Source organism: Eptatretus burgeri, chromosome 4 (genome assembly GCF_056783735.1).
Source record: "Eptatretus burgeri isolate ZD-2024b chromosome 4, Ebu_testis_v1, whole genome shotgun sequence".
Classification (NCBI taxonomy): domain Eukaryota; kingdom Metazoa; phylum Chordata; class Myxini; order Myxiniformes; family Myxinidae; genus Eptatretus; species Eptatretus burgeri.
In genome coordinates this window covers 29176908-29248996 of record NC_140964.1, presented here as the reverse complement: position 1 = coordinate 29248996, position 72089 = coordinate 29176908, and the positions used below count along the sequence as shown (strand labels likewise).

At 45.1% G+C, this 72089-nt stretch overlaps 1 long non-coding RNA gene across 1 annotated transcript; it reads left to right on the top strand.

Annotated features, from left to right (window-relative positions):
- The first annotated feature begins 37475 nt into the window (after positions 1-37475).
- On the top strand, positions 37476-55495 carry LOC147027709 (uncharacterized). The gene is made up of 4 exons (XR_015057223.1): positions 37476-37651; positions 49547-49625; positions 51656-51726; positions 52701-55495. It is a non-coding gene; the product is annotated as an uncharacterized LOC147027709 (long non-coding RNA).
- The last annotated feature ends 16594 nt before the right edge of the window (positions 55496-72089 follow it).

The following is a 72089-nucleotide window of genomic DNA, read 5'->3' as shown; positions in this document are numbered from 1 at the left end:
CAGGAGTGAAAACATAACATCCATCCACCTTTTTTGGAGGAGGTAATATAATAAATAGATGACCCGTTACAATGACTGTTCACACGAGTACATGGATATATACCAAACATCATCATTTATCAGAGCATCAAATGTTTTATGAACGTAAATGTGGGTTGCACCTCCCATGGAACATACCTCGCACCTCTTGTTCTGAAGTTACTGTCCACTCTGCGTATCCTATGTAAATATTACTCTTCGATATTTACATCCTCAAAAGAATGTGGCCGACACAACGAGCTTGGAGGTCCATTCAAAAGCTCGAGTACGTTGACTAATGCAGAGCTCAAACGCAGAAGCAAAAAAACCCCACCAATTTTGTATCATTCTGGCTGTAAGCCACAAGCCATAATTAAAGGAAATTACACCCTGGGAGCTAGTTATCCAGCCTGTTAATTATCATCAACACCTGGCAACAGTAATGACATATGGAGAGTTTTTTTAATATGTATAAAAACGCTTGTTTATGGCAACGTGAGAACAAAATGTGAAAATGCTCATGTCTTCAACAACAATGAGCTGGCCTGATCCTCCATTGAAAAGGGACGCTGTTTTATGAAGCTCTGCAGGGCCACAGCACTGGTCGAGACGAGGAGGGGGTCAAAATGAATGAAGGTATATCGGTCATCCATTGCAATGAGAACAACTCATGAACTTGTGAGATATTTCATGGTAGGGGGCTTTGATGACGACGCATCTTTCCTGCAGACATTATCTTGAATTGTGAAAGAGCAAACACACAGAACATATAACAAGGCAGGAGACAGGAGGGTGGGAGAGGGAAGCACAAGATAGTGGGGAACAGAAATTACAGAAGATCTGTGGAAGGGAGAGGGATGGGGTGGGTGTACATGGGGTAAACAAGATGGACGCTACAGGGACTTTCAAGAAGTAAAACAAGTAATTTGAAGGTGGTGGGTTTGGAGTGGATTAACAGGCATAAAAAAATGATTAAGGTTTTCAATGGGGGAAGATAAGAGATGGTGGTGAACAGCTGTTTTGAAGACATGGAGGGAGGAGAGGGATTGAAGAGTGTGGGAGTTTGTTCCAGAGGCAGGAAAACAGAGGAATGAAAAGGTGAAGGTGAGCGGTGATTGTTGATTTTAGTAGTCTCACGAGAAGGGGTTTTTGGTGGACCTTGAGCACCCTGAGGAAATATAGGGGGGACAGATCACAGACAGAGCAAGGGGGGGGTAAGGCCAGAGAGGAGACTGTAGAAGATAGGAAGACTACCAACCTGCCTGCGGTGAAAGAGTGAGAGACTCAAAGACTCATCTTCATCACGGGAGATACCAATGATCCTAAATGCCTTGGTTTCCACAGCGTGAAGCTGAGCAAGGTGTTAGGGAAGACCAGTACTCCATCAGTCTGCAGATGACAACTTTGTAAGTGGTTCGAAGTTCAGGTGTGCCAAGGAAGGACTTTGCACCACGTAGGAGGCCCAGTCAGCGACTGGCTTTGGAGGCCAACTTGGAGATGTGGCTTGCCTAAGAGAGATCATGCATGAGGGTGAGGCTCAAAGGTTTGACTAAAAGGACTTCTTCACGGGGATTATTGAGAAAGTAGACGGTGCTTTTGGAGAGACATAGTGAGAGTGTGAGATTTGTCAGGATTGAAAGACACGTTCCAAGTGTTTGACGAACTTGTGATTTTATCCAGATCTGCCGAGAGTGAAGAGGCTGCTGCCTGCCAATCAGAGGGATGATGTATGCTACAGCAGAGGGTAGAGTCATGAGCAAAGAGCTCAGTGGTGAACCAACTAGTATTGTTTTTTAAAATTTCCAAACCAACTATTAATTGATGGATTGATGTTTCGTAGGTCGGCCGTTAGAGTGTGCCGTCCCTCAGATGGACGTTAAACAGGGTGTCAGGCCTGCGACTGCCAACATCAGTTGGTGGATGTTAAAGATCCCACGGTTTCTTTCCATGAAGAGTTGGGGAAATATTGCTGGCACCTCGAACGGATGATCAATTCCTGTCTTAATTTACAGGACTCACAGCGACGATCCTTTGGGAACAGTACATGTCTTCAGGCTGATCCCATCCCGTAATTCCGATTCCAGGTCCATCATGTGTGGCCCAAAATGAATGAACAAGAAGTCGTTTTATGGGGACAGCGGTGAGTGGATAAGTCTTTCATCTTCAGCCTGTACCTGGTTGTGATGGCTACAACACTGTTCTCAAACACATCTCAATCACATTTTTACTTCTCTGATGGTTTAGCGATTATGTTCCTTTCCTCAATAAAGATGGGATTGTTGGCGTAACAGACAAGCTTGTACAGCAATTACAATGTGCCCTTGAGTATTGAAGTGGATTGCGTGGGTAGCAGAAAACCCAATGAAATGGGAGAAAAAAGAGCTTTGAAAACAACACTTTGCAGGCCCCGAGGTTGTGGAGTACAACCGTGGGAGGTAATTTGAAGTAATTCAATTCAGCTATTCCATAACACTGCGGTTTCCTGGGGAACATTACAATGCCATCAGATAATGTCATCAACGTTGGCTTGGCAGAATTTGGTGTTTTTTTATTTTTCAGAACAAAATATTATGATGAAAAAGTTTGACGTTTTAAAAAATTTCGAAGTATTCAAGGAAAGAAGTTATCATTAATTGTTTTTTGGGGGGCGTGCGGGGGGGGGGGGTTAGATAAACTTCCTATCCTCTTTTGCCCAATCTTAAGTGTTGGGTCAGATCAGGTCAGGTATGGGAGCATGTGCCAGAACAGCGCGTCGCTGCGTCCACTTTCTGCCGGTACTCCAGGGGCCACCGTCTGGCCATCCCCCAAGCAGATGCCAGGCCCATCCCCATCTCCTTGAGATTCCAATCAACCTGCTGCAACCACGAGGCACGTGGTCGGCCCATTAGCCTCCCCCACTCAGGACACTCCCTCACTGAGAGAATCTGGTGAGCAGGATCAGCGTCAAGAAAACGAGCCACATGTCCATACAGCTGCAACTGACGCTCACGGACCATGCAGGTAACAAATCTCATTTGAGTCTCTCTCAGCAACCGCTCGTTGGACACACTTCAAGCAGCGATAGCCAAAGATTCTCCGAAGAGACCTGGTACCAAAGGAATTAAGTCTCCGTCTCGCATCCCTAGTCAGAGTCAAAGTCTCACATCCATAGAGTAAGACTGGAAGCACCAAGGACCTGAAGACTCGGACATTCGTCCTCCCACACAGGTACCGGCAGCACCACACCCCATTATCCAATGAATCCATGACTCCCCAGGCCAGACCCAGATGTCGATTGACCTCTGACTCACAGCCAGCAGAGACATGAATATCACTGCCAAGGTAAGTGAATTTCTTCCACGACCTCAACATCCTCACCACAAACAGACACAGACATGACAGCAGCATCCCAGATATCATTGAAAGCCTGGATCTTAGTTTTGACCCAGGAAACCCGTAATCCCAACGGCTCTGACTCCTCATTCAGCACCTCGAGGGCCCCCGAAAGGATATCTAAAGTCTCCGCAAATATGACTATCATCTGCGAAATCATGGTCAGAGATCTTGACATTCCCAAACGATGCACTGCAGCTTGATCTTTCCGACATCCTCCCTAAAATCCAGTCCATACAAGTGCTGAAAAGTGTGGGGGCCAGTACACACCCCCTGACGAACTCCAGTAACAACTGGAAATAAGTCAGAGATGGTACCACCACACTTCACAACACTCTCAGTACCAAAGTAGAGTTCAGACATCAGATCAATCAGTTTTGGTGGCACCCCACGAAGACCTAGAATCCTCCAGAGGACATCCTGATTCACTGAATCGAACGCTTTACAGAGATCAACATAGGCTGCAAGCAGTCCCTGCCGAAACTCTCGTCTGCGTTCGGTGAGGACACGAAGAGCAAGGATACGGTCAATCGTTGACCACTTTGGTGGAAAGCCTGACTGCTCTGGACGCTGGTGCTCAAGCAGATGGTGGCGAACCCTATCAAGAATTATCTGAGCAAAGACCTTGCCCGGCACTGAGAGCAGCGTCACCCCTCGGTAGTTGTTGCAGTCTTGGCGATCACCCTTCCCTTTCCAGAGAGGGACAACAAGGCCCCTCTTCCAGTCAGTTGGGATAATGCCTGTGTTCCAGGCAGAGCACAGAACTGTATGCAACGACACGAGTGCAGCATTTCCACCAGCCTTGAGAAGTTCAGCATGGATTCCACAGATCCCTGGAGCTTTACCCCATTTCAACCGTTTCACCGCAGCCTGTGTTTCCACAAGCGAAGGTGGACCACAGTTGATTGGCGGGTCAGCAACAGGAATTGTAACACCACTGATGTCCAACTCAATAGCTTGTGGATCAGTCTGGTGCATCCGCTCAAAGTAACCGGCCCAGCGGGCCTTCACTTCGGACTCCTCTATTAAGAACCCACCACCCTCTGCTCTAACTGCAGTACAATGAGGGATGGGCTTGGATGAACGCAATGCGCAAATTCTCCTGTAAGCAGGACGACAATCACTTGACCACAGGTGATGCTCTACCCCCTCACAGATGCCTCGCACAGAGGCCTCCTTGTCCACCCTTAGCGCACATACAGTTTTATACCTCAACTCCCTGAACAGCTCAGCTCTGCCATTCAGCCTGGCCCTGCGACTCTCATCAATGGTATCCAGTGTCCCTTGAGAGACAAAATTCTTATTTGCCCGAAGGTGAGTTCCAAGACATCCACCGGCAACATCAAGGACGGTGGTCTTTAAGGCACTCCACAACTCTTCAGGACCCCCCAAAGCACACAGACCCCCCAAATCTCTACTCAGCTTGTTCACAAACTCCTCCACTACCCTCTCTTCCTTGAGCTTGCCAACATCCAGTCTCGGCTGGGATGGTACCATTCTCCTGGATTTAAGGTGCAACTTTAGAATTGCTACAACAAGCGTGTGGTCAGTATTGAGGAACTAAGCACTCCGGTAGACCCTGCAGTTCTGGATCATCCTGCAGCGACCATCAACGAGGACATGGTCAATCTCTATTGCCACACCGCCAGCATTGGAATACCAAGTCCAGCGATGAGCTTGTGGGCGCTGAACCATGAACCAGCCACCCTAAGTTCACGACTTCTTGTAAAGTCAAGGAACTTAGTGCTATTCTGGTTCATAGTTCCTGACCCATGGGGACCAACACACACCTCATAACCGTCCCTATCAGTTCCAGTCGATACATTGAAATCCCCCAAGACTAGAAGTGTATCTCTCCTGGTGCACTGATCAACCACAGACTCGAGCGTGGCATAGAATGCATCCTTCATGGTGAGGTCACTCGCCTCAGTCGGAGCATAAACAGAGACCAGGGAAATGACACCTAAGGAGTGACAAATCCTTAATCTCATAATACGCTCGTTGACCAGTGTTACCTCAATTATCATTGGGTCAGCTTATTGGACACAGCTACAGCAACTCCTCGGGTATGGTAACCATCAGAGAGACTAGACCAGTCATCGGTGTAACCACCCACCATGATATCGCCGCAATCCGGTCTCTGAACCTCAGAGAGTGCTGCAATACCGATGTCCAAACGCTTGAGCTCAGATGATAACAGAGACAGGTGATCATCCTCTCTTAGGGTAGGACATTCCAGGCACCCACCCGAAGGGACCGCCTCAGGTTAACCCAAGGAAACCGCCGTCTGGTGGACGACACCTCAGCACCACTCCGACACACTCCCGCAATCTGACCCGGGAATATTACCCCGTGGTTTCCCTCCTATCATCAAAGATTGGGGGTCCCGAAGGCTTTGTCCCAATCCCGTCATCCGGTGAGCTGTCCTGCGAAGGGACGCTGCACAAGAGGTACTCCCACGGAGTGGGTTTTCAGCTTTCTTTGCGTTTTTGTATTTTGCGGAATGAAGGGTTTTACGGTGGCTGGAGTGCAAATCCTGCCACCAACCTCCTAATAAAAAGTAACCGAACTTCAAGAGGACGTCCGCAGACACAGTTTGGCACTAGATATGGATGGCCGTTGGCTCACAAGGAGCTCCTCCGCCCTTTGACAGGTTTTGTTTTTAATCCTGCTGGGTGTCCATATCCAAACACCCTCCTCACCAGAAAACCTGATGGGGGTGACGGTTTCGTCGCCGACAACCCGACCATGGAACAGGTTAGTACAGGTTGACATGATACCTGAAGCAAGTCACAGATCTAATCTGGCCTGACCAGACTGAAGTGTTGGGTGAAAGATGACAACGTCCCATGTTGGGCAACCTTTCCCTCGTTGCTTTACATTGTCACCAGTTACAAAGGCACCACCAGGTTTTGGACAATGTCATACCTGTGAGTGTTCCAAATTTTGACCTGGACAAGATGCAGAGTAATGCACGTCGATTGGTCCAGATCAAATCAGAACTACCTCGGTATGAAATGCGACTGAAGAACTCGTCTTGCTTGTCAGGGCTCGTGTAGCTCTGCATCAGCAGATAGGTAGAACAATGAATGAACTCAACAGGACGTTGATTCAGGTATGTTAATTGCTTTGGGCAGCCAGGAGAAGCTGACGTTTCGGGCACTAACCTTTCGTCAGATCTTGTTCTTTTGCTCTGATGAAGGGTTAATTCCTAAAATGTCAGCTGCTTACTTCCCACACAGTTGCTGTACCTCGATCAACGTCCTGTTGATTCCATCCATTGCTAATAGGAGAAGAGTTGTCCATTTGTCAGTCATTAACCTCCGCCATCTTCGAAGATGGATGGAGGTTACTGTTTTCACCCCTTTCTGTTTGTTTGTGTGTTTGTTTATTTGTGAACAGTATTACGGAAAAACTCCTCGATGGATTTCGACGAAACTTGGTGGGGGGGTTAGGTATGGTCCAAGGATCATGCCATTAAATTTTGGACTTGGTCCCCCACCCCCTAAAAAAAATTGTTCGAGAAAAAAAATTTTTTTTTTTTGCATTTCTACATGTTTTAAGTGATTTCCAACCCCCCCCAAAAGAAATTGTTACCCCCCCCCCAAAAAAATGGAGAATTTTTTTTTGCATTTCTACATGTTTTAAGTGATTTCCAACCCCCCCAAAAAAATTGGAGAATTTTTTTTTTGCATTTCTACATATTTTAAGTGATTTCCAACCCCCCCAAAAAAATTGAGAAAATTTTCTTTTTTGCATTTTTACATGTTTTAAGTGATTTCCAACCCCCCCCCCCAAAAAAAAATTGTTACCCCCCATTCAAACCCAAGGTTTTTGGGTTTTTGCAAACCCAAGCAAAAAAAAGAAAAATGTTTTTTTTTTTGCATTTCTAGATGTTTTAAGTGATTTCCAACCCCCCCCAAAAAAAAAAAATTGTGAGAGAAAAAAATTTTTACAACTTTTTTTTCAACAAAATTCGATTTTTTTTGGCATGTTTGCATGTTTTAAGTGATTTCCAACCCCCCCCCCCCAAAAAAAATGGAGAAAAGAACTATAACTCTCAGCACAGTTGACATCATATTTAATGAATAAGATATAAGGTTCACTTGAGTTACCCAGCAGTATTGACGGCGGAGGTTTTGCACTCTCCCGACTGCTCCCCCTCTAGTTCAAAATAGTTATCGCTGTTGTAGAAAAATAAAAAGATTTACTTTTAATTAAAAAAAATTGTCTGTTTCATCATGAAGACGTCTGTTTAAAAGCTCATATTTCAAGATGGAAGGAGAATAAGCAGGACTTGGAGCTTTAATGTAGCAGTTCCAATTCTACGACAGCAGGAACTCTTTCGAATAAAGCTTGACTGATGTGGAAGGAGCACACAAAATTAGATTCAGTAATATGTCTCGAAGAAAGAGAAAAATGTAAAATAGCACATGGAAGGAGCACACAAACAACCACTGCCACGATGGAATTGCAGCAGCAGCAGCAATTCTGATTCTGATGTACCATACCCTGATACAGATCATCGGTGCTGCAGAAGTAATTTCTTGGCAAGGATTATACTGGGTGGTTTGCCTTTGCCTTCCCAGCAGTAGTTAGAGCAAGAATTTGGAATTTGTTCAGGGTGCCAGCCATAGCTTGCCAACTCCTTACGAAGCACAAAATGGGATCTTTAACGTCCACCAAGTAATGTTGGCAGACAGGACACCAAGTTTAATGTCCATCTGAGAGATGGCACACACATTGATGAATCAACCTGCCTGTAAAGCACCAGGATGATAGTTTATAGCTGGGTTGGGATTCAAACCCAAGCTAGACAGCTTAGAGGAGACTGTCTGTACCTCTAGGCCACCCCGCTGACCCCAACGACAATTGTGCGTCATACAGATCCTTTTTTTTGTTGTTTCACGTGTTTTACTTCATTTGACATCATCATTGAGATTCACAGATAGACATGCAACATGTTTGTGAAGTACAACATTCTGTCTTTTGATTAAACCTGTCAGCGAAGCAACGGATAGGCACGGCTAGTCCATGAAAAATATGAAGTCTGTTATGTACCATTTTGAAAGGTTTATTGAAAATTATGGAAGGATGACAATAGACATGCCGGAAAAATGCAACAATGCAGTCAAATGGACAATCGTGCGGACTGCAAGGGAAATGATAATAACCTGAATAGGAAGGGAACATAATATCCTTGTCTGAGTGGCACGGCAATCTCGTACCCTGTAATCTTTTGAAAGCATCTAATCTACATACCTGCAGCACCTTTTCTATCAAAAAAAAAAGAAATGATAAAAAAATAAGAAAACCATATCAGTCTTCTTTTTGTTTCATCCCTCTTCCAGCTGCAATATGTGTGAAAAGATTTTATGATTTTGATTAGTGTACAAACTGTACATATACTAGTTTTTCAATCCCTGTCATTGTATATCTTTCAAACCATACATTCTCTACTTTCTGATACAACTTTAGTCCGATCTATCTTTCCTTAAGTTTTGTAAAAGGTTTTGAGTAAACTTTTGTCATCCGGTGCCATTTCTGTATTGCATACACAAAGGAATTGTATGGAAGGAGGAAAAAAAATATATTTTTAAGAGAGTTGAAGGAGTGAGAGGTAGAGATGGAAGGGTTGTTGGTGTGAGAGTGATGGAGTGGGTGGGGATTATAATTCCACCTCTTTTTGCCTTTATAATTCTAGAAGCACCCGCTCCCTACGGGAGCCATCAAGGGGGTCATGTTATTATATTTATGCCTATTTTACTCTAAGGGGTCCCAGGACTACACACCCAAAAAATGGTTGCGATCGGTTCAGCCGTTTTTGCGGTATCTGGGAACAGATGGACGGACGGACGGTGAATTATAGTAAGAAGATGTATCTGGGATACTGAACCACCCTTACATAAAATTTAACCTGGAATCATTTTATTTACCTGAAGGTGAGCCATTCATAACAACTACACTGACAATAATGAGAATGGTGCTGGACAGATCACATACCTCCATCAGGCTATCCCACTGATAGGCGAGATCTGAATCTGGACCTGAACCAAAATCGAATCGGCTTGTTCTTATCAACTAACAATCTCATTCAGCTAGTTTTGTCATAACTCGTACACAACTTTTTGAAATATCATGCTTTCCTGCATATCGTTTTTGGGCCCATCTCTCAATGGTGAAGAATCGTTTAAATTTTTTTTTAATTTTAGTAGCTGGATCCAGAACCTGGATCTTCAGCAAAATCTCATCAATTTATCTTTGTCATACGCCCCACCTGTCTACCACGTTTCGTCCAAATCCGTCCATGATTATTTGAGGTATCATGCTAACAGACAGATAGACAAACCAACAGGGGTGAAAACATAACCTCCATCCAGTTTCGGTGGCAGAGGTAATAAGGTATTAAGGTAACCACTTTTTCTTTTTACAGAACAACAAATGCTGATACCATGTAGCATATTATTTGAATGCAAACATCTTTACACACTTCCTAGCTCGTCGCAGTAAGTTTCAACTATCCATCATGAAATGGACAGACACATAGTAAGAGCTGATAATGCAAGACTTGCATGGGTCAACGAGAAATGGATGTTTCATCAAATCCTGGAGGGCTGCAATTAGGGTTAGCCCTCGAGGTGCTGCACCTGGTTTCCCAAATCCCATGATTATGACGTGTCTCTGGCCCTAGTGGGAATGATTGGTCAAATAGGCCATCCGCCGTGGACATGAGCTCGTGCTCTGCATGGACCAAAAGCAATGCGTTTGAGGCACTAATTTAACCTGTTCAAGCTGTTCCAAACGAAGGATTGGCACTTGTGCCTCCCAAGTCTTCTCCTTAGCGATAACGTTCAAACTGCATGCTGAAGGAAGAGCAATTCTGTCTGCAAATTGGCAGTTTGAGGCACTTTACAGTCATTTATGGAGTGGGAAATGCTCTTTCGGCCACCGATTCTCCATTCAAAATAGATCCTTGTCAGCAAAAGTGTCACACCAGATAAAATTTTCACGTTAAGAGAGGTATGCAATTTGTAAACTTGAATGTTTTAGTTTTGACACCTACCAAGTGTGGAGAGTCTGTTTGATAAAGTCTATTCTAGGCACAGGGCAGGGTTGATATCATATTTGACTGCATTTTCATCTGTGGGTAGTGGGTTGACTTGAGCTGTGCGCTCACCAAGCATGCTGAGAAAAGTACTGTACCTTGCTCAAAGTGTAAAACCTCTTCCTTAAAGACCTCTTTAATCCACGAATGGCTTGGATTTCGTCTTTCGCATTCACTGCGTCATACTGGTGGGTGAGGGAGGTGGGTCAAAATGTTTTTCCATCTTTTCAAAAAGGTTCAAAGCATCACTTCTGCAACAATAGCATTAGGAAATTTGCTGACAAGTGCAAAGGACCTGGAATGCTGATTAGAAACTACAAAGAAAACAAGGAACATCACCGAGATTAACCAACATCAGACCATCTTTTCATCTTTGGAGTCAATCATTTTCGCTGTACTCATCATGATACATCCACAATTATGTTCTTTTTTCATGGGAAGAGACAAGCCAGCACACATATGGCCTCATAGTTCTGCCTCGGTGGTAGGTGTTCATGGGAAATGCCCCATTGAGGAACTAACATTTGGAAACTCGATTGAAATTCAAACAAGGACGGCACTCGGCGCAGAGCGCACACCTCCGCCAGGGTGAACAATCCACATTTTGTATCCCACTGATGGGCTGGATATGCATCTAGTCCTTAAACAAAATATAATCGGCTTGTTGTGGTCACCTAACCAACTCGTCCACCCAGTTTCGTCCAAATCCGTCCACAACTTTTTGAAATATCATGCTCTGCGACATATCGTTTTTTTTGGCCCCATCTCTCAATAGTGAAGAATCACTTAAAAATTATTGTATCTGGATCCGGATCATCACCAAAAATCGAATTAATTCGTCCTTGTCGCACACCCAACCTGTCAACCAAATTATGGCCGAATCCATTCCATAACTTTTTGAGATATCCTGCTCACAAACAAACAGACAAACACACAGACATGGGTGAAAACATAACCAACGTCAACCTTTGGTAGCGGAGATAATTAACTGTTTTGGTTGATTTTTTTTATATCAGAGCGTAGTATGCTTTCTCGGTGGGTGAATACAGTACAAATGGATAGTTTTACCTTTCTAACCTGGTCCACATATCTATCCACCAGTAGTTAGATCCTTGTGAATGCTGCAATTCAATGTTGAACAACATTCCACGTCATACGCTCATCACGTGATGATGTTGGCTCCCTTTGTGCTGAAGTCTGTTTAATTAACACACTATTCACAACGACTTGAACTTCCTTTCTTTTGCTAACATATGTGTTCCACAGTACTTTGGAGTATCAGGACATAATCAGCAATTTTGATACTGTTCCTATTTTTTCTGGGTTGTTGATTTATTTGTTTATTTATTGATTTATTTACTTAGCAATGTCAAACACAGGACTCCTCCAATAGCCACAAGTACATTATGTCAGTGCTGGATTAACCATGAGGCAGACAAGGCATGTGCCTTGGGGCCAGCCAAAAATTCGGGCCAAAAATTATTTTCACATTAAATATTTGTCTTTTTTTGTGTTAAATATTTTGTTCTTGAATCAGTTAATTTTTTGTCTGGGGTCCATTTCCATGAGCCCGAGATCTAATTTAATTTTTCAGCCCATTCTATAAAATATCAAAATGTGCCTTAGGGCCAGCCGAGGCTTAATCCGGCTCTGCATTATGAGATGGACTTTGAAAACATGAATGATTATCCCCCACCCCCCATTAAACTTCATTAAACAAAAGCTTGATCAAAAGGCCAATCTCCACGAGAATGGTATATTTCAGTTTGCTTGAATGAACATGCAAACATAAGCAACTCGCTTCGTTTCGTGAGCAAAAATGGCCGCCGTCGTGGAACATATCAGGGACGTCGTCACAGCATTGTCGGCCCTGGGCTAAGGAATGCACTGGGGCCCCTACCCACCCACCCACGGGAATAAAAATGTAAACCATACAATATTATTGCAGGTAAACAACATTATAAGAAATAACATTTGTCATATAGTTATGCACAAATTATTTATATGATCAATATAATTTGAAAAGGGATTTGAATCCCAGGCCTTTCGAGCAAGAGGTCGAGTAATTATCCACTCCGACAAGAGATTTCGCATGAACAATATGGCAGCATTGGGCCCCGAGAATCGTGGGGCCCCCCTGGGTAACTGCCCAGTGTGCCCACGCCTGAAGACGGCCCAAGAACAGAAACGCTTTAGAGTTAGACCTTTAGAACTTCCAACACCATTCAGCTTCCGGTTCGGGGATCGGTGCTCGCGGACAATTTATCGGCACTCTCTCCTTCCAGTTCTTTTAAACTAGATTCCCCCGACCAATTATGTTGTGGTTTGCTGTTTTCCTTTTTATTCTTGCTTTGTTGTCAATTTTTCTGTCCCAAACCGTATCCTGCTGTGTTGAATCATTTAATTTGTCTCACTAGTTCAGTCATGTCAACCTGTGAGCATCGAGTGTGCTTCCCCTCCATTTTTTGCCTCGTTTTCGCTCCTTTTATTCTGGTTATTGTTACTTCTGATTCTGACCCCATGGCTCAATCCATTTATTTTCCTCCCCCAAAAAATTAAACCAAAATATCTCTTCTTCTTCGTCACTTGAAAAAAACAACAGGAAAAAAAAAACTCAGAAAAAACAGTCCAACACCAGCAAGATCAGGACAAAAAATACAAACTCCAATCTCAGTCAGGTCAGATATGGGAGCATGCGCCAGAGCAGCGCTTCGCTGCATCCACTTTCCGCCGGTACTCCAGGGACCTCCAGCTGGCCTTCCCCCAGGCAGATGCCTGGACAATCCCCATCTTCTTGAGATGATGGTCAACCTGCTGCAACCAGGAGGCACGTGGTCGGCCCATTGGCCTCCTCCACTCACGAGACTCCCTCGCTGAGAGAATCTGGTGAGCAGGATCAGCGTCAGGAAAATGAGCCACATGTCCATACAGCCGCAGCTGACGCTCACGGACTATGCAGGTAACAAATCTCATTTGAATCTCTCTCAACAACTGCTCATTGGATACAAAGTCTGACCAGCGATAGCCAAGGATTCTCCTAAGAGACCTGGTACCAAAGAAATTAAGTCTTCATCTCAAATCCTTGGTCAGAGTCCAAGTCTCACATCCATAGAGCAAGACTGGAAGCACCAAGGACGTGAAGACTCAGACTTTCATCCTCCTGCACAGGTACCAGTCACAGATTCCTCGCACATAGGCCTCCTTGTCCACCCTTAGAGCACATACAGTTTTACGCCTCAGCTCCCTGAACAGCACAGCTCTGCCATTCAGCCTGGCCCTGCGACTCTGGTCAATGGTATCCAGTGTCCCTTGAGAGACAAAATTCTTCTTTGCCCGACAGTGAGTTCCAAGAAATCCACCGACAACATCAAGGACAGTGGTCTTGAAGGCACTCCACAACTCTTCAGGATCTTCCAAAGCACCCAGACCCCCAAATCTCCACTCATCCTGTTCACAAACTCCTCAACTCTCCTTTCATCCTTGAGCTCGCCAACATCCAGCCTGGGCTGGGATGGTACCATTCTCCTTGATTTAAGGTGCAACTTAAGAGATGCTTCAACAAGCCTGTGGTCAATATTGAGGAACTGAGCACTCCAGTAGACCCTGCAGTTCTGGATCATCCTCCAGCGACCATCAACAAGGACATGGTCAATCTCCTTTGCCACACCGCCAGCATTGGAATACCAAGTCCAGCGATGAGCGTGTGGGCGCTGAAACCATGAACCAGCCACCCTAAGTTCACGACTTCTTGCAAAGTCAAGGAACTTAGTGCTATTCAGGTTCACAGTTCCTGACCCATGGGGACCAACACACACCTCATAACCATCCCTATCAGTTCCAGTCGATGCATTGAAATCCCCCAAGACTAAAAGTGTATCTCTCCTGGGGCACTGATCAACCACAGACTCGAGCGTGACATGGAATGCGTCCTTCACGGTGAGATCACTCGCCTCAATCGGAGCATAAACAGAGACCAGGGAAATGACACCTTCGGAGTGACAAATCCTTAGTCTCATAATACGCTTGTTGACCGGTGTTACCTCAATTATCATTGGCATCAGCTTATTGGACACAGCTACAGCAACTCCTTGGGCATGGTTTCCATCAGAGCGACCTGACCAATAGTAGGCGTAACCACCCACCATGATCTCACCGCAATCCGGTCTCTGAACCTCAGAGAGAGCTGCAATACCGATGTCCAAATGCTTGATCTCAGATGATATCAGAGACAGGTGATCATCCTCTCTTAGGGATTGGACATTCATGGCACCCACCCGAAGGGACCACCTCAGGTTAACCCAAGGAGACCACCGTCTGGTGGACGACACCTCAGCACCACTCTGACGCACTCTCCCGCAATTTTCCTCGGAAATGTTACCCCATCGTTTCCCTCCTATCATCAAAGATTCGGGGTCCCGAAGGCTTTGCCCCAATCCCGTCATCCTATGAGCTGTCCTGTGAAGGGATACTGCACAGGAGGTACTCCCACGGAGTGGGTTTTCAGATTTCTTTGCTTTTTTGTGTTTTGCGGAATGAAGGGTTTTACGGTGGCTGGAGTGCAAATCCTGCCACCAACCTCCTAATTAGAAGTAACCCAACTGCAGGAGGACGTCCGCAGACACAGTTGGGCACTAGATATGGATAGCCGATGGCTCACAAGGAGCTCCTCCGCCCTTTGACAGGTTTTGTTTTTAATCCTGCTGGGTGTCCATATCCAAACACCCTCCTCACCAGAAAACCTGGTGGGGGAGACGGTTTAATCACCGACAACCCGACCATGAAACAGGTTAGTACAGGTTTCCATGATTCCTGTAGCAAGTCACAGATCTGATCTGGCCTGACCTGACAAAAGCTTGGATCACCAGTCACTTAAACGACCAGTAACCCCCTCCTCGTGAAACCAACTAAATCCAGAATCACTGCTCACCTCCACCCATTTATTCCTCTCTTTTCCCACCTGTAGATGCAATTTCCATACTCTCTTCAATCTCATTCCTCCCTCCAAGTCTTCAAGACAGCAGTTCACCACAATCTCAAGTCATCTCCCATGCAAAGCCATGATCTTCTCTACACCCTTGAAACCACCCCCACCATTCCCAATAGTTTGCTTATGTATTCGTCTTCTCCACCCTTTGCGTCCTCCCCGACCCGCTAGATGTTATATAACCATGATCCCATTAGATCCCAAACGTTAAAGATCTCATTGTATCCTTCACGAAGAGAAGAGTTATTGCCGGCACCCTGAACAAATTCCAAGTTCCTGTTCGAAACTACAGGGGGCACTGCATCAATGACACAGCTGTACCCCCAGCAAATTATGCTACCCTCAACCATATGATGCTGATGAATGAAAAACAATAAGTTATATTGACTATGCCTCCCTCTGGCTGAATGTGAGTTGCTGTCCCTTCTTTTTCCATGTCGATGTCCATTTGTGCCTTGTCTGCCTGTATCCCTCTCCCCTCTTCTCAGTGTGTCTACAAGCTGATCTTTGTCGTCCAGCTCTTTCCGCATGAGCCATGACTTCTGTATTATTTTTTTTTCTCTCGACAATGTTGAGGCTCATGAAAGAGCACGGTGACTTGAGTGCGTCTACCTGAAAGTACAAACGCCAACAAAAGCTTTGGAAATGTTGTGCATTTCCATTGGGAAATGGAAATGTAATTATCTTGTGCAGCATAAAAACTGAAAGCAACAAATGATATGTTCCTCATTTTCTCGACTCCATTAATAATAGATATTTTGAGCTTTCTATATTTCATATTTTTTGGCAGGATAGCTCAGAGAGACAGGACTCCTCTTTGAACTGCCAAGTTTAGGCCTAATTTTCAACCTTACTATAAACCACAACCCTTTGGATGTTTCTTTGTTGGCAGGATGGAATGTTGAACCGGAATAACTGTCTGCCTTTGCGGGTCGTTGCTGGATGTTAAAGATCTCACGGCGCATGGATTTTGAGAAGAGTAGGTGGTTGTCCGTGACACCCTGACCCCAAAAATGTCAATCCACTGGGTGTACTTCTCTTTGGAAGTTCCCGACGCCCTGGATCGGTGAAGGGAGTAATCCACCCATCCATAACTCATCTACGATTAATAATGTCATTCCGTCGTGAGAATTGACGTTTGATTGGAAGAAATGGTAGAAAGAACACCTAACGGTCCATCTGTTTATTGTGCACGCAATTATGACGGGGTGTTGACCCCAACCCTCAATCCCATATGTTCCACACATGCTTCTTCTCTCCTCCCCCCCCCCCCGATTCCTATTTCTTCCAAAAAGTCTTTCCCTTTTCTCCCCAATCCTCCCACAATCCTTAACCTCTTTTCCCTTCCATCCTTTTCTCAATTGTCCTCCAACCCCCACTTTTTTGCCCATGCATACATTACAAACGGGTGGTCCCTTCGTCTGCACATGCATAAATTGCTATCATAGAATGGGATAGATGTTGAAGTCTGTGCCATATATCGTCACCTACTCTCAAGCTCGCACCTACCTCCACTTCCCACACCAGCACTCTGTCCCCCACTTCCTTTCCAAGGAGGTCTCATTTGCCAATCAAAAAAGGCTTCTCTTGCTTCTCCTGCACTCTTTTCTCCAGGGATGTTAATGGCAGAGGTATGCTTCTTGCACGGCTTCCGAAGGCAACCCGCTTGTCGAAATGTTTGGCCTGAGCCTTTTCTTTTGACAAATTGCAGTTGTTTCTGTCTCAAGTTTAATTACCGACATTTTTGAACCCAGAAAAATCACTTGATGGTGTTTGGTGACATTTTTGAACCCAGAAAATCACTTGATGGTGTTTGGTGACATTTTTTAATCCAGTAATGCGCTTGATGGTACGTTGGGTAAACACACAACCCTATCATCGGATTCCATAAAACCCCTACAGTTGACCGAAACACCTGCAGTGCTCACAACACTGAAAACGCCATTACAAATTACACTCTCATAAATAAATCGCATTGTGGGATGATGGGCTTTGGCCAAAGTCAGAGGATGAGACCCTGGGAGTGATAGTGGGTGTGAATGAATTATTTAGCCCCGTTGCACCGCAGAGCTCGCTCTTCCTTAACACCACTTCGGTCCATTACCGGCTCACTCGCGGGTGCAAATTGCCCATTGTGCAAAAGGGTATAGGGGTTTGGGTATGGGTGGGGGTTTGATGCACACCCTGTGTGTACCATTTAAACTTACACGAGGCTGGCACATATTAAAGGCTACTTTCACTTTGATGGGTACCTGCGGAATTATTGGGAAAAGGGAAAGGTGGGAGTATTACATCAACGCAGGCGGAGGCCATCAGACCCATCAATTCTGCGCAACGGTTGCCAACCGATGGGTTTTTTTTTTCTGTGCTTTGTCGTTTTTAAATGCTGAGCTTCAAGCAAGGAAGCAGTGCATACCGTTTTTATGAAGTCTTTGGTATGACCCAGTCGGGATTGGGTTCTAACCACCGATCTCCTAAAATCAGAGCGGATACTCGGACAATTGCACCACTGAATATTGAAGACGTATTGCGCAGAAATGTCAAGGTAAGCATGACAGTCTTAGGAGAGGTAGAAAAATATCCTTGGTGTTGACTTAATGATTAGGGTGGTGGGTTTGGGATCCTATGGATTCTGAGTTCAAATCCAGCTTTGCTGTTGAATTCATACCAGGTGTGGTTGATTCTGCCTGCTATCCTTCTGAGGTCGGTAAAACGAGTGCCAGCTTGCTGGTATCCTGTGTTGGAGTGGTGACCTGTCCAGGATTGTGTCCAATACCAAGGAGGCTGTTTAGGCAGCATCAATGCTCTGCACAGAGTATGGTCCCAATGGATGGATGGATGGATGGATGGATGGTCGAAAAATAATCCTTCTCCTTCCTGTAATTCTAATTTGTGGGACAGACAGTGAAAGTCAATTGGATTGTGAATTTGATACCAATCATTGGGTAGACATGGTATATATATATATATATATATATATATATATATATATATATATATATATATATATATATATATATATATATATATATATATATATATTAAAGAAATGAATTATTATGTGGATCATACTGGACTTTTATACAAACCTGTCAGGAAGAACTTTTAAAATGAAAAGCGCTTTCTCCTTGTTAATGGTAAGTCTTTATCAAACCTCAAATCCTCTTCTTGTATTTATATTCTGCTGCTCCGGTGGGAAATGTATTCCAAGGTAGAGCACTTTATTAACTTTACTCCACTTCATGGGTCCCCAAATTCTTCCTTTATCTTGTGGAAGACTTGTGGAGTCGCTTTTCACCTTTATATTACATTGACAAGAGCCAAATGTGGATTGAGGCTTGCCTTTGGAGGGACATTGTAATTACAGGATTTAATCAAAAATCATTTTACGGTCATAACTTCGTCAAAAATGGTTTAATTGACTTCAAACTAAGACTAAAATATTCCTTATAATCAACATTCAGGTTAAGGATGTATCAAATTTAAATTTGATCCCCAAAATAACTTTATGCCTGAAATGGGCGGGATTTGTTGTGCCTGGCACCACTTGTTACAGGCTGGAAAGGCAATGGCAAACCATGTAACGTGACCATTGTCACTAACTTCTTTGGCAACACCGATAAGCTCCAACAGAGTATAGAACATCAGAATCAGAATAACTTCAAGTAACCTGAAGACAATACCGTCTTCGTAAAAATAAATAATAATAACAATATTACTAATAATAATAATAATAATAATAATAATAATAAAAATAATCTTAAGAGAAATTGAGAATTCCATGCTATTTTGTTGATGTATTTGTCTTAATGGAAAGGGATATAAATTTGACCGTGAAATGTCTGGTCATGTCGGAATAATGAAAAGCCTTTGGCCAGTTCACCGATCCTAACGTTTTTTTATCCCTGACTTTGATGCGCTATTGATTCTGTTTATCGTGGGATGAAGTGGGTTAGGCGTCGAAACTCCACTAACCCTAACCCTCCAAGCAAGCAGAAATGGATAACCTGTTGCCCAGGACAACCGTTAGATCAATGTGCTGTTTGGGTCGACGAAGGGATGAATTGGATCGCCAACCAATTACCCACTCCGAATCACCATAATGATCCTTTTAATGGAGTTATACTGTGCATATAACTCCGATACCTCTCATCCAGCTTCGGCAAAGGAATAAATTTATAAAGGTATTGTAGACCATAAAATGGGGGTCTTGTGGCCCCTCTCTGATCCGATTTCTTGTAATTATGAGCTGGAGGTGGCAACTTGCGTGCCCCTTTGATGGTGACAAATGAGCTGTAAAATGGGCAGTAGAGGTTAACGACTGGGTTACCTTATTTGAAATGATCTGCCTTTATAATACACCTCTGTACATCACCATCACATTGTGCGATGGATGGATTGTGGCCACAGCCAAGTCATTCTTGTCTGTCCCCAAACCACCAGAATTCCTCCAGGATTTTCTTCTGTAAGCTGTACGTTTTAACCTGAAAGTCGAGTTCAGAGCTCGTGCATCGCTAGATGGTGACTCCACACCTGGCTGAGCGGTGCCGTGAGGTGGCCATTAAAAAGCAACACTGCAGACTTGAGGTGTCGACAAACTAGCATTACATGTCACCCCCTTTTTGGCTTCCTAATTGTGCAAGTCCACTGTATTGTATATTATTAGAGGAAGAAAATTGTTTCAAAACCAGAAACCTTCCGGTTGTCGCAAATTTTGCACTTGAACCTCCCTCACTCCCCACGACCGCCCTGCTTCCCCTCCACCCTCTCCTCCAGTTCCAACATGGAGAACAATTTATATACTGCCATTGCAATAAAACAGAAAGCTTATCTGTTGGACACATGGATGAAAGGAGGCTGAATTGGGGTCAAGGTGTGGGTCACGAAGTGCCGTTCTGTTCTTTTCCATCCAATACCATATTGAGTCGACATAAGAAGCTAAGCTAGTTTGAAAGTCGTGGAACCTATATCTGATTCGCCACCTATAGCTCTACTAATAGTAAGAAGACGATACAGGCTGATATTAAACAGGGCCGGATTAACATTTTGTTGGCCCACCTCCAAACAAATTTGTGGGCCCTCATTTCCATATATTTGTATACAAAATATCTATCTACATCATGCAAGCATGGAAACGGCCGCAAAGCGATGGTGATTTCAAATGGTTTAAAAAAAAAAAAATAATAATTAGCATTAAATTATACATTCTTTATTGAGATGTATCATGATGGGTGCACTTAAAAAGCAATTTTGGGCACTATGGGCCCCTTCTGATGAGTGTGCGCCCAGTGCCGAGGCAGCTTTGTAACCCCAGTGTTGCCGATACGACGTGCTTCGTGTGCTTATCATGCTGGATTAAGTGACATAAAACGGCCTTGGTATCTTGGGCTGGAGGGAATGCTGGAGTCTGGGAACGAGGTGTCGTTTCCATGATTGGGGGCAGATGGTTGTCCGCAAGATCTCTTGGGGTTGCGCTCTTATCCTGCAGATTGTGCTCAGATATAGATGATAAATAATAATGAAATAAAGGAATGTTTCCTCACTCATAAACCGTCTGGTTCCTTTTTCTGAATAATCTAGCAATTTTCTCAATTCGTTTAATTCAACCTCAAACACGTATTGAGAATTTTTTTAAATCTGGAGCTTTCCCCATATCTGTGCTAACATTTTGACAGGCCGATAATATAGGCCTAGGCTATATAATCAAGATGATTATGAGAACAAATGTGGACTGCGATAAGCTTTTGGTGAAACATGACCGATGTACGGTATTCAGACTTCACGGTGATGGTTCATGGGCTGTGCAAACAAGCAAGCGTTTGCATTGGCAAAGTGTACTTTGTATGACCGCACACTCAAGTACACAAGTCCAAACAGGCCTCACAGGTTATGTTGAACCCTTAACACACTACACTAAGCTTCCTTCAGCAAACTGATGGGTTCCCACCCCACACTCCCACAGCCTTTTAGCATGAGTTTAGCATTTTTACTTCCCTTGGTTGTGATCGATTTCCCAGGAATCGTTTTCGTTTCAACCTGACAGCAATTTTTCCTGACATTCTATTGATACAGGTAAATAATTTGCCAGGTTTTGAAAGGAGACATCTTATCAGTTTCAGAATCAAATATTTTACCATCGAGCTTTACAGAAGCCTCATGACACCAATCCAGGTGAGATTGAAAGCCTGGTGCTGGCTTAGCAGTGAGAGCGGCGAGCTTGGGATGCTCGGGTCTTGAGTTTGAGCCCCGATGGGCGCTGAATGACTAGATGAGGTTGACTCAGCCTGTCATCTTTCTGAGGTTGGTGAAATGAGTACCAGTGTACTCGTAGAGGGGTGCAGCATCAGTGACATAGCAAAGCTGTGCTTCCAAGAAATGATAGCTACCAGGCAGCCAAGCTGCCATACGCAAGAACAGAACAGGATACAGATAGATAGATAGATAGATAGATAGATAGATAGATAGATAGAGAGAGAGAGAGAGAGAGAGAGAGAGAGAGAGAGAGAGAGAGAGAGAGAGAGAGAGAGAGAGAGAGAGAGAGAGAGAGAGAGAGAGAGAGAGAGAGAGAGAGAGAGAGAGAGAGATATATAGATAGATATATATATATATATATATATAGAGATATAAATATAGAGATAGATATAGATATAGATATATAGAGATAGATATAGATATAGATATAGATATAGATATATAGAGATAGATATAGATATAGATATATATATATATATATATATATATATATATATATATATATATATATATATATATATATATATATATATATATATATATATATATATATATAGATATATATATATAGATAGATATATAGAGATATATATAGAGATATATATATATATAGAGATATATATAGAGATAGAGATAGAGATAGAGATAGAGATAGAGATAGAGATAGAGATAGAGATAGAGATAGAGATAGAGATAGAGACACCTTGGCAAAATGCTCGCATCAGAGAGAAAATTTTCTCCATGCGGAGCTCTCCAATTGGCACAGAATTTACTGCCTGTGTTCAGGATCATTCCATCAAACCTTGTTCTTGGAAGGACACAAACAACCTTTCAAAAGGCTATTCATTTTATCGCCCAGGCAGGTTACTGACATATATTGCAGTTTTACGTGTGTACGCACCTTTCATGACAATGTGACAACAGCTGTGAATATTAACAGCATTGTGGTACAAACATGTAATTTAACAGATCCTGGTTCATCCATCAATGGTAGAAGGGTTAGAAGGTGAATGGAAGGGGAGGAGGAGGAAGCAATCAGGATTTTGGGGTGGGGAGGGGGAAAGGGGTATATAAGATAAGGTCCGAGGTGTACAATACTGGGGAGATGTTGGAGGGATTTGTCATCAAGCGTGGCCGGTCTAGTTCTTTTATTGTTATATGATGATAATTCATTTTCATATACGTGCTGCTTGTCAGTTATTTATTTCTCTTTCACATTCAAATCATTCTTAATGCAATCCTGTTGTGAGTGAGTGTTCATTGCTCAGGTACATAATATATAGAGTAATGACAACAAACAGTGGATTTTAAGCTGCATTTTAATGTGAGATGCGTCTACAAGAAATGTGGGGTGAGATCCTCCTTTCCCCACCCATTCCCCCATACATCTGCCAGCCCCAGCCCCCAGATATATAGTTGATCCTCTCGTTCAGTGTACTCAACTATTTTTCAGTTGAAATTGTCTGCTACATGCACCATCAGCCAGAGAGCCATCTTGTGCTCACATTCTGAAAACCGAACAGATAACCATAACCGAGGAGATTATCTGGGCGTGGAATGGGGAGCGGTGTCATCTTGCACCCCCACCCAACTCGTACATCAAGTCTGTTGCTTTTTACGTTACACAAGCAAAATTTCAGCACAAAAAAAGATCCCAGCATTGGATTAATGAATGAGTGTACTAAGTGATGAGCAATGCCCAAGTACATCAATAACCATGCAGCCCTTGAGCTCTGTGCATGTGGAGAGAGATGGGATATTGATTACAGCAAATTGCACCATTCCTTCTCCCTTTGACTCCCCTCTCCCTCAGACGATACAATCTGCAAGCAATGCGCTCGATCAGAAAAGGCTGTTTGTGCATGTGGTCACCATTCTGTGATGCATCTGAATAATGACGGTCGTGGCTGAAAGGACGTATAAGCTGATGTGTTGTGCAGGCCTCGGTGAAGGCAACACAGCAATTATTGCTTGGGAGGAATCACATTTAGATTGCATTGGTCTAGTTCCACCGAGTCTAGGTACCCCATATTTGTCCACCCCAGCTACTTCTCTGCAATATCCTATGCCCTTGTTGTCACTGAGATGATGTGCCATCATTGACCTTAAATGGCTTTCACACTTATGTGGAGATGTGGCATTTCATTGGAATCCAAAGCAAATGCTCATTTGAATTACATTGGTTACCTGTCCACCTTGTACGGTTACCCTACGCTTGTCTACCCCCATCTTCTCTGTAACCACACGCCCTTGTTATCCCCCAGGTTATGTGGCGTCACGCACCCTAAATGGCTTTCACGCGTACAGAGGGCCATGACGTTCCATTGGAATCCAAAGCAAATTGGCCCTTATTCCTTCCAGATGTTGTGGCCAGATCTAGCCATGCAGCAGCCTTCAATCTAGCAAACAATGTTCCTTCCTCATTGACTTGATTACTGTGCAATGAGCAAAATAGCAACCATATAAGTGGGGAATTCTGATTGTCCTTGCCAGGGACGACGTTTGTGGAGAAGCGTATCTAGGTGGTCTACTTGGGATTTTGGAAAACCATCAAATGTGGAGTTGTTTCACAAACGGCATGGTGCAGTCAGTTGGAAAAACACCACCGCAAAAAAATAAAATAAAAAACACACACACACACACACGAAAACATTCTCTGAAAACAACTTCTCTCAACCTGTTTCACATTTTTGGGGAAATTTTTTGGCCAAGATATTTAGTGAATCACCAAGCGCTCGCAATGGAAGCTTTATTTGTTTATTTCCCTCCTCCACAGCCGCCCGAAAGCTTTAAGCCAATGTGATGCAGAGAGGGCCTTGGCCGGTTTATGGTTTGACACTGATTGAGCGATGGCCATCTCATTTGTGATTTATTCATAAGGGAGCAGTCAGCAAAGACGCTTGGCTGAATTGCTGAATAGACTTAAGGCTCGCGTGTTTTTTCAGGTGAATGATTGTGTTTTCGATGAAACGTTATTACACAAACAGTTGTATTATATGAACCTATCTTTTATGATGTTGTTATTATCGATATGGAACGGATTCAGAGGCATGAATTGGATGTATCAGGTCCGAAATTATGTGTGTATGTGTATATAAATAAATAAATATATATGTACAATGTACATCCAGTTCAAGGTTTGCAGCAACAGCAAGTTTCTCTCAGGGGTCTCTACCGACTTTCTCAAAGTTAAGTTTCCGGTCGATTTTTGTCCCGTTTAACTGTTTATTTTTCTCACCTGCATGTTTCTATGTGTTCCTGCTTCAGTTTTGTTTCAAAAATCATGCTATTTTGTGAGTTTTCGTCGACCTTGTCTTACCGGATTCCTTGAGGCCTACCCATCCTTCCCCTCCAGGTGTATGATCGTTTTTATTTGTATTCTCTCACTATTACCTTCAATTCCTATTTTCCCCACTTTCCCAATACCCCCATCCCTCCCAACTTATCACTCTGTTTCTTGTCTTAACCTCAAAAGAAAAAAACCCCCCAAAAAACAGAAAAAATACCTTTCTCCCAGCATACCCACGAGTCCCGATCCTTCTCCTTCTCCTCCTTCTCCTCCTTCTCCTCCTTCTCCTCCTTCTCCTCCTCCTTCTCCTCCTTCTTCTTCTTCTTCTTCTTCTTCTTCTTCTTCTTCTTCCTCTTCCTCTTCCTCTTACAGCTGGCATGCCATCTTTATTATACTTGAGCTGACCCACTCTCGCCATTACCTTCACAATTTCTTCCTCCAACCTTCCATTCCCGAATCTTACCTATTCTTCAAAAATCCATTAAAAAATAAAAATCTTCCTTGTATCCTTTCTATCTATACACCTCCTGTAACCACGTGTCTCTCTCCACCATCTTCCTGATACGTTTCATCGACCCAATAGCTTCACTCTGCGTTTACCGTTCCAAATTCATCATGCACCTCCACAATTTTACTTCAACCTTCCTTTTTCCGAATGTTACGCAATCCTACTTGAAAGTAAGTAAATAAATAAATTCACTTTTGACTATACACCTCCCGTAACCACGTACTTCTCCTGTAACCACGTCATCTGTTTCCACCCTCTGCATTTACCAATCCAAATTCACCAGTCACCTCACAATTTTTTTCTACAACCTTTCCATTACCTAATCTGATGAAAACTCTTTCTCAAAAAAAATTAATCTATCTATAATTCCAGCAATGTGTGTGTGTGTGTGTGTGTGTGTGTGTGTGTGTGTGTGTGTGTGTGTGTGTGTGTGTGTGTGTGTGTGTGTGTGTGTGTGTGTGTGTGTGTCTGTCTGTCTGTCTGTCTGTCTGTCTGCGACCACCATTTCTCGACAACCACTGGTCCGATCTGATTGAAACTTGCCAGAAATATTGCCGGGGACCCGCGAATGTGCCTTTTCAAGGTTTGATATTAATCGGACGAGCCGTTCCCAAGTTACGGCCATTTTATTGCTTTTTTCAGTGTTGGAAAGGTGTATATATCACAGCTGAAGTGTCGTTCCACCTTATCATGCCATTTTCCCCAAAGATATCTCAGAATAATGACAACAGCATCTATCTATAATTCCAGCAATATGTGTGTGTGTGTGTGTGTGTGTGTATGTGTATGTGTATGTGTGTATGCGACCACCGTTTCTCGACAACCACCGGTCCGATGTGAGTGAAACTTGCCAGGAATATTGCCGGGGCCACGCGGATGTGCCTTTTCAAGGTTTGATATTGTTACGGCTGTGGAAATTCGCGTTACGGCTGTGGAAATTCGCATTACACCAAAAAGGGCCCTCAGGTGAGATATCTCGATAGGTACATGTGTAGTTAGCCCAAACCCGTTGTATAGAGGGAATTTATGTGATCCATTCGGGCTGTGATTCTTCAGTTAGTCGTTTTTCTTTCTCTATCTTTTATTTCAAACAAACAAAAACCGCCAACGATGCTGGTGGGTTTTTCCCGCCATTCTTCCCCGCGCTTGGTGTGAGGAAAGGGGGAAGGGCGGCTCGCCGCCGATTGGTGGATGGACAGCGTGAGGCGGTTGGGGTGAGGGAACGCCCCTTTTCGAGAACCCTCTCGAAGGAGGGTGGAGCCAAAAATGGGGCGAAGCGAAGGGCGGATCCCCGCGCAAAAAAGACGGACACGGGCGGGGCGTGTGTCTCTCTCGCTCTTCTCGCTTCCACTCTCTCTCGCTTCCTCTCGCTCTTCCTCCACTCGCTTCATCCTCCTCTCTTCCTCCTCCTCTTCCGCTTCGCTCTTCTGCGTGCGGTTGTCGGTTGGTTGGTTATTCCCTTGTTCCAGTGGGGTGGCTTGAGGTCTCGCTCTCTCTCTCTCTGACTCGTGGAACTCGCCTCCTTCTGAAGTCGTTGTTGGGTCATCGCCGAGCTGTGTCGTCGTGGTCGAGTGTCTCTGCATCGGTGTGGAGCTCGTGGAACTCGCAGCGCCCGAGGAGCTCGTTGAAGTTGAGCTGTATCGTCGTCGAGTCTGGTCGAGTCGGCAGTGGAGGCCAGCGAAGGAGACGGAGCTCGGAGTGGAGGTCGTGGGAGGAGGACTCGACGGCCGCACCAAGGGAAGTCCTTTCATTTCTTTGGGTTTGTGTAAATGACTGTGGGTGGCGCCTGTCCTTAAAGTAGTATTGTTTTAAGTGTTGCCGTGTGTACACATATCCGGTTTTAACTCTTGCCTTTGCTTTTTGTGTATTCTGTATGGCTGTATATACGTGCTTTCCGTGTGTCGCGTGAATAAAATGCTTGCTTGTGAACTTGTCCCCGTTTCGCTGCGTCCTTTCCTTTGTTTGAATTTCCATCTTGCATCACGTAAGGGGTTCGTAGTGGGTTTAAAACGCCTGGTAATTAATCGGAACCATCAAGGCCGACGATAACACCGCTCGGTTATTACTCTAGCACGGAACGGACCGCTTAAGCGGTTCGTGTCCGGAGTCGGCCTGTGGCGTGGTACGATCGCCCGGTTGACCACTCGCGCAGGTACTGAGGTAGATCGAATTTGGCGAGCAATGCTATCCTGCGCGGGTGGGCAATTGGCACGATCATGGTGAGGTTAAACCCCCACCCGTGACTGGCTCCCGGCGTTGGTCCGAGAGGGTCACGACAGAATTGTCCGTCCGGTGGGCGACGTGCCGCGATTCGAGTTACGTGGCCGTTCGCACGCCGGCGGGCGCGAATTCGCAACAATATTAATCGGCGAGTGGTTCCCAAGTTACAGCCATTTTATTGCTTTTTCCAGTGTTGGAAAGGTGTATATATCGCAGCTGAAGTGTCGTTCCACCTTATCATTCCATTTTTCCCCAAATATATCTCAGAATAATGATAACAGCATCTATCTATAATTCCAGCAGTGTGTCTGTGTCTGTATGCGACCACCGTTTCTCGACAACCACCAGTCCGATCTGATTGAAACTTGCCAGGAATATTTCGGGGGCCGCGCGGATGTGCCTTTTCAAGGTTTGATATTAATCGGACGAGTGGTTCCCAAGTTACAGCTATTTTATTGTTTTTTTTCAGTGTTGGAAAGGTGTATATATCGCAGCTGAAGTGTGGTTCCACCTTATCACCATATCATGCCATTTTTTTTCCCAAAGATATCTCAGAATAATGATAACAGCATCTATCTATAATTCCAGCAATCTGTGTGTCTGTGTGTGTCTGTGACCGCTGTTTCTCGACAACCGCTGGTCCGATCTAATGAAAACTTGCCAGGTATATTGCTGGGGACCTGAGGATGTGCCTTTTCAAGGTTTGCTATTAATCGGACGAGTGCTTCCCAAGTTATGGCCATTTATTTACCAAACCAATGACAGGAACCGTTGCTGCGGCCATTTTTTATCAACTTATGACAGGAAGCGTTGCTGCGTAGCCGTGGTCGATGGGGAAGAGAAACTCAGCCGCGTTCGCCATTACGGGTCTCCTCTCTTCTCTTCTCTTCTCTTCGTGTTTTTCCTTGCGAAAGGCAAAATACGTTGGCGCTAATTGAATAATTGGTTAAAACTAATGATTTGTCAAAACGTTGGCAGATCCAGCAGCCTCCGTCTTCTTGCCCTGGACGGATGAGGAAACAAAGAAGAAGCGCCGTTTCCTCAGCGATGTTGTTTATGAAGAGTTGCTAACGAGATAAAGGTGTGTACATGGAGACAATTTTTATTATCATTTATTTATTGAAGAAAAATTGTTCCAAAAATAATTTATCAAAAAAAGTGCACAACATTTTTTTTGTTTCCAATTGTCAAAACGCTGTGGCCTTTGGAAGTGTTAAGGAATTCAGCTCTACTCAACATGCTTGCCAACGAAATACATCTCAATTTGGTGGTAAAAACGATTCACAACGACGGGTTTCCTTACTCATTGCTCTGCAGTCTGCATTCAACCCCTTCATTTGTCATCTCATTGACCTCATTTCATCTATCTATAATTCCAGCTCTGTGTGTCTGTGTGTCTGTGACCGCTGTTTCCCGACAACCACTAGTCCGATCTAAATGAAACTTGCCTGCTATATTGCTGGGGACCTGAGTATGTGCCTTTTCAAGATTTGATATTAATCGGACAAGTGATTCCCAAGTTATGGCCATTTATTTACCAACCAATCACAGGACAGGTTGCTGCGTAGGCCGGTGCATGGCCGGCCGACGATGACGCCACGTGCCGTGCTACTTACGATGGGGATCGATCGGTGCCTTAGTTACCGTGGGGTAGGAGTGCCAATGGTAAATGGCAGTGAATGTCATGGCAAGCAAAGACAGGGAGGTAAACTTGATTTTAATTAACTCTGTGCGTAAGTATCACAGCAGTTGTTAATTCAATGCAAGCGATAATTCGTGGAATGATGTGAACATTCCGTACGGGCACGCACTACTTTTGGATCGTGATGACTTTTAATATATGCTAATAATTTCTCGATTTCTTATCTGCATTTATAGATAAACACAATGCCCCAATCCAGTCGTCGTTTATGAGAGCGAAGGAATGGCCTGTGTGGTTGTTTGAAAAAAAATTTTTTTTTGCATGTACGGCCACGCACATATGGGCATGCGAGAGCGAAGGAACGGCCTGTGTGGTTGTTGTTTCTGGCACGCGGTTTGAAAGTTTTTTTTTTTTTTTGTATGTACGGCCATGCACGTACAGACACGCACGTACGGCCATGCGAGAGCGAAGGAACGGCCTGTGTAGTTGTTTCTGGCAAGCGGTTTTAAAGTATATATATATATATATATATATATATATATATATATATATATATATATATATATATATACACTTTTTGCACGTACAGCCATGCACGTACGGGCACGCGAAAGCGAAGGAACGGCTTGTGTGGTTGTTGTTTCTGGTGCACGGTTTGAGTTTTTTTGCACGGCTGGGGGGGGGGGGAGGGTTTGCACGTACGGCCACGCATCTACGGGCATGCACTAGTATTAATAATAATAGCACAATAATTGGCAGTAATAAAAAGAATAACGTGATACAATGACCAATGTCTGTCAACCAATAACGACCTATATATTGTCTGTCAACCAGTAACGACCAATAACATCTGTCAACCAATGACAGGACACGGTGCTATGACATCACGAATGACGTCACAATTAATGTTTATTACTTACCAAATCTAAAGATTTCGTCTATATTGATGACTTCCATCATCTATTTGTGTGTTTGTTTGTTTGTGTGTGTGTGTGTGTGTGTGTGTGTGTGTGTGTTTGTTTGTTTGTAGGCACGATAACTCGAGAATGGAAGAAGCTACCAAGATCAAATTACACCGCGTAATTCAGGAGGGTGATGGCCAGCGCTGATTAGATTTTGGTCAAAGGTCAAGGTCACAGTGAGGTCAAACATTCGATTTTTGATGGTTTGGTACAGAAACATCGTAGAAACTTCTGGTTTGCGTTGCTACCTTCTCTGGAGACAGCTTTTATTAGACAAGGTCAGAGGTCAAGTTGACGATTTCGTAAGTACCAGTCTATGACTGCTTGTTTATTTATTTATTTTTATTTTTTGCACGATTGACGTCACAATTCTTCTTCTTCGTTTGGTATGACGTCACAATCGACGCTGGGGACCTGAGTATGTGCCTTTTCAAGGTTTGATATCGTTCTTTATCCATTTCAGCTGTTTCCCAAGTGTTTCCCAAGGTTTGAAAGCTGTTTTTTTTCCCCAAGGTTTGAATTAATTGTTCAAATTATTAATTAATCCCAAGGTTTGAATTTTCCCAAGGGAAACAGCTGTTTCCCAAGGTTTGAGTTAATTGTTGTGCTTGGTAGACATTTGTGAATACATTTACAGGGAGAGGGGAGGGGGGAGAGAGGAGGGGCGAGAGGGGGGCAAGAGAGGGGGGTGAGAGAGAGGGCATCACAATTCAAGTGAGGGGAGAGAGGAGGTGGCGAGAGAGGGGGGTGAGAGTGGGGGTGAGAGAGAGGGGCGGGAGAGGAGGGGGGAGAGAGGAAGGGTGGGGGGAAAGAGAGGGGGCATCACAATTCTTCTTCTTCGTTTGATATAACATCACAATTGACGCTGGGGACCTGAGTATGTTTCCCAAGTTGTGGCCATTTATGATACGGTTGGTCCGATCTAATTGAAACAATGCCCCAATCCAGTCGTCGTTTATGAGAGTGAAGGAACGAAGCTGCACATACTGGCACGCACCTACGGGCCCGCACTAGTAATAATAATTATAATAATAATAATGATCTCTTATAATGCTTCATCTTCCTCTTTCACACGTGTGGTACTCATTACTGTATCATAAATCACGACTCTCCTTCTATTTCAACAGACTGCTCTCAATTCTACATTTTCCCTCACACCTTGCCAAAAAAAATCCAACTGTTACTACGTTTCTTCTCTCCATTCTCTGAACTCACCTTCAGTGCATCCATCAAGAAATGTCTTTTCCCACCCCTCTCACCCCTCCCTCTCAAAGCAACCATCACACTCTTCTCCCTCCAAGCCTCCCTCTCACCTCTCTCAAAAACTCCCCCCTCACCTTTCTCCCTCAACTCTCCCCACTCACCCTTCTCCCACCATTCACCCCCTCACTCACCCTTCTCAAAGTTGCCTGCCCTCACATCCACAAAGCTACCTCCTTCCTCTGCCCTCTCACCTCCATCTCATCACTCCAACTCCTCAAATCCTCAACTGCCTTCTGCCCCCTCTCTTGCCCCCCCTTTCCCCCAGCACCACGGAGCCTTTTCTCCTCCTCATCTGGCCTCCTCCCCTCGCTATTCTGCAATCCCCCACACTCTTTCAACAACTCTCCTTACCTCCCCCACTCCTCCCTTGTCTTACCCTCCCCCTCCAATACCCTCCCTCTCCACCCAAAGCCTTCTCCCCTCCTACTTCATTAACAGTGTGGACCTCAAATATCCGGGGCCTTCACTCAAACCTTTCAGATCTTTCCATACAGGTTGCCACTGACAAACCAGACGTAATCTGCCTAACAGAAACTTTCCTCCCTCAAGACGTCTCTGACTCCCAAGTATCTCTCCCTGGTTACTCCCTCCTCCGGTATGACAGACCTGAGCCTTGGCCTGGTGGAAGAGATGCTGTCTTCATCAAAGACTCTATTCCTCACTCTCCATGCACTGCCCTCACTCCCCACACCCCCAGGAATACCTCTGGCTAAGGCTTCCCGACCACTCTCATCTCATGTATATATGTGTACTGTACCATCCACCAAACAGTGTGACTCCATTGACACCTCTCTATCCGAAAACATGGACCAACTTCTGTCTTCTCATCCAAACTCTCTGCCTTATATGTGGTGACTTCAATTGTCATCATGCCAGTTGACGAGGTGTGGGTACTTCTCTCACCTGTCATGGCACCTCAGCAAAAGCTTTCTGCGACTCATTGGGACTGACTCAATCGGTCAATTTCCATCTCAACCAATGTTACTTCTGGATCCATCTCTTCCGGATCTGATTTTGACAAATTTCCCTGAAAATATCTGCTGTTCTTTCTCTGCTCCAATCGGTTCTTCTGACCACATGCTTGTAAAAGTGGACATCTCTCTAGCTATTATCAGAGAACCACCTCACCGCCGTCGAGTCTGGCATTTCACTCAGGCCGACTGGCAGAGTCTCCAAGCAGCCATCAAACTTCTAGATTGGTCTCACATCGCTACTTTCTCCAACATCAACTCATCCTGGGAATTCTTTCAAAGAAACTTGCTCTCCCTCATGCACAGATTTATCCCCTCTCATTTTCAGTTGTGCTACCCTTCCTCCCACCCTGGGTTCACTGAAGCTTGTGGCGAGGCAGTTGTCCTGAAACAACTTGCCTTTGCCTCATGGAAAGCAAATCAAACTGAAGGTAATCTCAGTTCCTTCCATAAAGCTCAGAACAAGTGTGGATATACCCTCAGGAGAGCCAGAAATGGACATCTTTCTAAGCTCAAGTCTGAACTCTCAAACCTCTCTCCCTCCTCCAAATCCTGGTGGTGATTAATAAAATCTGTTTCTGGTGTATGTTCACCCTCCATCCCCTCCCTTACCTCAAATGGCCACACTGCTGATACCGTGCGAAAAAGGCTGAATGCCTAAACTCGGTGTTTGCATCAAAATTGTGTGTCCGAAACCCATCGCTTTCTGTACCCACCTTACCCAGTCGCACACAACTGTCCCTGGACTGTGGACTTGCCATGCACCCACTCAAATCAGCCTTGAACATCAGTCGACGTCTGGGAGGGGGGGCACCGAAATCGTCTGTCACAGGTTTAGATCCTGGTGCTGTGACACGGGCAGCTCCTCACACTTCACGAAACTGATGACGTCCAGTGACCCACATGGTGACTGACCCACGCCTCACTCGTTGTCGGCGCTGCTCACACCCACACGCGCACCACACGCTCGCTTGCTCAAGCACTGGAAAGGATGAACTGACTGGCGAATTGTCCCGTTGTTGGCGCTGGTCAGACACCCACACGCTCACTCGCTCGCTTGCTCGCTTCTTTCCTCCTGCGCCTGCTTGCTTCTTGTTCGCTCATGCTTGCTTGCTCGCGCTTCTTTCCCAGAACGGACCTCCAAATCTTTGTATAATGGCGGCCCCACTCGGCGGGCGCAGAGTCCCCCCAAGCTCACCCTGCCCCACTTGCGCACCGTTACCATGACAACCCATGCGCTCAAAAAAGGGTGGGCCTCGGCGTTCATGAAAGAAATGTGTGTAAATATTGCTGAAGAAAAAAAGGCGGGCATTAGAGCTCGTGAAAGAAATATGTGCATAAATGTGTCTGTCGTAAAGAAAACAGCTTCCCATAAGAGAGAGAATATCTTCTTTACCCTTCTCAATGTATCACATTTAAATCCCATTAGACATGGGGATGGGGCTAATCTGGACATGCATTTTAGGAAATAACTGTCTGAGGACCTGGATGTGTGGATGCATTCATCAGACCGGATTCTGAAATCTGTAACAATATATATGTATGGGCCGGGGGTTGGGTAAGAGGGCCATTGGGGGGGGGGAGCTATCTCGGCTCCCACCAGACTCCCTGGAATTGTAGGCCGTCGCACACGGATAATTCCGTGATGCGGTGGGTCGCTAACCAACCGTGAACGCCAATAACTCAACCGTGTGACCTAGGGTCCTCCCGTCTATGGGTTAACCGGGCTACCTAATTAATCACGTGATTTAATTGCCGGGGAACACACCCTCGGTACGCCTTGTCCCAACCGGATCACTTTACTGGATCAGATGCAGCCGAGCAACACTGCAAGCATGTACCGGCTAAAAGGAACGGACCGTTGGGAATGAAGTCCCGGCTAAGCTAGGATTCGGACCATGCTGGATCAATGAAAGAACAGGCAAAAAGGAACCTGGGACATTTCTAATAATCATTTATTTACAACCAGGCGAGGAAATTATGTGGTATAGTGAATACTTTTATTGGTGTGGGTAATGCAGGGATAGAAATAAGCATGAGGTGCGACAATAATACAAGCAACTTACAAAAGTAGACACAGTGCAGATTTAACCCTAAATACTAATTATAATATTCTGCAATACACACACACACACACACACACACACACGAAGAGGAGTTAATGAAGAGAAAAAGGAGGAGAGTAGATGAGGCTAACGGTCTCTGAATACCTTGCACGATTGCCTGATGGCGCCACCAATATGTTTTGGGGGGATACTCTGCTGGGCGGTACCTTCCTGACAGCTGGCGCGCCATTTCTTGCTTTGTGGCGCTTCGTGCAGCTAGCGTCGGTCCAAAGAATGAGACGCGACTGTCGGGCATGAAGGGAGGGACTTGGGTGGAGAAGGCGAAGTCGAGAGCGAGTGGGCGGATTGATAGACAGGACCAGGTGGGTTGGTGGAGTCAGCGATGTGTGGGCGGAGAAGGGTGGAGAAGTGAAGTCGGAGTCACAGGCGATGACAGGCGGCTGAAGAAGGCTGGTTGGAAATCCAGAGTGTGTGAGAGAGAGAGAGAGAGAGAGAGAGAGAGAGAGAGAGAGAGAGAGAGAGAGAGAGAGAGAGAGAGAGAGAGAGAGAGAGAGAGAGAGAGAGAGAGAGAGAGAGAGAGAGAGAGAGAGAGAACGAGAGAGAACGAGAGAGAGAACGAGAGAGAGAACGAGAGAGAGAACGAGAGAGAGAACGAGAGAGAGAACGAGAGAGAGAACGAGAGAGAGAACGAGAGAGAACGAGAGAACACGGCTTCGCGATCCGCCTTTTATAAATGGCGGGGTGGGGGGCACCCCAAAGCGATGCATAGTCACCTGAATTGCGCACTCTGATTGCCCCCCACCCCTGCGGCCCTGGAGAGATGGCCGGAAGTGGCTCCACTCCACTTCCGGAAAGATGACCCCAAGCTGTGGAATCGTCTCGCTCCGACCCCACGACATGATATGAATCGCCCCACACCGAACTCCGCGACATGAATTTCCTTGCACGAACTCCTGGGCTGTGCCCCGACGATCGGCCGAGAGTGGCGTCGTTCCCATCTGCCCACCCGGGCACCTCCGATTAGCACTGGTCTATGTGCCTGCTTCATGATGTGCCATGCAGCCCGAGTGGTACAGCACGCCCCTGCCTGATCGCGCCTTTGCCAGCCAGAGAGGAGAGGAGACGTCTGCCGTCCATGGAGAACACCCGCAGCTGCCAGCGAGGACCGATGGTAAGGTGTCAGGGTTAACCCGTGCACAGACGAGAACAAGATATGTATCATTCGTGCCCTGCTCTGTACGATAATAAGGTGTCACGAGCTAAGCACAGGTCCACCTGCTATCGAGCATGCCCCACACAGTGCGAACGGATCCACCATTAAGCACGTGGCCAGCGCTCGTGTTCGCCAGATTCTGCTATCATGTGCACGCGACCAACCCCGATCTTTGTCAGGAATTGAGGGAAATGATCGGATATAATATTTAGATGGAGAAATGGAGGGAAAAGAAGATGTCCATATATTTATATCCAAAAATGGGTTGGAGAGTACATGCCGCCCGTATCTTGCACACTTGTGTCCTGCACAACATGGTGTGGTTGTTGTTTTTCTATTTTTGACCTCTGACAATGTAGTTATTGGCACCAAGCTGCCAGCCACGCTCTCGCCGATATTGGGTCATTTGCTTCTATGTAGTGAAAAACAACATCCGTGCAGCTGCTTTAAGAGATATTCGTTCGTATGCCTTTTCAAGGCAACCAGCAATCTCATCCCAGATCATCGGAAGCTCGAGCCAATCATCTCGAGCTGCCGAGCATACTCTATAACTTGTCGCAAAAGTTAGGTTGAGGGATCGCTTGAGGATGGGAGCTCTGTGCTGTGCCACACAAAAGTTAGGTTGAGGGATCGCTTGAGGACGGGAGCTCTGTGCTGTGCTGCCCTTTGCCGATTGGGTGTCTGAGCGCAGTGCCTGCTGGCCTATGCGAGGATCCAAATTCGGATTTACCTCAGGAATAAGCAGAAAAGAAGAGTAGAAATGAAGTTAGTGGTGTCAGCAAACCGAGCTAGGAGATCTGCCCAACACACGTCCCGTCGTCCCACGAGAAAAAAGGGAAGGGACTGTCCAAACGTATATTAATGGAATAACTGTCTCTGGACCACTTTATGTTGGATGCCATTACCCTGGAGGCATGCGGTTCTTAGAACCGCAACAATATATATATATATATATATATATATATATATATATATATATATATATATATATATATATATATATATATATATATATATATATATATATATATATATATATTTCTTCTTCTTTCGGCTGCTCCCGTTCAGGGTCGCCACAGCGGATCATCCGTATGATCCGCATAGTGATTTGGCACATGTTTTACGCCGGATGCCCTTCCTGACGCAACCCTGGTCGCCTCTTGCAACACAGGGATATGGTACACCTATTTTAACCAGGGTACACACCGGCCCAGTACACTGGTACTCATTTCGCCGACCTCGGAAGGATGACAGGCTGAGTCAACCCCCTGGTGTATTGATTCAGTGGCCCAACGGGGCTTGAACTCAGGACCTTTTGGATCTCAAGCCGCTGCTCTAACCACTGCGCCAATACCAGGATATATATATATATATATATATATATATATATATATATATATATATATATATATATATATATATATATATATATATATATATATATATATATATATATATATATATATATATATATATATATATATATATATATATATATATATATATATATATATATATATATATATATATACACACACACATCTTCTTCTTCTTTCGGCTGCTCCCATTAGGGGTCGCCACAGCGGATCATCCGTATGATCCGCATCGTGATCTGGCACATGTTTTACGCCGGATGCCCTTCCTGACGCAACCCTGTTCGCCTCTTACGACACAGGGATAAGGATTGGGTTTCGCCATGATTCTGGGCTGCCCTACACCCTCTCATAGCACGGCCCAGCGCAGAGCACCCGCCATCAACCCAAGCCTCCGAGTAGCCGGATTACAGGTGCACGCCACTACGCCCGGTATATATGTATGTATATGTATACAATAGCACAACATCTATTGTGCCTGATGAAACCGGCTGTGAAGCCGGTGAATCGTTGTGTGAGCCTGGGTGTGCCCTCGCAATTTTGTTCAAATTAGCGGAGTCGATCTGGTGTTTTACTCTTGGTTGGAAGTGCCTTCTTCTTCTTAAAAGAAATATACATATATATTGGGTGGTCGCTAGACTCCCGTTATTCTCAGGTTTTCTGTCTGTATGTATGTAATGGACAGCTCTGGAGGCCAGACGAGTCAACCGATTTTGATGAAACTTGACTGGTAGGTTCATACCAGGATCTAGTTGTATGCTTTTGAGCAGCGTTGCTATGGATGCCACCGTTGCCGAGCAATGGGACTTTGAAAATTTTGAAAAAAATCCGAAAATTATTTATATATATATTTTTTTCGAAAATCAAAAATTGGCTTCTGCGCTTTTATGCACACTATAATAAACCTCTTTGTCAAAAAAGTTCAGCCCGATCCGTCAAAAACTGTATGACTAGTATGCAATTATATCGCAACCACCCTTGTTGCTGACCGGCTTGTGTGTGTATATATATATGTATATATATATATATATATATATATATATATATATATATATATATATATATATATATATATATATATATATATATATATATATATATATATATATATATATATTGTTGTGGTTACCAGATTCGCAAACCACCATTCAGGTCCCTTAGGTGAGGTATCTCGGTAAGTGCATGTGTAGTTAGGCCCAAACCCGTTGTCTAGTGGGAATACATGTCATTTATGCGAGCTGCGACTCTTCAGGATAGCCGTTTTTCTTTTACTATCTTTATTTTGGACCAACCGCCATGATCACAACCACAACATCAACCACCGACCACAACCACCGCTTCACCACAACCGCCACGACCTTCACGTCACACCTCGCAACCGTAGCATCGCCACCGTTCTTGCCCCGCTGTGGGTACCGGTGTTGGATTCGTGCAGAGCGCGCGTCGAACAGCGTGTACAAAATCACGGATTTTGTGCTTCAAAAACGGATCAAAAACGACACACGCCCACTTTTTGCCGTCCAATCGGTGAGCGAGGGGTGAATTGGCCCCGCCTCCAGAACGATCGATATATGCAAATTTGTGGATCAAAAAGCCTTCACGCCCACTTTTTCTCGGGCCAATGGGGAGCGAGGTGAAAGGTCAAAGGGAGGGGGTCAAAGGCGAAGTTACGGGGGGATAAAAGGACGGTGTTCGTCAGTCAGAAGAGAGTCGCAAAGGAGAACGAGAAGGAGTCGAGAACGAGAAGGAGTCGGAACGGAGGGGACGAGTATGGAAGACTGGAGCCCGAAGCCTGCAGTGGCTGGAGAAGCTGAAGAGAGTCGGACGAGGGGGTGCTCGCGTCGGTGCCAGGAGCTGCACGCCCGAGGGAGGCCGGCAGCGCGACCTGGCCGAGGTGGAGACGCACACCAGGGATAATAAAGATCCTCTATACCCCAAGCATCAGCAACCCCCCTCCTGTTTCCCCCCGCGCTGAGATAGTGCGACCAAGGGGGCCCCGTTCCCACCCCCTGCCAGGCACTGTCCACGAGGCCCGCGGGTTGCGGGGCCATCGCCGCTCCCGGTCTCATCACCAGACGGGTAGGCCTGACCTGGTCTCGGCCTCAGGCCGCCTCATTCTTGAGGGTATTTCTTTTCCTTGGTTTTGGGTATGTGTTGTCGGCGCCGTCTGTGAAGTAGAATTGTATAAGTGTTGCCGTGTGCTCGGTAGTCGGTATTAGCTCTGCACTGTGTTTTCACTTTTATGTTTGCTTTTTGTGTAAATGGAAGTGTGTTTTCTTTTTGTGTGCATTTGGTGGAATTGTATTTGTGTGCTTCCCGTGTGCCGCGAATAAATGTGCTTTATTGTTGAACTGTTCTCCCGCTTCGCTTCGTCTTTTCCCCCATTGATCCCCATCTTGCTTCACGTAAAGGGTTGGTAGTGGGCTGAATACGCCCGATAATTAATCGAACCGTCGAGGTCGACGATAACACCGCTCGGTTATTCTGATAGTACGGAACGGGTCGCTTAAGTGGCCCGTGTCCGAAGTCGACCTGCGGCGAGGTGCGATCGCCCGGTCTACCCTCCGCGTGGGTACTTAGGAAGTTCGAATTTGGCGAGCAACCCTATCCCACGCGGGGGCTGATTGGCTCGATCGCGGTGAGACCGAAAGGTCCACCCGTGACTGGTTCCCGGCGTTAGTCCGAGAGGGTCACGACTGGATTGTCCGTCCGGTGGGCGACGTGCCGCGATTCGAGTTACGTGGCCGTTCGCACGCCGGCGGGCGCGAAATCCGCAACACTGGTGTCAGGAGTGGGATACAAATTCATCGCCCTCCTTACGGCACTGGTATCGGAGAACGGGACAACGGGCTCTCCTGTCTCCAATTAAATTCACGGGAATCGGTCCAGGGGTGAGAGAAGCGACCCCCGATTCCCTCCAAATTACGAGCGAGTTAAATTAACCCTTCACGAGAAGCAAGATGGCGTCTCAAGGCGAGCGGGAGCCGGGGGTATTAGAAATGTATATGTGTAGTAATGTAGAATCCATGGTCCAGGATGGAATCCCCGAGCAGGAAATGTTGATTGTGCAGGAACACGGACTCGCCCAACTGAACCCAGAGCCCGAAATGGGTGCGGCAGCGGCCGCAGTGTATGACACCTTCCCCCCCCCCTCTCCACCAAAACCCTTCCCCGATCCCTGCCGGAACGGCTCACCTGAGTGCATCCGACATGGCCCAGCTATGCGCCATGCTGGCGGCAATGAACGAAAAGATGAATGCGAAAATGATCGAAAAAATGGATGCGAATATGAAAGACATGAACAAGCAAATGAATGAAGTGAAAACGACGATGGATGCGTATACACAAAAAATGGGTGAAAAGATGGATACGAATACAAATGAAGTGAAAACGACGATGGATGCGAATACACAGCAAATGAGGGAAGAGATGAAAAAGTTCCGGGGTGAGACGCAGAACATGGGCCGATGCCTGCAGGCGGGCATGAAGGCCGTGACAAAGGAAATAATAGTTGAGACAAGGGAGGTAAAGGGTGAAGAGTTGGCAGAGACACGGGAGATAGAAAAAATAGAGGAAAGACTACACGAGGAAGACGGGGTAAGTGACGCACACACACACACACGGAGGTAGTGGAGGATAATGGGGTTGAGCTCGCGGACTGGGTAGAGACCCAGTGCGAGCAGCTGGATGGCCTCCTCCAGGAACGAGGGGAGGGAGTATGCCCCTTGAGGCGAGTCACGACCAGGTGAGTTCGGTCGTGCTTTGCGAGGTTGAGGGGAGGAGTGCTGTGGACGGGTGCACGGCGAGCTTGGGGGGTATAGAGGCCCCGGAGACCCTTGTGGGGACTCGAATCCCCAGTGTGGTTGTCCCTGTGTGTGTGGTGCAAGGCGTGAGTGCGTCCCCGTGTGTGGAAGCGTCCCCGTGTGTGAGTGGTGTGGTGGCGATGGTGCCGGAGTACGTGCTTCCCAGCACGCCGTGTGTGGATGAGGAATCGTGTGTGGAAGAGGCCGTGGGTGTGAGTGAAACGGCCAGTGTGGATGAGGCACCGCGGGTGAGTGCCCCCGCGTGTGTGAGTGAGGCCGTGTTTGTGAGTGAGGCACCGCGGGTGTGTGCCCCCGTGTGTGTGAGTGAGGCACGGTGTGTGGATGAGGGACCGCGGTTGAGTGCCCCCGCGTGTATGAGTGAGGCACGGAGTATGGATGAGACACCGCGGTTGAGTGCCCCCGCGTGTGTGGATGAGGCACCGCGGGTGAGTGCCCCCGCGTGTGTGGATGAGGCACGGAGTGCGAGTGAGGCACCGCGGGTGAGTGCCCCCGCACGCGTGAGTGAACGGCCGTGTGCAAGGTCGCTGTGTGCAAGGGAGACCGTGTGTGTGAGAGAGCGGTATGTGAGGGAGATGTCGGTTGGCATGCGGGAGCACGCAGCCGCATCTCCCGGTGTGAATGTGATGGAGTGGACTGTGTGCGTCATAACACGCAGGTGTGCGTGGGTCGAATGGCGACGACGGCGACAGAGGAGAGAAAGCCGAGTAGCGGCTGTAGCTATTTCGAGGACCGTGCCGGGTTCACCCAGCAGTGAGCACGCGGTTCGTGCTGTGCAACGCACGAGACCACCACGTGCTCGCTTGCGAGAGTGAAGTCCCGGTCCGGAAACGCACGCGGTGGATTTGCCGATCCCGCGGACGGACAAAGTTTAGGCAGGTAAACGGATTTGGACCGGACGGGTTCTCCACGCGATCGTGTGTGTTAAGCTCCAACGGGAAAGGCACATGTGTTCGCGTGGGGAACCCCTCGAAGCGTGGGGCTTGTTTTTTTTTTATGCGCACGGTGACGTCATGGCTGCACGTGTGGTTGGAATCCGGCAGGAGGGGCATCTCTGCCGGATGGTAGCGTCCAAGGAGGGACGAGGAACACGTGCAGCTGCATGACGTCACGGGCAGGTGCAAAGTGCGCGAGCTCTGAGTTGCCGCGCAGGTGCTGCGCATGTAGAAAAAAAAAAAAAAAGAACAAGCCTCACTTTCGGGTGCAAAGGATTCCTGGGCAAGGGGTGAAAGACCCCCTTGACCTGGGCACAGGATGGAAACTAGTTAGGGGGAAGGGTTAGCTTAGTTAGACCGACTCCATGGGGCAGGGGTAAGTCCTCATGGAGTCCGTGGAATGGATTAGTTAGAGGGATTGTAGCGAGATTTAGGTTGGGAAATAAAATGGGATTATTTTGGAGACAGAGACAGACTTTGGATGTGTAGAGGGGACGTAGTTTAGCTACGTAGTGTTAAAAGGAACGTGCTGTAGTTTAAGGGACGACGTGGGAGCACGAGTTAGTTAGGGGAGGTAGTTAGAAGGATGGCAGAGTTCAGTGGTGTGTGTGTTGAAGAGTTGGAGAGTTGTGAGGTGAGTACATGGTGAGTGAGTGGGGCCAGCGGGTCTGTGTGAGTGGAGCGAATGGGGAATGCATGGTGCGATGAGTGATTGGGGGGAGGAGTGACTCCCGCCCAAGGGACCCCGGGGTCAGTGTAGATTGAGTTAGCTGGGTTAGTCAAATTGAAAAATGGAGGTCGTTTTGTTGTTGGTGGGAAAGTAGGCTCGAGACCCATTTGGAGGGGTGCAGGAGCCCTGTTGACAGGCTTGGGAGCGTGGCTGCGAAAGGTGAGTATCGCTGAGTGGGTACCCCGGGCACCAGGCTAGTCGGCCGCGGTAGGCCAAGGGCCCATGGGGGGCCGGGATAGAGTAGTGGGCACGGGTGCGCCTGCTTGGTGCGGGGGCCCGGGGCGCCATTAGCCGCGTGGGCAGTGTAGTGGGCACGGGTGACCCTCGGAAAGGGACCCGGGAGGCCGGCCTGCCACGTGTGCGTTTCAGGGGAGGTGCCATGGGGGGCACTCCCCGGTGTTAGGGAGCTGGTAGGCTCGGAGGCAGTGTAGTGCCCGGGGGTGCCATAGCGGGAGATTCGGCAGAGGGTCGTGCCTGCCAAAGGGAGCCACGTGTCCCAGCCAGGAGACCGTGTGAGGGCACGGAGAGAAAATTGGGGGGCGAGGCCCGAAATTGTAAGGACACCAACACAGGCGACGGGAATCTGGGTTGTTAGAACCAATAGTTTAAGCGAGAGGCGCTTGTTGAAAGCCCCGGGGTAGTTTAACAGTTAAATGGTTAGGGTAGATTAGGAGATGTACCCCTCCGCACCATCCATCCCCTCGCTGTCGTTGTGGGCCGCTGGACCCACTTTGGGTTAGATCGCCGAACTCTGGGGAGGCCATTCTGAGGCTTGAATTGGGCCTCGACACAGGACGCAAGCTCTCCCTTATTCCCCTCTGGGAAGGGAACGTAGGGGTTGGGAGTAGGCTAGGTGACAGGATAGGTTAGCCGAACAAAGACGATAAAGGGGGTTAGGGGACGATTTATAGTGGGGAAGTAAAAAAAAAAAAAAAAAAAAAAATAACTTGGGGCTAAATTGGTTTTTCACAAATTAAGGGAGTGGGTATGTACAGTGACAGGCAAAGGCGATAGTTGGGAGGGAGACAGGTAGGTAGGTCCGAGCCCGCCTTCCAAGTGGCCAGCACCACCGCACTCCCTCCACCAACCTCCACTGAACGGCAAGAGCTGGCCAACTTCATCGGCTGGCCGTGTGTTGCTTCAAGGCGGAGGCTGGCCAACTTCATCGGCTGGCCGTGTTTTGCTTCAAGGCGGAGGCCGGCCAACTTCATCGGCAGCTGTTGTTTTGCTGCAAGGCCTGTGCCATCGGCTGGCCGTGTTTGCTTCAAGGCCTGTGCCGGCCAGTTCATCTGCCGGCTGTGTTTGCCTGCAACGGCCTTCTTCTGCGGGCTGTGTTTGCCTGCTGCCTTTGCCATGCCATGCCCACTGCCCACGTTCACCAGCCCCGTTCAATTTTTGCTTTGCCCCCCCCCCTGTTCATTGCCATGTGCGCCAGGATCAAGGCAACAGTTTGCAAGCTGCGAGAACTGCCCTGTTGGCAGCTACAACACGGGCCTGCAGTGGCAGCCCGTGCACCGTGTTTTGCGTCCATCCATTCATCCATTCATTCGTTGTGCTCATTGCGTGTGCCACTTGAGCTGGCACGGAGACTACGTTTGTGCAGCCCAAGCACCGTTGTGGTTCACTGAGTTCAGTTCAAAAGGGAAGGCCTTGGACTGCGTGTGAGCAGCCAGCCACGTTCCCTGTCACCTGCATTGTTTGAGCCAGAGACTGCATGTGGGCAGCCTGGCTCCCTGCTAACTGCTTTTCTTTTTGCAGAGTTCAATGATCCTGGGCCATGGTTTAGTGTAAAATTTGTAAGTTAAGGTTAAGATGTACTGTACTGTAAATATGAGTGCGCCCCCGGCATGTTTGTCTTAGCGCCGGCAATTTTATTTAAGTCGTCCGTATGAGTGAGTTTGTTTAGATAGTTACGCAGCCCTCAGGTTATTTATTTTGGGGACACGAATACCATGAATGTCGCACTCAGGGATCCGTAGGTAAAATGTACTAGGGGAAAACTACACATGATGGCACACGAAAATTTGACGACTCGGGACGAGTCTGTAAAAAGGGAAGGGGGTAGTGTTGTGGTTACCAGATTCGCAAACCACCATTCAGGTCCCTTCGGTGAGGTATCTCGGTAAGTGCATGTGTAGTTAGGCCCAAACCCGTTGTCTAGTGGGAATACATGTCATTTATGCGAGCTGCGACTCTTCAGGATAGCCGTTTTTCTTTTACTATCTTTATTTTGGACCAACCGCCATGATCACAACCACAACATCAACCACCGACCACAACCACCGCTTCACCACAACCGCCACGACCTTCACGTCACACCTCGCAACCGTAGCATCGCCACCGTTCTTGCCCCGCTGTGGGTACCGGTGTTGGATTCGTGCAGAGCGCGCGTCGAACAGCGTGTACAAAATCACGGATTTTGTGCTTCAAAAACGGATCAAAAACGACACACGCCCACTTTTTGCCGTCCAATCGGTGAGCGAGGGGCGATTTGGCCCCGCCTCTCCAGAACGATCGATATATGCAAATTTGTGGATCAAAAAGCCTTCACGCCCACTTTTTCTCGGGCCAATGGGGAGCGAGGTGAAAGGTCAAAGGGAGGGGGTCAAAGGCGAAGTTACGGGGGGATAAAAGGACGGTGTTCGTCAGTCAGAAGAGAGTCGCAAAGGAGAACGAGAAGGAGTCGAGAACGAGAAGGAGTCGGAACGGAGGGGACGAGTGTGGAAGACTGGAGCCCGAAGCCTGCAGTGGCTGGAGAAGCTGAAGAGAGTCGGACGAGGGGGTGCTCGCGTCGGTGCCAGGAGCTGCACGCCCGAGGGAGGCCGGCAGCGCGACCTGGCCGAGGTGGAGACGCACACCAGGGATAATAAAGATCCTCTATACCCCGAGCATCAGCAACCCCCTCCTGTTTCCCCCCGCGCTGAGATAGTGCGACCAAGGGGGCCCCGTTCCCACCCCCTGCCAGGCACTGTCCACGAGGCCCGCGGGCTGCGGGGCCATCGCCGCTCCGCGTCTCATCACCAGACGGGTAGGCCCGACCCGGTCTCGGCCTCAGGCCGCCTCATTCTTGAGGGTATTTCTTTTCCTTGGTTTTGGGTATGTGTTGTCGGCGCCGTCTGTGAAGTAGAATTGTATAAGTGTTGCCGTGTGCTCGGTAGTCGGTATTAGCTCTGCACTGTGTTTTCACTTTTATGTTTGCTTTTTGTGTAAATGGAAGTGTGTTTTCTTTTTTTTGTGTGCATTTGGTGGAATTGTATTTGTGTGCTTCCCGTGTGCCGCGAATAAATGTGCTTTATTGTTGAACTGTTCTCCCGCTTCGCTTCGTCTTTTCCCCCATTGATCCCCATCTTGCTTCACGTAAAGGGTTGGTAGTGGGCTGAATACGCCCGATAATTAATCGAACCGTCGAGGTCGACGATAACACCGCTCGGTTATTCTGATAGTACGGAACGGGTCGCTTAAGTGGCCCGTGTCCGAAGTCGACCTGCGGCGAGGTGCGATCGCCCGGTCTACCCTCCGCGTGGGTACTTAGGTAGTTCGAATTTGGCGAGCAACCCTATCCCACGCGGGGGCTGATTGGCTCGATCGCGGTGAGACCGAAAGGTCCACCCGTGACTGGTTCCCGGCGTTAGTCCGAGAAGGTCACGACTGGATTGTCCGTCCGGTGGGCGACGTGTCGCGATTCGAGTTACGTGGCCGTTCGCACGCCGGCGGGCGCGAAGACCGCAAGAATATATATATATATATATATATATATATATATATATATATATATATATATATATATATATATATATATATATATATATATATATTGTTGTAGTTTTCTGCCCCGCCGGCGTGCGAGCGACCGCTTTTAGCTAATCACGGCCACGCGCCCACCGGACGTGGCAAACCTAGTCGCAGCTTTCGGATCAACACCAAAATCCAGCCACGGGTGTGTCTTTAATCACACCGAAAATCAGCCAACTATTCTGTCTGTGTGCGACATGGTCCGATCGCCGAATTGTTGATTTACCTAAGTATGCGCGCATACAGAAATGCCGGGGATGTACACCTCAACGGGACCTGCTTGGAAACGAGCTGCTAAGCAGCTCGCTCCGTTTGCGATTTGCCGAGCGGTGTATATCGCCAAGCCCCGCCGGATCCGATTACTTTATCAGCTATTTAAAAGCCCGCTAATATCCCGAATGCAATACGGCAGCTCAATTAAGGGAAAGGACGCAACGAACAGGTGAACATTCACACAAGGACATTTATTCACAAAGCACGTATGCAGGCATGCACGTATGCAATTATGCAAGGCAAACATGCATGCAATTATGCAAGCAAAAGCAACGCAGGTAATACAAGCACGACAAAAGAACTACTACCGTTCTATTTACATGCACTTAACAGTTCTACTTAAGAACATGGCGCCACAACATTCATTCAAAGAAACCCCAGGAAAGGCAAAGGCAGAACTGGACCTCGTGGGTCTTTATAGTTCACGGAGCCGTGCAGACCGCAAAAGCTTCGAGAGGCCACGCTGGTTACCTGTCACGCTCGTGGTGATTCGCTGGGCCCTGGTTCGGCGACCCTCGGTGGCTCTGCCCACACTCTGCAGGACTCCACCCGTTCCCGGTCTCAGTCAGCCTCTGTTCTCTGTCAGCCTGCAGCTTTCCAAGCTGCCAACTCGACCTGAACCTGACGTCCCCATTTCCCTCTCTCTTCTCGAGCAAACGCGCGGTTTTTTATCCCCCGCCCGTCATGCCCCGCCCTTCCCAGCACGCGGTGGGGGGGGCGACTTTTCTCTGGGGGACATGCCCCCAACCATCCTTTCGGGGCGGGAGTTGAGTTCCAACCGTCATTTTGGGGCGGGAGTTGAGTTGCTGTTTTGCAACCGTCATTTCTGTTTACCGTGGATATCGGAGCGGGAGTTGAGCTGAGTTGCTGTTTTCCAACCGTCATTCGTGTTTACGAGTAACCATCGCGTTGGGTGGCAGAGATGTTCTTCGTTGGGGAGGCCGTTGTCGGCGGTTTTGGAGAAGTTGGTTGTGGTTGTTGTGGCTGGCACTGTGGTGGGGATGGCATGGTTGTTGAGATGCGGTTGTGGAGAAGGCGGTTGTGGTTGTTCCAAAATAAAGATAGCAAAAGAATAATGGCTGACCCAAATATCACAGCCCGGTTACACAAATTAGCCCCTTTAGACCTCGTTGGGAAATCTAATCTAAACACACACTTATGGACATAACTGATCTCTGGGATACGTGAATGGTGTTCTGTGAATTTCCACAACCGTAACAATATATATATATATATATATATATATATATATATATATATATATATATATATATATATATATATATATATATATATATATACATATATACACACATACTGTGTATGTATCTCTTCTTTGTGATGGTCTTCCGTCCATCACAAGTTGTGCTCTCCGACACAACTCGCAGCAGGTGGAAATGTACCATCGGATGCTGAGCCTGTTTGTGTGCACGAGACCATGTACAAGTTTCTCACAGCGCTAACAAGATGGCATCGTGCACACTCGCCCCTGATCTGTCTCTAACCTGGGTTCTAATCTCGGTCCAGGTATAAACTGTATGCTGGTGTCTTGCAGACAGGGTGATTCATCAATGTGTGTACCGTCCCTCGGATGGACATGAAACTGGGCATCCCATCTACAGGCATTAGTTGGTGGATGTTTACGATGCTATGGTGTTCTTCGCGAAGAGTAGGCGAGCAATCTCCGGCACTCAACAAATTACGAAGTCCTGCCCTCAACGACAGAGAACATTCGTGTCATCGGCACAGCTGCACCCCCAGCAATGATGCAAACAGCAGAACAGGCTGCACGTGAAATGATATGAGGTTTCTCACAGCTCTGCTGTTATCTTTCAAGGAAGTTCAAAGCAGGAGGAAGCCTTGAAACACATAAGCCTGTGCAATGATTGCCCACCTGTGGTTGTTTGTCAGTGCTCTATCCTTTTTAAACGCTGGGTTTCAAGCAAGGAAGCAGCACCTACCATTTTGAAAGTCTTTGGTATCACTCGGATTGAGTTTAAACCACTGATTTTTCAGACTCGAGGAGAGTGTCCAACCATTACGCCACCGGGTCTGGTTGACGAAATCAACTCATCCAGCTTTCTTTCCAACTCAAAATAATATTTCAAAAAAATAGGGACAATACCCCCTGGGGCACTCACCTGGTAGAATAATGATACCGAGGAGGAAGTCAATGTGGGACTTAATCAGCAAAATGTAGCAATGAACCAATGTTATCGCAAATACCTATTTTGGGGAGCAACCCCCTCCCCCATAAATCCACTTCGACCCCTTTGTTGTTGTTTTTTGGGTTTTTTTTTTCATAGTGTAAACAAATTTTGGTACATCATGGTTGATGAAGGTTGTGGTGAAGTTTCATTGGAATTGTGTGTGTGTAGTTTCAGCGAAGAAAACAAATACATATTTTGGGGGGCCACCCCTCCACTCCCTTCGACCCCGATTTTATTTTATTTTTAAATGTGAACAAACTGTAGTACATCATGGGTGATGAAGGTGGTGGTCAAGTTTCATCGGAATTGTGTGTGGTTTCTGAGAAGAAAGCAAATACCTATTTTGGGGGGCAACCCCCATGGACCCCATTTGTGCCTAATATCTATGTGTATATATATATATATATATATATATATATATATATATATATATATATATATATATATATATATATATATATATATATATATATATGCCATGAACAAACTTTGGTACATCATGGGTGATGAACGTTGTGGTAATGTTTCATCGAAATCATCTGTGTAGTTTTAGAGAAGAAGTTGCAAGTATTTGCGGACAGACGGATGATGCGCTATCCCATAAGCTCCCCAGAACTGCGTTCCAGGTGAGCGAAAGACAAACCCTTGATCATTCAATGATGATGGCCATGAGTTGCTTGATCCTGACAAAAGCTACACGTGTTCTATTGCAGCTGTGTTATCTCAAAGCTACATGTCGCCTCTATCTGGAGTTGACATCACACATAATTCAATGTGTTACAAATGATAAAATCCCAAGTTCAGGCGAAAAATGAAATGTACAATTGAAATAAGCTGAGTGTGCATTTGGCTGCATTAACATTTATTCTTACATTTTGATCATCCACAAGTCAGATCAGGGAGGATGGCATGGTACATGGTGGTAAATAATTATTCACTCCGTTCATGACAGCTTTTGATGACAACAGAGTTTGCAATCTGAATTTGTTGCACAATAAAAATGCTGAGAGCTCCATGTAGAGAGTGATGAATGGGCTGCACCTGGGAAATGATTTAACTGCAAGGTCTCTAACCACCTGTGAAAGATGCTCTTGCGGTATATGGAAACCATGACATGATTGTGGAATGAGGGACTATATGTCTTGCATCTTGCTGGTGAAAGCTAGTGTCGATCCGCTTTCTCGGACAGGTTCCTCGATTCCCACAATAGTTAGCATACCTCGATTAACGTCCTGGTGAATTCATCCATGGCAGAAAAATTTTTTTTGTAAGAATTAAAAAGCAAGAATTACAATGAATAAAAAGATATGTGAAAAAGTATAGAGAAGAGTGAAAGGAACTTAGGTTAAAGATGTCAGGAGGAACCCGGAGAGATATATTTCAGCAGTTACTCAAATGCAGCAACAAGGACAAGCTACCAGAAGCCCGTTAGCGGGGAAGCACAGACTACAGGATAAGGTAGAAACATAATCAAGTGAAACACCAAATAATGCACCCAGTACTGTACCGGGAATTATTTTTCTTGCAAACTTTCCTCCATGGGCATTCTGGTTGTCAGATATTTCTATCTCAAAAATAACAAATGGTTCGGTCTCACCACTTTCAGTGTGTTGCTCGTCATTGAAATAACCATGAGGGAAGTTGGCGACTATTGACTGCTCACTGGCCTGGTTATTAGCCCCCATTGGACTTTGTCCGAAATGTGGGCTTATGGATTTGGTCTCTATTTTCGCGTCCGTACATGCGTGTGTGAGTCCGCAACCATATCTCGGACATGTATGTGCCGATTTTATTTGTACTTGGCACAAAGCTAACTCGTGATGGTATACATATCCACCTCATTTTGTTTTGGGATTTGATTGAAGATGGCTGCCTGGTGGCCATTTTAGTTTAAAAACACGATGTTGAATACGTCCTCAACCATTTTTGGACATGCATTTACCGATGTTGTTCAAGCTTGGCACACAGATAATCAAAGATGTCTTACATATGCATGTAATTCTTTTTTTTTCGACATCAGATCCAAGTTGGCCGACTGGCAGCCATTTTGTTACTTAAAAGTGTCCCCAACCATTTCTCCGACATGCATTGTCCGATTTTGTTCAAACTTGGCAAATGTCACAAACGTTCTTGTATGTCACGTGACCACTCAAGTCAGGTGCACATACATTTAAATATTGTAAATATGGGCTCACCCTTTACTGATTTATATGGGCTAAATAAAGCAAAATTACGAAAATCACAGGGGCTGTGACATTTTGTCCTTTTCTCCTTGTTTTCTAACAAGTTGTTCTAAAGCCTTATTCTCTCTCATCTCAATCTTCTTATTGGCATTTTGCTCTGGGAAGTAGACATTTTCCTTTCTGCTCTTCTGTGCTTTTGTTTTACAAGTCACTTATATTCTTTGGGAGGGGTGGGGGAGGGAGGTCATGGGATTTTAGGCAACACTGCCTTTTCATAGGTAGCATTTTATGTGCCCCATCCAATTTGCCTTGAGTGCTTGAGGTCATAGAATCATATGTTGATCATACCACGGAAAGGGCAGGCAGATTAACCTCTCCCAGATGGTCATTAATAAATCAGCTGGGTTTTTAAAAACGATGAAGTAGTTTCTAAAATCGTATAAACCAAATCCTTCATCCTGCTCTACTTTTAGGTGGAGTTGAGCTGACAACCTTGAGGATTACCTGACCAGTGTCCTGACGACTTAGCCACCAGCCGAGCAAGGTACCGTATGTGTTTTATCTGGCTGTAATCTCCTTCAGGAGGTATTAGACAGTGGAACAAGGCCTTCTCATGGCTGAAATTGGACCAATACATTTTACGTTTTCATTTAATGAACCAAGCTATGCATGCATTGAAGGTTACGCATTAAACATTTTCACGTGTTCCACCTAATAGCGTCTGCTCCAAAGGCTCTCAGTGATTATCATTGAAGAATGGACAGCATCCACCTCAAGCTATTTCACAGTGGTGTGTGTGTGTGTGAGTGTGAGTGTGAGAGAGACATTCGTTGTTATCTCCGTGTGCAGGTCCTCCCAGGGCTTGAAGTATCCTCTGTTTTGGGAATTAGGGGTCATGATTCCTGGATCAACCTGTGAATATTTCTTGTTCTCAGTTTTGTTCCGAGGGCTCTTTTCAGGATTGTCACCACCTTGAATTGTACTTTGCTTGTAGTAATATTCACAGGTTTTTATTTTTTTTTAGATCTTCATGAGATTATTTTTATCATTCCCGTAGCTCCAATTATCACTGGTACAATTTCTGTGCTCTTCAGCCTCCAAAATATTTTGACTTCAATTTTAAGATTCTGGTATTTGGTCATTTTCTTGATTTCTGCATTGTGTAGGCCAAAATCACTGGGTACTGACACCTAATTTAGTAATGCCATCTTTTTTTTTGTACCTAAGTACTATGTCTCAGTACTATTGTACATAGGTATTGTACCCAAGTACTATTCCATGTTCACACTTGCTGGGATCATTTGCTCATACATGAGTGTCACTTCCTTGTTTTAAATAATCGCTTTTGGTTCACGATTCCATGAGTTTTCTGAAAGTGCAAGGATATTGAAAATTTTTTCATATGTGCCAGTGGATTACTCTGCATACTTTGTTGTGCCTTTGTGTGTACAACTGTTCTGACATGAGATTATATATCCTGAAAGGAGGTTACTTATGATTTCTGTTTCTTACTTGCAGAACCTACACCTACCTCTCCGACTGGCACAGTTCAGACATTTTATTAAAGTCAATGGTGGCGTGTTCTCGGTCCTGGGCAGTGTGGGTGTGTGTGTGTTTTGACGCGTGCACGCATTTGAACTCACGTGCATTGTGTGCATTGTACTTTGCAATGCTGTGTATGGTGTGACTGTTTTTAAAGCTCTTTCCTAAGCGTCACATTTTACAAAAACAAAATAAATTGCATTGTGTGACCAGATGCTGGCAAATGCGAGAGCGAAACAACCTTTTGTTATGTTAAGAGCATGGTGAGAAAGGCAATGATTCGATTGCAATAGCCTTTGTTGCTTTCACTATGGTGTCATCACAGTGATGCAATTACACAAACAACACACTCCTCCAAGAGCACAGTCATTGTAAAAGCAATGCAGTCTGCACATTGCAGCTTCTCTGCTAAATATTGTACTATATGAGTAATGCACACCACTATGATTTAATTAAGCAGAAGAATGCTGAAAGGCAGGGATTTTCATTTGTATGATAATAGGCTTCACACATGGTGCCTTTTCTGCCAGGCCTGAAAGGATAGCGAATCTCTATGCAAATCGTTGCCCGGCAATAATCAGAAGTAAAAAGAAAAGTAATTCCTAGTTATGCATTAGCGTGCTTGAAGTGCCAGCCTTGCTCATTCTCACCAATGACCATGCAGCTGAGCTCCACGTTGGTTCCTTCGATTTTTAAAAGCCAAGGACTTCTCGGAGCTTTATTCACATGCAAAGAGACAGCATGGTGTAAACTCTTAAATCCCAATAATTTATCATTCCTTGTCATACTTTATATGTTGTATTTACAAACAGGACACGATTGCCAATTCCAAGTTGAGAATGCTTGTTATAAAAGGGCATTTCATGAATTCAACACCAGGAACGCAAATGCACTTCATGGGAGAAATAACAATCATGTTCTTTAAAATGATAATAAAACTCGCGTGCTGACTTTAATTGGCCGCAGCATCTTTGCTTCTATCCATTGTGTGCACTTGCATCAATTCGTACTATTTGTGCATTTGTAAAGGAAAAACAACACTGCTCATATAAAATACCAGCATGTGGGTACCCAGCGTTGCCCAGTGCTGTTTTAGTCCTTTTACCATTTTGAAGAAATCAAATTTTTTTTTTTTTGGTGGCCTAAAACACTTCCCTACACCCACTAAGGAATGGGGTCAGGGATCATTGAATATTACCTTTCACATCACAACAAAGCCAACAAAGCCTTATACACGATAGAGCGATTTATAAAAATCCAACTTTTTTGCCTAAAACACTCCCCAGCACTCACTGTTGATCCTCTGAACATTTGATGAAGATCCGTTTGGCCATCTCTGGGAAAAATAGCAACCAACACACACACTCACACATCCCTCTTATAGTACTGCACAGATGAGTTTCCTCATTTGAGGACCTTGAATGCAGGAGAAGGCTATTACACCCATCAAAGCCTGCACAATGGTTGCTTGTCAGTGCTATATCCTTTATGAATTCTCAGCTTCAAGCGAGAAAGCAGCACAAACCATTTTAAAAAGTATTTTGTATGACTCAGTCAGGGTTCGAACCACTAACCTTCTAGATTGCGAGCGGACACTCAAACCATTATGCCATCTAGTCTAATGTTATCAAAAAGATCCACATTAAAAAATGAAGGCACCACCGAATAGTATGGCCTGCCCAGCAGGCAAGTCTTGGGTCCGACGTTTTGACCACCTTCATCCAGGACTGTTCAGGCGTCCTGTCCTCGGTGCTAAGTCTCAACATCTGCATATCATTGCAGTCACGTGATGCCTTCTGCCTCTTGGGAGGATATTAAACACCTGGAGCACAATGCTAGCACAGTCCTCGGTGGTCAAAACATCACATCTGAGTCTTGCCTGCTGGGCAGCTATACTAGCTGGTGGTCTGGTTATTATTGAATATCTGAAAGTTTGTTTTTGTACATTTGTAAATGATCTTTTCATGTTTTTTTTTAATGAGAATATAAAATTGAATATCTGAAATTCATTATTGAATATCTGAAAGTTTGTTTTTGTACATTTGTAAATGATATTTTCATGTTTTTTTTTAATGAGAATATAAAATGTTGTGCGAAAGACTATTGCGGCGTTTGTTTGTTTTTTGCATATGATTTGCAAAGTCAGCCTGATTTTCGACAAAAAAAAACTCTATGCCTAAATAATATTTTGATTCATATAACAACTCCGTCTGCATAAAACATAAGCATGACACCTGAATGATGGCCCTTCATTCTCTGTTAGCTTTCTAACTTTTTCGTCACTGTTCACCCTCTTATGACACTCCCCTACCCTCTCTTTTTTCCCTTGCTCTCCACCCTCATCTACTTTACTCAAATTACCACTTCCTCTTCCTTCTCTTTTGCTTATGTGTAATTTACATGGACCCAGAATGAAGAGAAAGGATGAAAGCTCATTGTAAAGATGTAATTAAATTCTGGTTGTCCTGTTTAACATTCTAATCTGTACTAATAGCGTCGGATGTTCAAATCCCACATACCACATGCGTTTTCACATTGTCTACTAATGTTCTGCAATTCCCCTTAAAGTACACTGAGGTCTACTAATGTACTGGTTGTGGCATTAATATCTGATGCATCTATTTCTGTAATAAAACAAGAGTGAATAAAGTCAATCACGTTTTTTGTATATTATTGTAAAGTACAAGTATGGAAGATTGTGTGACATTCTCGCAGGATACACAACTCAGCTCTACTTCTTAAAAATCACATCTTTTGAAAGCTGTCCATTACAAATGATGCACTCCCTGCATCGAACCAGTACATTGTCCATTGCTGCTTTTACTGTGTTATTATCAATGGCAGTGATAGCTTCAGTGATCCTCTCTTAAGTTCATCTACACATGTGTGACGTGTCTTGTAAATCTGGCTCTTCAAAAATCCCCAGAGGAAGAAATTCGCTGGGGTCAAATGTGTGGATCGGGTGGCCATGAAATGCTATCTGAGTTGCAATGACAGAGCCCCATTTAATAGAGACGCATACAATTTTAATTTTCGTTGGCACGTCATAATGCTCCATCATTCAAATGTTCGGCTTCACCTGTGACGCACACAAATAAATAATTAATTATACAGATATATATTTTTGTTTAACATTACAAATGTGTCAGATGAATGCCACATCATGTACTTGTCCTACATTTCATTTATGTATGAACTCCTCTATAAGTGTTAGATCAATGAAAGAATTTTTTTTTTTGTCTTTGCCTGTTTTACATACCAAATGAGACTGGATATGGCAAATTTGTTGTGGAGGAAACAAAACAGATATTATTGGTTGTTTTGGGGGATTTTAAAATCCAAGCCAAATGTATTTCCATTTTTTTGATATGTTCAGATGCTTTGAGAACAGGTATCGAACAGACTTATTTGAAAGTTTGCATCGCATTCCCTCCCACCATGGTTTGTTGGTGAGAGTAGCCAGGAGCTCGTAGTTTTAAAAAAATGGCTTCACAAAAAAAAAAAAGACAAATATCTTTTTGGATGATTCTCATATAAAACTTATTGTCTTGCATGTTAAACAACATTGTTTTATTGGATGTGAAAAACAAAAAAAACCTTCAACAACCTCCATCTGTTGCTTGAAGGTCTGGATGCAGGGACAGTCCGAGGTTAAGTTTTAACTGTCCCGACTGGTTTGTATTTGAAATCTCAAAGCTTTACTCGCTCTTCTCTGTTCACTCAAGTTGCCCTGCATCAAATCTTGACCGCTTTGTCTCCCCTCCGCCACCCCCCCCCCCACCTTCACCACCTTTATACCTTCCAATCCAATTAATGTTTTCCTCCCACCAACATATCATCCCTCAAGGGATATATTGCGATTATAGTCGATCCGAATTCCCACAGCAGATTTAAACATTAACTGTTGGTCGTGTCCCAAGCCCGTTGGAGATGGCCAATTCCAGTGGCAGGAGTGAGCTTTCCACAATGAGCCTGGTGTCACGTTTTAGCTACGGTACCAGTTTCTCTGCTCACTTCCGGAGGCCTTCCTATCTCTGCGGGGGCTGAGTCTGAATTCCAGGCGAGCCGTGAAATCAGAATGAGGAATGGAGGTTGGGAAAGGTCCATCTGCAGACCTTGCCAACTATGTAGCTGCGGTGGAAGGAAGTGCAGCATCATCTAAACTTATGTAATGGGAATATAGAGAGCGATAGCTCGCAGGTGGGCCATGGTGGCTTTGCCATTATGATTTATCTGGCACTTTGCCAGATTGCTATGCAATGTGATCCGTAAACTTTTTGAGGTCCGAGAATGTCATTGTATTGAAAATTGGAAACATGTTGTGTGCATTCAAAGCATATGGAAAGCATGCGGGGTCATAAATGGTTACCTTATAATAAAGAATACTGTGACGGCAAACAGATCGCACCACTCGCACTCAGACATATTGAGCTTTTTAAAGATTTAGACACAATCTTTGTCCATTTTGAGATCTGGATTTTGAATCCTCCACCTTTCTCCTGCTTGAAAGAAATTTTGTACTGTTTTTTTTACATCTGTAATTACTTCTTATTTTGTTAATTAAAAGTATTCCAGTCCTCGAATTTAAAAGCCCCTTCTATGGCCAGAAATATTTTTGCTTAAGAAACAATTGTATCTGTATCATTGCAGAAAAATTCGAAGTGGACCTCCACTTAATCACCTTCTATTAATATACTCACGGGGTGCGCTTACACATTGTGCAAGCATACGAACCGTGCTTCCCCATTGTTGGGTTGCTCACCTGCATTTGATTTTTTCATTCATTTATTTTCATTTATTTATATTTTCATTTACGGATGTTGTTCGACGATTCGGTGATTTTTCCTGGTGTCGGCTTCGACGTCCATCGGCACACAAAATCACCGTGCTTCGCCATTGCCTCGGGTTGCTTACCTGCATTTTTTTTCATTTTTTTGTTTTCATTATTTTTAAAATTTATTTATATTTTCATTTATGGGTGTTGTCTGATGATTCTGTGATTTTTTTTTTCATTTTTTGTTTTGATTATTTTTAAAATTTATTTATATTTTCATTTATGGGTGTTGTCTGACGATTCTGTGATTTTTTTTTTCACCCAGTCTACTGGCTTCAATGTCCATCAGCACGTAAAATTTCAGCTTTCTACGTCACTCGGAAGGTGCCGATCTTTAATGTCAGTCGTGAGTCAGTGGTTAGAAAGCGCTTTATATATTAAATGATTTAATTATGTATTTGAATTCCACCCATCACTGGGCAGACATTCCTTGGTGTTTCTTCCATTGCTGATGTTTAATACGATGGGAAGGCTACCTTTCGTTCGATAACTTTGAGAGGTGACATATTCAATTGTATGAAGAAAATTGCCATCAGTTGTAAAGTTTATGAAGTTAGTTGTAAGAAGAGGAAGTTAGTTGTACATACGATTCCTCGCAATAGACAGGATTCCCAATTTCTGCCCCCCCCAAAAAAACCATCTTGAAATCTACTGAAGTTTTAACAAATTTGCACAATGAGCATGGAACTCATTCTTGACCACAAAAGGTGAGAAATCAGAATTTCCACAATACAGAAAAACACAGGCTTGTAACACGTCATCAAACTTGGAGTTCTTACAAATGACACTTATTTTCACCGATTAAACAAGTGTTTTTTCAAGTTTTTTTTTTCTGTTATTTTCATTTTTCAGAGTTGATAACGAGAGATTGAATGTACAGGTGAAATAAAACGCATAAATAAGATAAATATACACAAGGAACTGGTGCAGGAGGAGGTCATTCGGCCCACTAAGCCTGCGCTGCACCAACCCCAGTATCATCACCCATCCACACACAAGCCAATGACCCATACCCCTCGATCTCCAATGCATCAAGTTAACTATCTAAATCCCATTTAAAGTTTTCCACCCTTCCGTTGCCACTACCTTTCCAGGGAGACCATTCTGTACATTAACCACTCTCCGACTGAAAGACCCCTGCCTTAAAACTGTCCTATCTCTCATCTTCTTTACTCTCCAGGTAATGGCTCTTAGTTCTAACACTGTTCACTTCACTGACAAACTCCACCGCACTGTCTTGTCCACACCCTTCATTATCTTAAACATCTCCATCTGCTCCCCTTGTAATCGCCTCCTTTTCAGTGTATAAAGTCCTGTTTCCCTCAGCCGTTCCTCATACCTTAATCTAGCTAGCCCTATAATTGATCACGTAACTCGACACTGTACCCTCTCTTGGCAGTGATGTCCTTCCTCAGATGTGGTGACCAAAATTGAACACAATATTCCAAATGAGTCCTCACTAAATTCCTATACAGTGTTAAAACTACCTCCTTCGATTTATAATTTATCCCCCCACGAATACAAGCTTAAACCCTGTTATCTATTTCCCACCCACAAGATCCTTCTGCTGTGTGACATGCTTCAAGACTGCCCCTTGCATCATGTACTCTCTTTTCATTATTCCTACCTATCCCAAGCACCTTACATTTTATGACATTAAACTGCATCTGCCAATCAGTTTCCCAATACGTATATTAAAGTGTCAATACTTTGCTGAATCAGATCAGCAACCCCCCCCCCCCACACACACACACACACACACACACACCCCCATCCCCTCTCTATCCACCTTAAAATTTGGAAAGCCTACTCTTCACCCCACTATCCAAATTATTGATATAAGTAATGAATAGTAATGGTCCGAGTACTGATCCCTGAGGTACCCCACTACTTACATCCTCCCAGCAAGACATCCTCCCACTCACAGCCACTCTCTCCTTAATATCACTAAGCCAGTTTGCAATCCAATTAGCTACCTGACCAGCCACTCCACAAGCCCTCACTTTGGCTAACAACCTCCGATGTGGTGCCTTATCCAATGCATTCTAAAAGTCTTGATACACCACTGTATATCTACTGCATTTCCCTCATCCACCCAGTCAAAAACTACTTCATCGAACTCCAGTCAATTTGTTAAACAGGAACTACCTTTGGTAAATCCATACTGACTACCTTTAATTAGATTAAATAATTTGACTACCTTTTGGAATATGATGTGCATTGCAGCATATGACCAGAACACAAGCACAAGGCAATGATGGACCAAACGGCCTGTTCTTGGGTCTCAACCTTTTGAATGTCACATTATCATACAAGGACTCAGCTAAATCCCAAACTGTTCCACAAAATATCTCTTCCTGGCTTTTAGAATCATCAGATTGGTGACTTTCATTGGTTTATATTCTTCATTCTAATGTTACATTGTGCTTTCAAGGCAGTTCTTTCCCCCACTTGCAGATTGTTGAGCCAGGACACCCTGATGTGCAGAAACCTTTTCCTCGGCTTTATTTATTTTGGGTTGTGCAAACCAACACAAAATGGCTGCTTTGGGACTCCCTGAAGTAACCCTGCAGCACCGCCTGATGCAAGGACAGTTTGAAATTGGGGAGAGGATAATAAAACAGCAATACATTTCCATTTAGCTCCTTCCCAACACAAAATACCAACAACCACACCATTAAGGTCCTCTTGGCCAATGGCCAGCCTTTGTGCTTGTGGCACAAAGTTGTGATTACACGTTCTGCTTAGGTGTTGAGAAAAGGCACTTGCCCGTTACAGCTCGCCATATGCTTGGTTGCCCTTTATATTTGAAGAGGCCGTTAACATGAAACATGCAAACTACTGGTCAATATCTTTATTGTGTAGACAGCAACCACACCAATTAATGCTCGCAGATGGGGGGCACCCAGCTTGCCATCCATCAAAAGGACATTCTGCGATGGTTCTGCCTGCGAAACACCAGATTTACGGTTCATAGTCTGGTCGAGATAAGAACCCAAGCTAGTTGCTCAATGGAAGACGTGCACACCTCCATACGATCCCATATGATTTGTAGACCCCCTGCTGGCACATCACCTAACATCATCACCTGCTGGCACCAAAAGAGAGTGATTTCATTTATTTATTAATTTTCATTCAGCTCATCCCTGACAAGGGATGTACAACTTGGAGGCAACTTGCCAACCAACAGATGAAAGGAAATGGAAAATTGCCCCAAAAGTACAACTAAAAGGTTTGTGGCCTTTTGCAAATTCAAAAATAAGTCACAGAGGAAGTTATGAACGTAATTATTTACCACTTTACAATTTGTGAGATCATTCATGATCAGTTACGTCATATTGCTAAAACAAACTCCAATGCACTAGAAATGCCTTGAGGCTTGTTATCGTTTCAGGACATTGAGGGTGATGTCCAAGATCAATTTATTACTTCCCGCCATTTCAACTCAATGTATCATTTCTAGTGAAAACCCCCCATTATTCAGCATTATTCAATTGCCTCACAGACATGTCCACCGCATCGTTTTCCTCACTACGTACCCGTTGGTGTTGCTAAGTGCAAAGGAGTGCAGCATCTTCGGGAATATGCTGTTTTTAGAAAACAAGCTCAAATGAGCTAAGATCCTCGTCCTCTTAATGATGACGTCATAAAAACGAATATGACGTCATTGTGATGTATCAGGTTTGTGATAAATTATCTGTGCTAATGCCCGGCTTGATTCCCTCAAACAGCTTGCCTAGTTTCGGAGATAATGGTATCGGCGATTTCTATTAGCGGCGATATTATGACGTCAACTTTTTTTCTTGGAAGAATTTCCAAAATCGGAGATGGTTACTGCCTGTGCGTGGGCTTTCTGCATATACATGGCAAGTTTCACGAAGATCCGATGAAAACTCTGGGTTGTGAAACAAAAAATGTCAAAAAATAGGAATGACGTCATAAAAATAGATATGATGTCATAGTGATGTATCATATGTGCGGTAATTCATCTCTGCTAATGCCTTGTTCAATTCCCGCAAACAGAATTCAAAAAGCTTGTCCAGTTTCGGAGATAATTTTTTGGGCGATTTCCATTAGCGGAGATATTTTGACGTCATAACTTTTTTTCCCGGAGGAATTTTCAAAATCGGAGATGGTAACTGTCTGCGCGGGGTATTTTTACATATATACGCCAAGTTTCAGGAAGTTTCAATGAAAACTGTAGGCTGTGAAACAAAAAAGTCCACAAGAACAACAACGTGAGTAAGACTTAGAGATCCTCCAGGAGGATGTAAAAATGTGTACATAGTCGAGGCTTGTGGAAGAGCTAGTAATCGTTCACTGAACGGATCAGGATGTAAGAGGCCAAAAGGAACAGCACAGAGAGGGAGGAAACAGCAACAGCAGAAAGCCTGGTGTCGGCTTAGCGCTTTGGGTGGCTGGTTTGGGATCTTAGGGTCCTGAGCTTGAGCCTCTGTCAACCGTTCAATTGACACCATGTTGGTTGACTCAGCCTGTCATTCTTCCGAGGTCGGCGTAATGAGTACCAATGTACTGGTGATAGGGGCACAGCATCAGCGGCACAGTCGTGCCCTCAGCCAATGTTGTTACCCACAGTCTTGTGCCACATACAAAAGAGGAGGAGCAACAGCAGAGCCAAAGGCCAAGACGGAGGGAGGAATGAGAGGCAGGAGAGGATGTATTGGGTGGATAAGATGGATGGAGAAGGAAACTTCAAGGAAGGAAATCTGGAAATTTGGAAGGAGAAGAGATGGGGAGTGTGGTTAACAAGGGCAGGAAAGATCATGGTTTTGGATTGGGGATGATCTGAAATGGGGGTGAACAGCTGTCTTGGAGACCAGAAAGGTGGCAATAGAAAATAGAAGACACAGAGACCACCGACCTGTCGGCGATGGTGAAGCGACAAGCCCGTTGACTCAGCTTCAGCACAGGAGATTCCAATAACCTTAAAAGCCATTGTTTCCACATCAACAATCTGAGCAAGATGTGAAGCAGGACAGGCAGCCCAGAGGGGAGAGCAGTGTTCCATTAAGCTATGGATGAAGGCCTTGTAGGTGGATCGGAGTTCAAGCGTGCCAAGGAAGGTCTTTGCACGACAGACTATGCCCAGTCATGTTGGCAAGGAGAATATAATATCATATGTAACTGTGTTTTGTTGAAGTGTAGAAAGTCAGAATATTTATGAGCTTTGAAATGATCTGGAATGTATACTTTTATAGTGTTAGTCCTATCCTTGTCCTCGACTAGTTCGAGATGTGCTTTTTTTGTCCAACTTCTGTTTTCGACACAAACCATTTGAGAGCTTTGAGAGTCAATATTGACCATGCATGACCAGGGACAGCTATGTTCCGGACATGAAACAACGTGGAAGTTGGATGAATACACAAGAACTCAACCTATGGATACTTGGACCCAGAATAACATGGCTGCGGAGTGTGAACTGGGTTCAACCCAAGATGGTGTGGTTCGGGAATGGAGGTGGGTTCCAGTTACGTGTATGGTTATGTAGGTAAGGACAATAATACCAAATGTAACTGTCCTGTGCATTGACTGGTGTCAGTTGGACTCTGTCCCAAGACATTTCCAGTCTATCTATACCTATACTACTGTATGAGAGATGTTTGTCTGTGTGTCTGTCACAACTTTTCTCACATAAATGTGAGATCTTCGTCAAACCTTCAAAGGTATAGCAGTGAGTGTTGTGGAGCGTTTTAGGGGAAAACCCCCAAAAATCCAAAAAATAGTTCGTTTTTTTTTTCATTGCTCTATCTTGCATAAATCTTTGCAGTGAGATGTGAAAGGTAATATTAAATGATCCTTGACCCCATTCCTTAGTAGGTGTAGGGAAGTGGTTTAGGCCCCCCTCCCCCACAAAAAGCTGATTTATTAAAAATGACAAGAGTGTTAGAACAGCAACGGGCAATGTTGGGTACCCCTGCCAGTTCAGAATAAGAAGATCTGAGTGCCCATATATCTGGGAAATGGACGTAGGTGAGTAGCAAAAATATGATGGAGGAGCGAGGAGATGGAGATGGAGATGGGGACTTGAGAGGGCTGATTGCACCAAGACACCTCTTGGGAAAGGAAAGCTCTGGATTTAGCTCCAGGCTCTAACTCCCTTTGGCCCAACCGATACGTGTAGTCCTGCAGCAATCATGCAGATGTTCAGCTCTGGAGGCTGGAACACTTCCCTTCAATGCTCTAAAATAGTGAGAGTGAGACTTTTATTCTTCCCCACATTTTGAAGCTTAAACATTGAAGTCTTCAATTAAATTCCATGTACATATCTATACTGATAAATGTCAATGTGTGTGTGTGTGTGTGTGTGTGTGTGTGTGTGTGTGTGTGTGTGTGTGTGTGTGTGTGTGTGTGTGTGTGTGTGTGTGTGTGTGTGTGTGTGTGTGTGTGTGTGTCAAGTCAGGTAAGACAGCATGCGCCAGAGCAGCGTGTCGCTGCGTCCACTTTCCGCCGGTACTCCAGGGGGCTCCGTCTGGCCATCCCCCAGACAGACACCTGTCCCATCCCTATCTCCTTGAGATGCAGATCAACCTGCTGCAACCACGAGGCACGTGGTCGGCCCATTAGCCTCCCCCACTCAGTAGGCCCAATGGCCAACTCCACTCACGAGGCTCCCTCGCTGAGAGAATCTGGTGAGCAGGATCGGCGTCAGGAAAACGAGCCACGTGTCAATATAGCCGCAACTAATGCCCACGGATTATGCAGCTAACATATCTCATTGGAGTCTCTCTCAGCAACCGCTCATTGGACACAAAATCTGACCAGCGACAGCCAAGGATTTTCCGAAGAGACCTGGTACCAAAGTAATGAAGTCTCCATCTCAGATCCCTGGTCAGAGTCCAAGTCTCACATCCATAGAGCAAGGCTGGAAGCACCAATGACCTGAAGACTTGTACTTTCATCCTCCCGTGCAGGTATCAGGAGCGCCACACCCCATTATCCAGTGAATCCATGACTCCCCAGGACAGAACCAGACGTCTGTTGACTTCTGGCTCACAGCCTGCAAAGACATGGATATCACTGCCAAGGGAAGTGAATCTCTCCGTGACCTCAACATCCTCACCACAAACAGGTACAGAGAGGAGAGCAGCATCCAAGATGTCTTTTAAAGCCTGGATCTTAGTTTTGAACCAGGAAACCCGAAATCACTGTGGCTCCAACTCCCCATTCAGCACCTCGAGGGCTCCCAAAAGGATATATCGAGTCTCCGCAAAGATAACTGCATCATCTGTGAAATCAAGGTCAGAGATCTTGACATTCCCAAATGATGCACTGCAGCTTGATCTCTATGACTTCCTCCCCAGAATCTAGTCAATACAAGTGCTGAAAAGTGTGGGGGCCAGGACACACCCCTGATGGACTCCAGTCACAACTGGAAATAAGTCAGAGATGGTAACACCACATCTCACAGCACTCTCAGTACCAGAGTGGAGTTCAGATAACAGATTTATCAGTTTTGGTGGCACCCCACGAACACCTAGAATCCTCCAGAGGGCATCCCGATTCACTGAATCGAACGCTTTACAGAGATCAACATCGGCTGAAAGCAGCCCCTGCTGAAACTCTCGTCTGTGTTCGGTGAGGACCCGGAGAGCAAGGATACGGTCAATCGTTGACCTCTTTGTTGTAAAGCCTGACTGCTCTGGATGCTGGTGCTCAAGCAGAAGGTGGTGAACCCTATCAATAATTATCTGAGCAAAGACCTTGTCGGGCACTGAGAGCAGCGTCACCACTCGGTAGTTGTTGCAGTCTTGGCGATCACCCTACCCTTTCCAGAGAGGGACAATAAGACCCCTCTTCCAGTCAGTTGGGATGATGCCTGTGTTGTAGGCAGAGCAAAGAAATGCATGCAATGACACGAGTACAATATTTCCACCAGCATTGAGAAGTTCAGCCTGGATGCCACAGATCCCTGGAGCTTTACCCCATTTCAACCGGTTCACCACAACCTGTTTATCCACAAATGAAGGTGGATCACAGTTGATTGGAGGGTCAGCAATAAGGATTGTAACACTCCTGACATCCAACTCGACAGCTGGTGGATCAGCCTGGTACAACCACTCAAAGTAACTGGCCCAGTGGGCCTTCACTTCAGACTCCTCTGCCAAGAACCTACCAACCTCTGCTCTAACTGCAGTACACCGAGGGATGGGCTTGGAGAAATGCAATGCGTGAATTCCCCTGGAAGCGGGTCAACAATCACTTGACCACAGGTGACGCTCTACCCCATCACAGATTCCTCGCACATTGGCCTCCTTGCCCACCCTTAGCTCTCTGAACAGCTCAGCTCTGCCATTCAGCCTGGCCCTGTAACTCTGGTAAATGGTGCCCAGTGTCCCTTGAGAGACAAAATTCTTCTTAGCCCTCTGGTGAGTTCCAAGACATCAACCTGTAACATCAAGGATGGTAGTCTTGAAGGCGCTCCACAACTCTTCAGGACCCCCCAAAGCACCCAGACCCCCCCAAATCTCCACTCAGCCTCTTTGCAAACTCCTCAGCGACACACATCCTTGAGCTTGCCAACATCCAGCCTCGGCTGGGATGATAGCATTCTCCTGGATTTAAGCTGCAACTTCAGAATTTCTACAACAAGCCTGTGGTCACTATTGAGGAACTGAGCACCCTGGTCGACCCTGCAGTCCTGGATCATCCTCCAGCAACGAGAACATGGTCAATCTCCTTTGACGCACAACCAGCGTTGAAACACCAAGTCCAGCATTGGGCCTGTGGGTACTGAAACCATGAACCGGCCACCTTAAGTCCATGACTTCTTGCAAAGTCAAGGAACTTAGTGCGATTCAGGTTCACAGTTCCAGACTCATGGGGACCAACACACGTCTCATAACCATCCCTATCAGTTCCAGTCGATGCATTGAAATCCCCCAAGACTAGAAGAGCATTTCACCTGGGGCACTGATCAACCACAGACTCGAGCATGGCAAAGAATGCGTCCTTCACGGTTAGATCACTCGCCTCTGTTGGAGCATTTTCAGAGAACCAGGGAAATGACACCCACAGAGTGATGAATCCTTAGTCTCATAACACGCTCGTTGATCGGTGTTACCTCAATTTATCATTGGAGTCAGCTGATTGGACCCAGCCACAGCAACTCCATGGGCATGGTAACCATCAGAGTGACCAGACCAATAGTAGGTGTAACCACCCACCATGATCTTGCCACAATCTGATCTCTGAACCTCAATGAGTGCTGCAATACTGATGTCCAAACGCTTGAACTCAGATGACAACAGACAGGTGATCATCCTCTCTTTGGGATAGGACATTACAGGCGCCCACCCGAAGGGAGACCCAAGGAGACCACCGTTTGGTGGACGGCACACACTACCGCAATGTGACTCAGGAAGGTTACCCTGTGGTTTCCCTCTTATAATCAAAGATTGGGGGTCCCGAAGGCTTTGCCCCCATCCCGTCATCCGGTGAGCTGATCTGCGAAGGGAAGCTGCACAGGAGTTACTCCAACGGATGGGGTTTCAGATTTTGAAAATGTTTTTGGAATGTTTTGCAGAATGAAGGGTTTTGCAGTTGCCGGAGTGCAAATCCTGCCACCAACCTCCGAATATAAAGTAACCCAACTGCAGGAGGACGTCCACAGACACAGTTGGGCACTAGATATGGATGGCTGTTGGCTCACAAGGAGCTCCTCCTCCCTTTGACAGGTTTTGTTCTTCATCCTGCTGGGTGTCCATATCCAAACACCCTCCTCACCAAGAAACTTGGTGGGGGATATGGTTTAGTCACCGTCAACCCGACCATGTAACAGGTTCGTACACGTTTACATGGTCCCTGTAGCAAGTCATAGATCTAATCTGACCTGATCTGTCAAAAAATTCCTTCATAACTCCAAAACCATAAAACCTGAACCAGGTGTCTCCAGGAGGTGTATGTTCAATACGACGGTTCCGTGATTGCCAATTGGGGTGTCGGGTGTCGTTGTCATTCAAAGGGTGTAGTTTCTTGTCAACTGTTTCGTTGGCGTGCTTGTTTGAGTGCTTAAGCTACTTGATGAGCACTCCCCAAGCTGCTTGGTTGTTCATTTCGGGGGAAAAGTCACCATGCTTTCAATCCCACATCATATGTTTCCGCCTTTGTTGGGTCCCATGGTGCAGTGCGGTGGTTGCCTCGAGACGTGTCTCATCCACTGAAAATGTGCAATTTTATTTTTTCAGGACATTTCTCTGTTTAACCTTTTTGTGTGATCTCCTTTTGTAATCCACCCTTCACTTTGACTTCGATACATATATAAAAAAAACAATAAGGTCTATCCGACCAGGTGTTCGCCATGTTTGTTCTCGCTGTGAAGGCATAGACTATAGATCAATATTTTGTGTTCTGTCGCTTGATACATTTTTGAATTGAATTTCGCTAATTACCCACTTTAAATCCCCTTTCAAAGAACTCTGTTTCAAGGTAAATCTTTGTGTTTGTTGGTTTTATTTGCTTGATGCATGTGTACATTTGCATATGTGTGTAGCTATGTATATTAACTGTATTATCACAATGGTTTTTGGCACCGGTGTGTGGGTTATTTAGTTATTGGTCTTTGGTTGTTAGATCCATATATGTGTGTGTGTGTGTGTGTGTGTGTGTTCAAAATAAAACTACAAAAATCTTCTTCTCTGAAACTGCTGAACAGATCGAGGCGAAACTTTACACATTTGACGGCCTATCCATGAGGAACAAAAGGTTCACATATGACATCATAGATCACATCGTTTGGTAGCCATATTGGATTTACCCTGAAACCAATAAAAAATACACCACTCATAAGAAGTCCTGGTGACGGTTTGCAATCTCTGATTGCTCTTTTTCTTGTTGTATTTTAAACTGGGTTGAATTATCTGGTATAGAGTGATTCCACTGCCTGAAACAATGTCACTGAACATGGACTGGTTGTCCTTTGTACCCCAAGAGATGTGCATATGAAACATGCAATCCACATGGTCAGTTTGTTGATAGTGCTCGTGCATAAGCTGCTGACCAGATTGCAACCTCCCACTGAGATAGCAAGCAGTGTAACTTAGTGTCAAAGAACCTCCAAGAAGACCAAACCATGTGCTTCCCGCAGCCCAGACAGGAAATTGTAATTTGTTCAGGGTGCTGGCGATAACTCGCCTTCTCTTCGCCAAGGAAACCTGGGGTCTTTGTCATCCAGGAACTCATGCTAAATGGCTGGCATAGTGACCTTGAGGTAGGCACACTCACCTCTAAGCTGTCTAACCTGGGCTCGAATCCCGACCCACATATAAACTGTCATCCAGTGTGTCACAGGCAGGGTGATTCCTCATTGTGTGTACCGTCCCTTGTATGGACGTTAAATTGAGTGTTCGGTCTGCAAGCATGAGTTGGTGGACCTCAAAGACCCCACTGTGTCCTTTGCAAATCGGCTGGGGGCCAGTGGGACCTACCTTACACCCCCCCCCCTCCGCGACAATTTTTCACTGATAACACAGTGTTCATATATATTCCAAGTATCAGAAAAAGGTGTTCCCAGAAAAATAACTCATTTGCACTATGATTTATTAAGCCGTTTCCATTTTTGCATGTAATTAAGCTATCCAAACATTATTCTACATCTCTGACAACAAAGGAAATATGTTCACTTTATTCCTTGACCCTCCCAACATATGTGTAGATTCCTCATTTACAAATTTCCATGTACCAGAAGTTGAGATATTTACGAAAATGAGAATTTCCATAGTGGCGGATCCTAATTCGCATATCAATGCATTAAAAATGATTTCCACTACTTTTACTCAAACAGAAAATAGTTATGTTCCTCTTAAACACCAACAGACATCATAAGTCGCAGTTATGTATTATATCAGGCCCAGGTAATTAATTCTATTGATTAATCTGATTTCGCATGATTTTCGAATGATTCATTGTGCTTTGTATTTTATGCTAATTAGCCTACTTTAAAAAATTCAAAAATTTAATATTTTTTTTTGCCAACCTGGCTTGTATCTGGCAACACTTAAGAAATGTTTTTTTTGACAAAAAACTGACATGTGTGGTAATTACAAGGTAAGACTAGAGAGTTGGTGTCAAAGCCACCCAATGCTCGCCTGTTTATACATTTATCGTTTTTAAAAGACTAGTCTAACAATATTTTTTTATAAAGCATTGCAGTGAAGTCTGATCCAAATAATTTGTAAGCAATCTATGTATTTGTATATTGTAATCAGTAAAAAAAAGAGTGTGGGAGATAAAAATATTAAAAAGGAAAAAACTTTAACGTTGATCTGCTACAAAAAAGTTAAGTTCAAAACAGGTCAAAAATTTAAAACATTTGAAATTATTTTTAATTTAAACTTCACTACTTCAATAATATACCCCCAAAGGAACCTCCATGCCAAATATCAGCATCCTAGTACACATATTAAATGAATGGCAAGCTTCGAAATAACTTGCACCAAAAACTTTAACGTTGATGTGCTACTAAAAAGTTAAGTTCAAAACAGGTCAAAAATTTAAAACATTTGAAATTATTTTTTAATTTAAACTTCACTACATCAATAATATACCCCAAAGGAACCTCCATGCCAAATATCAGCATCCCAGTACACATATTAAATGAATGGCAAGCTTCTAAATAACTTGCACCAAAAACTTTAACATTTTCACGCTCACGCCGGGGGTATCGCTCTTGCTCTCTGTTCTTCGAACAGTCGAGCTAATAATGTTAATTCTTGCAATTTTGTGGGAATTATTGTCTTCAAGTCAAATTTAATTAATATGAAAATCAACTAATTAGCATAAACAAAATATATTTTAATACGTAAATGTATAAGCTTTAATTTGACTCCAATTTTGTGATTTTATGTTTATATTTGACAGAGATATTGACATTTTGCCGATCTTTGTGAGATTCGTCTATTTTTGATTGGTTGCCATGGAAACAGCTTATAATAAAGCATAGTGCGAATGAGTTATTTATCTGGGAACATCTTTTTTCTGATACTTGGGACATATATATGAACACTGTGGTATCAGTGAAAAATTGTCCCACTGGCCCCCGGCCTAAAAGAGTTGGCGAGCTCTCGCTGGCACCTTGAGCAAATTCCAAATCCCTGCACACTCGGTATCTTTAATTGGAACAGCAACCCATCTGGGATTGTAAACCCTTGCCAAGAAAGTGCTTTGGCCGAACCATCGCTCTGGACAGTATAGAGCATGGTGCACAAAGCAATACAAGAACGAATGCAAGCAGATGGGACACCCGCTTTAAGGTTCATCATTGTAATGAGTGAGCTTAAATTGGGTGTCATAAAAATCAAGTTTATATTTTGTATAATTGGTTCTTGCGAGCTATTTTGCCTGTTTCGTTCCTTCATGAACTATGAAGTTGATCACCACCACGGGATTAGTCATTTCATGACCACATTGCACTTAATAACCGTAATTGAAATCGCTGCTTGGTTGTTCTTGCAACAGGGCCACAGCAAGTTCGCGGTCATCGATACGGGTTGGTGACAATGCTGCGCACCTGATTACTGTGAAAGGTTCGGTGTCACCTCCATCAAAGTTCTGATGTCTGGAACAATACTTCTTAATGATGCAAGGCTTTGTGTAAATAAGATATATTCTATATTTGTACTTATTAGTCATGTCGATGAGCCTTCAAGGGCACCGTTTTCGTCTTTGAACACAAATGGAGGTGCTTGGTGAGTGCACACCTGAAACAACCCCAACAGCGCTCAGCATGACTTTCAGGGAAATCACAGCATTTGTTACCTCCGCCACCTAAGGTGAAGGAGGTTGTTTTCACCTCTTTCTGTCTGTTTGTTCGTTTGTGAACAGGATATCTCAAAAAGTTGTGGACGGATCTCGATCAAATTTTGTGGACAGGTTCGGTGTGTAACAAGGACGAACTGCTTAGATTGTGGTGAAGATCCGAATCCGGATTCGGATCCGACTACAAGAATTTTTAAAGTGATTCTTCACCATTGAGAGATGGGGCTCAAAAAGGATATATAGCACGATATCTCAAAAAGTTGTGGACGGATTCGGTCGAAACTTGGTTGACATGTTGGGTGTGTGACTTCGACAAATTGATTCGATTTTAGTGAAGATCTGAATCCAGATCCGACTACAAGTATTTTAAAGTAATTCTTCACCATTGAGAGATTCTTCACCAACGATATATAGCATGATATTTCAAAAATGTATTGGGCCAGATATGTTCTCGTGGATCAGGCATTACGGGGTGGAGGTACGCGCTCCACCGAGTGCCCTTCTAGTTTTTTCTGCGCTTCAGGAAAATGGTTTCCAAGAAAATATTTCACCAAACAATGGAATTTTTGATGCCTGAGATATACCTCAATTCTACTTCTCTCAATACTGGAAAACAGATGGACAGAGCTCAGTATTTGTCCTGCGTCTAACCTTTTGCTCAGTCTTTCCCATGAGAACTCAAGCAAGTGGAACCACATCCCCCCCCTATCCCCGACCCTGCCACTATGATAACAGAAATAAGAACGCTGAGCCTTTCT